Here is a 55,642-nt window from a genome sequence, read left to right as displayed (position 1 = left end):
CTCTATTTGAAAGATCAGTCCTAGAAAAAAAGTACAACAGTTAAGTGTTAAAATATTTTCTTTTTGTGAGAACTTAGCGGACAGTAAACAGTGTTGTTCTATGCTCATTTGGGCATGCAAGAGATTAATTGACAAATCCATCAATAGAAAACGCCCATCTGACATAAACCCCTCACCCAACTCCCACCCCTCCGCTGCAATACCATATCGACCTTGCAGACACATAGTTCTTCTTTATTAAAATATATTTCCCCCCTCACAGAACCTACCATCCGTCTGTATGTGACCACTGCAAGAGCCATGTGGATGGAGGGGAGGAGAGTGGGGCTGCTGTATTGAAGACAGGAACACAGAGTTATATATTGTATTTATCTCTGAATTATTGCTAGTCTTGAATCCACCTAGCCATATTATAATGTCTAACAAAAATATATGTAAGTACACCACCAATGTTATGGTATATTGAATCTAGTCTGGTGCTTCAAAAGGGGACTCGGTACTTCTCTGGCATGCTAAGAAACTCTCATACACTTCACCAGCTCGAAATCAGATGTATCCAAATATACTCCTTTCTACCACTTCAAACATAGTCATTAGATGTACTCCACCAAAAACACAGGATTTCACATGATGGTAACTCTCCCAATTCAGACACAATCATATTCTACAAATATTGACTCAAAGCTCTCAATGCCTCATTCTACAATCAATATCATCAAATTGTCTACATTTTGCCCTGAGTGACCCTGGGGGCAACCTCCATCGACTGACTGATTCATTCAGGCAAGCTTACGCTTCACTAAGTCATTGGCTCTTCCAGAAGAATGGCTGCTGCTGGTCTGGTTCATGCCAGTACAGCCTGCCAGTAAAGCCTGCCAGGAGTCAATGCAAATCTTGGTGTCTCGTTCTCCCTCTCTTTCCCTAGTCTCTCCATCTCTCCCTTTGTCTGGGCTCCAGTTCTGAATGGAGAACAATCCCAGGCAGTGTTCTGGGCATGCCACACCACAGTCAGCAGTTCTGACTGCGGAACAGTTAAGCCAGAGCCAACCTGACCTCTGTCGCTCCACCGCTCCGCAGGGCCGATCACATCCACCCGGCCACAGCTTCAGCCCCAGCCAGCCCAAATTCCATATGTGATCCCTAGACTAGAGTCACGGCCATGGCCCAGGTCACAGGGGAGAGGCCACAGACATTGAAAATACTGGGGGCAACCAGGAGAGGGGGAAGAGCTGTGAAAACAAGGAGGTCAACAAGAAGGGCCCAGGACCAGCCATGGCTACACAGCAGGCCATGACTACACATATTCACCCAAGAGAGGGGATCTGGCCCCTTAGGGCACAGGGTTACCTGAGAAAGGTTAGTCTCAGAAATGGTTCCCTGAGCAGCGGTGCAAATTGATGCACCTTAGACATTGCAGTCTTGGTACACTGAAAGAGGGGGGCTTGCCTCTGGTAAGAAGGGTGGCACCTCTCTGTAAGCTGTTTAGTAGCTTAAATCACTAATTTGCCCCCATGCACTGACCACACACTTCTGTAAAGAAATTCTCAGTTGCTAACTTGCTACAGTATAACATCAGGTTACAAAATCTCAGGCGTCTCCAGGACAGAGGTCTTAAAAAGTGCAATTCGTTGCACTTCAACGATACCTTTAATTATAACATAATTAAAATCAGTCTGACTGGGGGACTTCAAGGTGGCCCATAAGCCCCTTCTGGGGGAGAAGAAGAAATATATTGTTTGTATCATGTTACAAAATGGTAGCTGTACTTGCCATGAATATGTTTTATTGTATGTAATTTTGTTTCATATTTTGTGCACATGATTCTTCAAGATATGGGGCACTGTGAGTCACGGCTGGATAGGCTATGTTTCCGCTGTCAAAATTCATACCATAACCAACTACGTTACCGCTAAAACTAGCTTTTGGTTGGTCTTAAATATCCTTATCAGCGCTGCCTGAAATTAGCACTTTTTAAGGACACACCTCAAATATTTCCACTCCTCCCAGCTGATGTTAGACAGGTAAATTGCCGGTCCTGGCGTTAGGGCTGGAAAATGCCAGTGTGCCAGTTTTTACATGACGAAATTGCAAACTGACGTGCATTTGACACCTGCGCCGCCTTAATGCCAGCAGGAAATACAGCCCATAGTGTCTTATAAGCCCATGTGGGCTGGGCACCAATTAGTGTATGAAACTGAAATAAAATCAATCAATGAACTCAATCAATCATGATAATGCATAAAACACAGCTTAATTTATTGTGTATGCATGAGGTTTTCTGCTAGTCAACAGGAAGAAGACTACTACTCTCTCGGGTAAAAACAGTGACATCCCTCTGGGCAAAAACTGGTTGAATCAACATTGTTTCCACGTGACTTTTAACCTAAATCCAATGACATGGTGAAATGTTTTGTTGATTTCATGTTGAATTCACTTTAGCTGACAACTCAACCAAATCAAAACTATACATTCAACTGATGTCTGTGCCCAGTGGGATCACTCTCTAGGGCAGGGGTAGGCAACTAGATTCAGCTGCGGGCCGATTTTTGGTGGAGAGAATGGTGGGGGGGGGGGGGGGGGGACAATTATTATTATAATTTGTACACTGCAAATTGACCGCAACTAAGCCCAAAAAGAGATTGTACTTGAAAAGACCAATATTTTCATACCTTGATTACATTGAGAAACGGTCACCTATGTCTCTTTTTTTATTTGAGGGAATACTAGGGAACAGATTTCCTCAATATTTTTTATTTTTTTAGCTGAAACAGCTTATTGGCCATGAAAGCCAAGAGGCCCCGCCACTTCCTGTTCATTGTTATCGGCCCTGAATTCCTTTCCTGACCCATTATGTCTTGTCTGTTTGGTTTTCACTGTGTACCTCCTCCTGTAATGGCTGTATCTTACCTTTGCCAATCTCCACAAAGCCCACAATGATGATGAGGCCCAAGGCAAGGAGCTTGGCAGCTGCGAAGGCATCCTGGACCCGCGTGGCTGCCTTCACACTGTAGCAGTTTATAGCAGTCAACAGCACTAGGGGAAGAGAGAAACAGAGTTTGTGAGTTATTCCTTTCTATTTTTGACTACTGTCTAAAAAAGGAATAATTCTCCCTCCTTTTGTAAACTCAATAAATGTTGCTAAAGGTACTAAATGTTAGTGTAGATTCCACTCAGCACACACAGCAGGACCCTGAAACTAGGGTTGGGAAACCCCAGCCCCCATTGTGTATGTGATCAGTTCGCCGGACTACTGTGTGGTGTGTCATGTGGCACAGAGGGGGGAATCGTTCAGAGACCTAGTAAACAGATTCGAGGGAATAAAATCAAGCCCCCCACAGCCACCCTCCCCTCCCTATCCCCCAGCCTCCCCTCCCTGTCCCCCACCCTCCCCTCCCTGTCCCCCAGCCTCCCCTCCCTGTCCCCCAGCCTCCTCTCCCTGTCCTCCGGACTCCCCAAAAAAGTGATTAACTAACAAACACTTCAAAGCACCATAAGCCGTAAACCAGCCCAGGCAACAATAGGGAACACAACAGCTTCTGTGTGGACCCACAACACAAAGAGGGCCTGTGTGGGAGAGTACAGTATAGACTGGGAAGAATGGTACATAAACACGAAAACACACACTCCCGCTGAGAGTGAGAATGAGAGAGCAGAGCAGTCCTGTTGCCTGTGGGATCAGGGCAAAGGGATTAACCAAGGCACTAGTCTCAGCCTCCTAAACACACCACATGGACTGAGACTGAGGTTTCCCCCACAACCCCCTAAAGAAGCCATACACAGCCAGCCAGGGGGTCACTGTGTAAAACCTCACTACTGGGACCTACAGTATACACTCAACTAAAGCACAGCGACCTAATAACTACAAAACACTAAATAAATAGGTCACTGGAACAATAACTCACACAGTCGGTCAGACAAACCCTGTAGCCTAGCACAACAACTCAATAGATTAACAAAGTTACATGGACCAGCAAATGTGGATAAGAGTAGCTTGGTTATCCAGACTGACCCTGTCAACCACCAAGACCAGAATAAGCAGACTGGACTAACAACATATTGGCTTCAATCTTGTCTCTTTATCTATACATCTGCCTTGGCCTGGCTGAGCCCTGATCTCAGTTTCTATCATGTGGTCACTGTTGGGGATTACACACTTAGAATAGGGATTAGAGACTAGCGCAGGTACTGAACCGTACAACATTCACTCACAGAGTCTGTGAGAGCTTTTTCCACCAGGCAGGAGCAGCCATGATCCTGGCTTGAATTCAGCCTCTACAATACCACAGCCCTACTGTATACCCCTGCCGCTTCTGCTGCCGCTGCCCACACATTTCACATTGCAAAATGCATTGACAGATGGTACCGTTAGGTCTGGTATTCAACATCCACTGGGAAGAGGTAATGAACACTGATCACACAATGTCCAAAACCCTCATTGGGTTAGATGCAGAAAGAGGAACATGGCAGGGTTTGAATGTACATTCTTTGTAGGTATCACCTATTTGATCACCCGTTTCCTGCATCTGCATACTAGAATTTCATATTATTATCATTTAAAAAAAGAATACAGGCACGAACACACACACACACACATACAAACACACAATAGTCACATACATTCCTGCACCTTAATATCAGCCATTCATACCCCAAACAGAGAAATGTATGCTGTGAGAGAGAGGGGTGCGAGAGGGGCAAAAGTCTAACAGAGAGTGGGAATGGGAGACCAGAAATAAAGAAAAGTCTGTTTGAGATGACCAGCGAACTCCACAATGTGGAGTTAATTGTTGGCTAATTAGTCAAAACTCAAACTAATCCACCCATAATCCCAACTGGCTAACTCCTATCCAACACAACAGCCATGCCTGTTAGAGACTAGCCTACATTAACGTATTTACCAGCGCCACCTGATTCACAAAAACTATTATAGAACCTCTTACTGAATGTGTAGGGCAGGCCTAAAAAACCTAATTGGTTATTTGGAGAACACAAGATTGTTTATTTGCATACCAGAGCATTTGATATCAACAAAGTCATAACAGGATAGTGTCAAAATGTAAAACATCCCTTCATCACACTGATATTGAACATAAATGAGTGGGTGACATGCTTTGTCAAGTTTAATTACTATTGGGCAATTCCACATTAACGGAATTACGCTGAGACTCCGATTTATCACTTTAAAATGTATGCCAAAAAAAATACTATTTTGAAAGTTTAACAAACCATACAACTCTTATGCATAAGGACTACTTTGAACAATTTACACATAAACACATTTATTGGAAGAACTGTGCAGATGCAAAGTTTGGTAACAGAATTACGGTAAAACCTCCCTCAGTTTTTTATGCGACCACGTTTTCAAAAAACTCTGGTAGATATCTGCTCCAAATTGAAGATTCAAAGATGTCTGCAGAAAGAATGGGGTGTCACCTATATAATGACACCTTGAGTTTGTAACAATCTCTTTTGGTTATTGCACTACAGTAAGTGAAGTGGATTTACACCCGTCAAGGTCCCTGATCTGTACTGAGTAGTTCCACCAATTAGGTGCCTTTTGAGTAGTGTAACTTGGTTGGGGAAAAAATGTTTTATTTCACAAAAATGGTACATTCTGTCATAAAGAGATGACAGACTTAATTTTCAACTTAATAAAAAACACTTTTTCCCCCATCTCAAGAGGTTAAATAAATAAGAAATGCTATAGTAACTGCCTATAAAGTAAAAGGGTTGACAGTAAAAGGGTTGACGACTTCAGCTTGAATCAGCCATGTGACAGAGGGAATGGAAGCTTGTTGTGTGCAACAGGGAGGGGCTATTAAACGCCAGCATCACAAAAAAATGTACTTGTTAAAACATTTCTAGCCTGTCTATCTATGGGTAACAGGGATGACATGTTACGCTCAGTTTTCCATCAGAATTGCCAAAAAGAGTAGAACCAGCTCACCTGCTTTTACAATATGATTTGAATATTAGATGTTCAATGTCAAAGTGCTCTGGAGCAGGTTTTCATCAAGGATCTTTCTGTACTTTGCTCCGTTCATCTTTCCCTCAATCCTGACTAGTCTCCCAGTCCCTGCCGCTGAAAATCATCCCCACAACATGATGCTGCCACCACCATGCTTCACTGTAGGGATAGTGCCAGGTTTCCTCCAGATGTGACGCTTGGCATTTAGGCCAAATAGTTCAATCTTGGTTTCATCAGACCAGAGAGGTTCATGTTGGTTCTCCCATCTCCACAGAGGAGCTCTGTCAGAGTGACCATCGAGTTCTTGGTCACCTCCCTGACCAAGGCCCTTCTCCCCCAATTGCTCAGTTTGGCTGGGCGGCCAGCTCTAGGAAGAGTTTTGGTGGTTCCAAACTTCTTCCATTTAAGAATGATGGAGGCCACTGTGTTCTTGGGGACCTTCAATGCTGCAGACATTTTTGGTACCCTTCCCCAGATCTGTGCCTCGACACAATCCTGTCTCGGAGCTCTATCATTTCCAATCAATTGAATTTACCCCAGGTGGACTCCAATCAAGCTGTAGAAACATCTCAAGGATGATCAATTGAAACAGGATGCACCTGAGCTCAATTTCGAGTCTCATAGCAATGGGTCAGAATACTTATGTAAAGAAGGTATTTCTGTTTATTTTCTTTAATAAATTTGCAAAAATGTCTAAATACCTGTTTTCATTTTGTCATTATGGGGTATCGTGTGTAGATAGATGAGGATTTTTTTTATTTAATCAATTTTAGAGTAAGGCTGTAACGTAACAAAATGTGGAAAAAGTCAAGGGGTCTGAATACTTTCCGAATGCACTGTATATTTATACTCCGGACTCCAACATTGCTCGTCCTAATATTTCTAAATTCCATTATTTTACTTTTTAGATTTGTGTGTATTGTTGTGTGTTGTTAGATATTACTGCACTGTTGGAGCTAGGAATCCAAGCATTTCAATACACCCACAATAACATCTGCTAAATGTGTATGCGACCAATCAAATTTGATTTGATGCCCTGGAACAAAGCTACTGCCTCAAGCGATACATGCGACCAACAAACATCTACAGGTTGCATGCGCACATACAGTACCATCTGAGATGCAAATATACCCTCTGAGATGCACGTGCATGCGCTGAGGTTCACGGACCCGGCGCCGTCAGCGCTCATAATCGCAGCTGGATGCTTCTCAGCTAGCTAGCCAGTGTAGCCAAATTATCAAGGTGACAGCTAAAGCACAAGCAATGGGGATTTCTTGGTTGTAGTGCTAGCTAGCTAACTCTCTCAAGTTCAACCACTGCGATACTAACGCAACAATATAACACCCTGGACCAGAGCTACTGCACCGACTGGTATGTGCGTAGCACACTGACGCCCTGGATCACATAGTGAGGTAAGGTTGCGTGTGTACATACGAACTGAGATGTAAAAATACCATCGGAGACGAACGTACACGCATGTGCTTCACAGAGCAGGCGGCGTCAGCGCACATAATCTGCAGTTGGAAACGTCTCATCATTTCAGCCAGTAGTTTTGAAAGTGGTGCTCACAAGCCAAAACAGGTCCCCATATTTTGTGTGCTATGTCATCCAATTGTGTACTACGTCATCCATTTCGTATGATATGTTACGTCCTTTTTTGGGGGTGCAATTCATATGCTAAGACTGCATCTTTAACTGGAGAGAGAGAGAGAAGAGAGAGGCAGAGAGAGAGGGAGGGATTGTCCAGACTGCTTCACACTCTGGCTTTGACCACCAGACACAGAGAGAAAACAGTTATGAGCTGAACATAACAGTATGCCAGTGGAAGGGAGGACAGTAGCAGGTGACCCTGTGGTTTGTGACTACTATGATTTGTCATTGTAGCCAATTCAATTGCAGTAATTCCGTTACAGATTTTTTGGTAATTCTGTTACCGATTTGGTAACAAAAATGAATACCAGTAAAAACACTATAACTAATTGGTAGGTCTACCTTTACCTGTTACTTCTGTGAACTTTCATTATCCTCCCTCCTCAAAAAATAAATAAATATGTAAATCCTCATGAGGGAGAGAAATTAGAAAATATGTGGGGTTTTGTTAACAGCATTACAAGGCAATGTTTCTTAAACTTACAGAAGGCAAATCATTTCAAGTGTTGATATGAGATGGCAGGGGTCTTTACTTCAACATGATTGTTGTAAACATGAAGTAAATACTTTTTCTGGTAGTCTGGATGTTTTCTAAGACCCCCTTTCCATCTGTTTGACCAGAAATCAAAGCCATTACTTGTGCCTAATTTGTATGATGGGAAATTGTTGAAAAATGTATCTATGGCTTAATTTCCCTCAAATATAGACTCTTAGCTTTCATTTGACATGCTGCTATGAACTTCACGTTGGTGCTCATGGGTCCTTTTACATAATAATATGCCATTTAGCAGACGCTTTTATCCAAAGCGATTTACAGTCATTTGCGCAAACAATTTTACGTATGGGAGGTCCCGGGGATCGAACCCACTACCCTGGCGTTACAAGCGCCATGCTCTACCAATTGAGCTACAGAGGACCACATGGAAATGACCTGTTGTTTATAGCACGCACAATAGTGTAATGCAATGTGCATGAGACAAGTGGCTAAATTAATTGAATTTGCATATATGAGATCAAAATAATCTATTGTAGATGTTTCATATTTGTATTTTATTTGTATAATTTATCTTATTTTATTATTGTCATTATTAATAATGAGTTATCTGAAGAGAAATACAATTTCCATTTGAGCTTGATCATACATTATGGCGCGTGGGTGATGATGCGCAGAGCGGGGGACTGACTCTATAGGCCTACTAACCAAAGATGACGAAATAACGCGGTATTTTTTCAACAGTGCCATTCAACAGTAGCCTACACCCAGTGTTTCCATTTGGGTGAGTCTCGTGCGCGCTGCCAAGAGAACAGTGCTGCAGTAGGCTACCTTCCAGCATGTGCATACTACGATATCCTGATATGGCGCCATCCCACTGGGCACAGACGTCAATTCAACGTCTATTCCACGTTGGTTCAAAGTAATTTCATTGAAATGAAGTGGAAACAAACGTTCATTCAACCAGTGTGTGCCCAGTGGGATGCGTAAAGGAGGATGCAGCGTGTAGACTACAACAGTTCCAACTTCTAGTCGCGCTTAGTTTGGTAATAGTGAATTGCATCAGCTTGGATACTTACAGATGCAAAGACAGGCTATCAGCTTCGCCCCATTCTCGGGCACTGGGCAGTCAGGGAAAATGGGCTTGAGGAGGTAGGTAGCGAAGACGTAAGCGACAATGTACTGCGATGATGGCCGGATGATGAGCAACTCGATCCACAATTTCAGGAAAGCCGGCAGGGACCCATACACTTCAAGTATGTAAGCATAGTCTCCACCTGATTTGGAAATAGTGGTGCCCAGCTCAGCATAGCACAGGGCACCTATGGTTGAGAACACTCCACACACTGCCCAAACCACAAGGGACAGTCCGACTGACCCGGCTTCCTTTACCACTCCAGTCGGGGTCACAAAGATACCGGAGCCGATAATGGTACCCACAATGATAGCTACGCCGTTCACCAGGGTAATAGTTCTCTCTAGGACAACCTTATCTTCCCCGGGTACGGAAACCTTGTCCGGGCTTCCCGGTGCGCTACCTGTTCGGCTCGAGTTTCCATTCTCCCCTCCGGCCGGAGAGAGCATATTCTCCGTAACCTCCTTGTCTTCCACATCCCGGTCGACTGACGAATTCGAACTTCTTTTCTTTAAACTTGACATTGCTCGCTCCTGTGGGGTCACAGCTTTTCTCTTGTTGTCTGTGTCTCTCCTTGCGTAGTTTTTCTATTCAATGTCTATGATCCTGTCTGAGGCCCTCCTTTAGCGCAAAGACACGACGCTGCCTTGGCTGACACAGAGAAGCGTGTGTGCTCTGTGCTGTGTAAACGCAACTCTGTGTATAAAGGATTTGAGTAGAAAGCATCCAGGGGAGAATCTCAAGTGCCTCTCGCGTCCTCTCTCCTCACCTCCTTCTCAAAACCCATTGGAAAAGGTCAGAGGGGTGGGGCCTCTGGCTTTCTCATCCAATGGGTGTTTGAGGAAGCGAGTAGAGAGGACGCGAGGATTATACAATTGAGATTCTTTCCTTTCATGACAGCGTCACAAATCCACCCCACAGGATGCTGCTAAATGCGAGACCGAAGCTTTTACGCCCTCTAGTGATGCTTTTCGCTGAGGTAGTCTGTTTAAGGGGCCAAACTGCCAGACTAACTGAAATGCTTTTGTTGGCATTATCTCTTAGGCAGTTAAAGAGTGAAAACGGAGATAATGTTAGGGAAATTACAAACTAGAAAGGGCATTGTGGTAAAGACGCACTAGGTGCCAAACCATTCACATTCCTTTCATTGTGTGACATGTTGCCCTTTGTTTATCAATGCCCCCTTAATTATATTTACATTTTAGTCATTTTAGCAGAGGCTCTTATCCAGAGCGATTTACAGTTAGTGAGTGCATACCTTTAAAAAAAAAAAAATCATACTGGCCCCCCCTGGGAATCGAACCCACAACCCTGGCGTTGCAAACGCCATGCTCTACCAACTGAGCTACATCCCTGCTGGCCATTCCCTCCCCTACCCTGGATGACGCTGGGCCAATTGTGTGCCACCCCATTGGTCTCCCGGTCAAGGCCGGCTATGACAGAGCCTGGATTCGAACCAGGATCTCTAGTGGCACAGCTAGCACTGAGATGCACTGAGACACTGCACCATTTTAAAAAAAAGTAAAATATATCACAAGTAGTACAGTTAAGGTTAATACTTGAAATTTCCCAATAATCTAGAATGTTTGGTTATGGTAATTCCTGTTAGTTTATTCAATATATTATTAGGGGTATACATTCATTTAGAAAAAAAAAAAAAAATTTGCCTACTGTTTTCATTCTAGAGAGAGCGAGAGAGGCAGATGAGCTACTGCGTTTTTCATCAAGGTTTTACAAAAATATAGATTTAGAGTTAGATAAACTTAGATTTTTCAGCAGGGACATATACAGGATACTACCCTCACAACATAACCTTCACCCTTAATCAAAACTCCAAACCTACAACCTGATTTTGGACAAAATTACCTGGAATGATTTCTAATGCCAAATATTCTTATTTCCAAGCTATAAAGAAAATGCTCTGGGAAACAAACAACAGAAACCTGAAAACACCATCCAACCTGGAACTGAGTGAGTCATGTTTAGTCTGAAGTTACTTATAAAGCCAATAATAAAAATACATTACAATTATGTATTTCACTATATAAGGACTGAATGCTAAATTAAGTCTATCAAGCTTAATTTAGGCTACCAAACAGATCTGACTGCTACTTCAATTAGCACTGAGGTGGAAAGTATGAGGTGTCAAAGCCCTTGAGCCCAACAATGGCAGGATAGTTTTAAAGCCTACCACACCCAATTGCAGAGGCCTTTGAAGCCCCCTCCTGCTGTGCACAGGTCATTACAATACAGTACCCCCTGGATTCAACTCTATTTTGAACTGATATGCAGCCAGGACACTTTGATTGTAAATTACCTCAATAAGAAACAATATTTTTGCTTTGATAACATCAGAAGATATCGTCCTCGCAATCTCCAAAATACAACAGCCACAGGACAACTTTGTTTGGACGTAGCTAGCTGGGATCTTCTACAAGGAATCTGCCTCCCGAAAATGTTTCTCCCAAGTGGGTGTGACACCTACTCCCGTTGCCTGCTGCACTGCTGCTTGGATTCCACCTGGTGATCTGTTCACCATCTGCCCAGTCTCCCCCTATCGGATACAGGTACCCCCGCCACACTCCCCCTTCTCTCCCGAGCTTTCTCTCACCTCCAGCACACAAGCTCTGTTGGGGCGAGTGACTCTGAACTTACGATGGATAGCCCCAAGTCGTTATACTTTTTTTTTGTGCTTTATGCTATTTGCCTCATGACTCCTGCATGCATTGTTGACTATGAACTTGCTTGTTTACCCGCCCATGGGACAGACTATGTTTGTTCCCACACTTGGGACTCTGACTCTCTATTGGTTACACGGACTCTTGGACTCCCATCCTATTGTAACCACCTCTTGCCAGCTTTGTATTCATGTAACCTGATGAAATTGCTGTACAATATGATCTTGTTGCCATCTGATGCACATTCAAATGTCATAAAAAATCAACACTGCAGAGCTCTCCCTGTCCTTGGCCGTGCCCTGATTGTATTACTGCTGATGATATCTGGAAATGTGCATGTGCACACCCTAGCCCATATACTGTTGCTAGCCCCAATTCTGACTTGTGCTCTGATATCTGCTTCACTGATTTCTGCTTTCGTAAAAGCCTGGGCTTTCTGCACGTTAACACAAGAAGTGTATTACCTAAAATGTATCAATTTAAAGTGTGGGTTCACAGCTCCAATCCAGATGCGTTGGTCATTACTGAGACGTGGTTAAGAAAGAGTGTTTTGAACACCGATGTTAACCTTTCTGGTTATAACCTTTTTCGGCAAGACAGATCTTCTAAAGGTGGTGGAGTAACACCTTCAGTGCTCAGTTGTCTCCACCAAGATGTGTTGGATTTGCCTCAAACATAAGGCTTTGCATTTAGGCCAAAAAGTGTATTCCTTTGCCATGTTGTTTTTGCAGTATTACTTTAGTGCCTTGTTGCATACATAAGCATATTCTGTATATTTGTATTCTTCTTTTCACTCTGTCATTTAGCTCATTATTGTGGAGTCACTACAATGTTGTTTATCTATCCTCATTTTTCTACAATCACAGCCATTGAACTCTGTAGCTGTTTTAAAATCACCAATGGCCTCATGGTGACATCCCTAAGCAGTTTCCTTCCTGTCCTGCAGCTCAGTTCAGTAGGGCGACTGCAGCCTATAGCCTAGGCCTACTCTCCACGTTCAGCCATGCATTGAACAGTGTTTTTGTGAACAGTGATTGAGTTACTGTATATTATTAGGCTAAATTCTTACTATTCAATCTACTCATCACATTAGGAATAGTAGGCTATCTTACATAAGTCTGCTCTGCAAATACGATGATGCATGGAATGCTTTATTATAAAGGTGCATTTTTATGGAGATAATTAGCTTCCCCAAACTTGAAACTCATCTATGGTAAGGTCCTTAATTATTACCCAGAAATAATTGTATATTGATATAAAAATGGCCGCATCTGTGATGGGGGATTTCGAAGGAGTCTGGCGCAGGAGGGTAAATCACAGAATAACAGGATTTATTCCAAAACACAGAGTTACGCAGTAATGCGTCAAAACACTCCAGTGTGCAAAACAGGCGCACTGGAAACAACAAGTTATACAGGGAATTATCCCAGCGATACAAAATACCAGGACCTCCACCGAGCTTCTCTAACCTCCACAATAAACAATCACACACAAAGACAAGGGGGCAGAGGGAACACTTATACAGGTACTGATGAGGAGCGGCAGTGGGATGAGGAGCGGCGGTGGCTAGAAGGCCCCCCCCCCCCCCCCCACCTGTCTCTTGTATGGTTAAGAACAGGTTTTGCCTAGGCTTTTTCTTTTGAAGACTGCATTTTGAACATTGAACTGAAGTTTGTTAATATCTACGTAAATATATGCACATCCTTGGAAACTCACTAGCGCTGTGTAAATAGCAACAGTATTTGCACCTCTACCTGCCTGTCTTCTGCTGAATCCTTGCCCTTATGGCTGTTACAAGGTCCCTATTTTACAGGCATGTTTTGTTCTCATCTTGCACTTCAGTGTGCAATAGCAAAACAGACAAACTTGAACTTGAGACTTGACAATAACAGGTATTAGTGCAGTTCACCATACCCACATAATGTTTGTACAGTAATGCCTAGGATTTTCCTGCAGCAATGGCTGGCTTCTGGTTCCTAGTCTCTCTGTCCCCCACCACGCTACCGCATAACGGTTAATGCACAGGAAGGGTTAAGAAAATGAGATGAAACAAGCCCCACTGTGAGGGCTTTGCAGGGATGTGCCCTGGAGATCCCTCACCCAGACACACAGACCCACAGACAGACCCTTGCCATAATTGCGTCTGGAGCTCAGACTGACAAATATTGCCCCACTCACACAATTTCCGTTGTGTCCTCAGAAGATGAGGACATAGTTAAATAATAGTGGCCAGATTTACCCCTAAGGTCTTCAAGTTATTGGCTCCTCATTTAACATGGCAGAAAAAGCTATTTCAGACAGATGCAGGCTTAGTGTTTCATATATAGTCTGAGTAGTTTTTTCTCTTCTAAATACCATTCCCAGGTCACTGCAGAGAGTTGAATAATTATATTGGAGTCTGATGTTTGCCCTCTACTTGTGTAATTCCTGAAAACATCTTTAGAGGCAGGACCTATGATCTCATATACAGTGAGGGAAAAAAGTGTTTGATCCCCTGCTGATTTTGTACGTTTGCCCACTGACAAAGAAATGATCAGTCTATAATTGTAATGGTAGGTTTATTTGAACAGTGAGAGACAGAATAACAACAAAAAAATCCAGAAAAACGCATGTCAAAAATGTTATAAATTGATTTGCATTTTAATGAGGGAAATAAGTATTTGACCCCCTCTCAATCAGAAAGATTTCTGGCTCCCAGGTGTCTTTTATACAGGTAACGAGCTGAGATTAGAAGCACACTCTTAAATGGAGTGCTCCTAATCTCAGTTTGTTACCTGTATAAAAGACACCTGTCCACAGAAGCAATCAATCAATCCGATTCCAAACTCTCCACCATGGCCAAGACCAAAGAGCTCTCCAAGGATGTCAGGGACAAGATTGTAGACCTACACAAGGCTGGAATGGGCTACAAGACCATCGCCAAGCAGCTTGGTGAGAAGGTGACAACAGTTGGTGCGATTATTCGCAAATGGAAGAAACACAAAATAACTGTCAATCTCCCTCGTCCTGGGGCTCCATGCAAGATCTCACCTCATGTGAAAGCTGTTTCATGTGACAGATGAAAATATCTGTTAGAAATTAAGAAATAGGGGAGATCTAAAGATGCATCAACTAGCATGGGTTACTAATATCACTAGGATTATGCCTTTGGCTGCTGGACAATAAAATAAAGTTTATTTGAAAACCAATAGAACATGAGAAAAATGTTTTCAATGACATATTAAGTGTTTATAAAATAATTCCCTCAACATTTCTATGATCGTATTTTGGCTAGGCTAGGCTACTTTGAAACAAGGTAAGACATGCTGCATGAAATGACATAAAACGTCCAGATTTTAAACAATTAAGTTTATAGTTTTAGTGGTCCTCTGTAGCTCAATTGGTAGAGCATGGCGCTTGTAACGCCAGGGTAGTGGGTTCGATCCCCGGGACCACCCATACGTAAAAATGTATGCACACATGACTGTAAGTTGCTTTGGATAAAAGCATCTGCTAAATGGCTTATTATTATTATATTTATAGTTAAATCGTTTTTAAAATGCTGACCGCCACATCAAGGTGGGTGATGTTTAGTGAGCAACAGGTTAGGCACTGTCTTTCACTCTCCGGCCTTGTGGCCATTTGATCTGAACAAGCTGTGCCTTGAGTAGGCCTGTGTCGACAGAATCAAGCTTTTAGACATTCATGTTAATAATCCTTCATTATATTTGTCAAACATGACAGGCGTTTAGCCAATATTTAGGTAATTAAAAGTCTCATTAAAGTTTGGCTACATTTTCAGCATCGGTTTGGACATGAGGCTGTAGCCAATAGGCCTATGCATGTCACCTACACTTTGACATGTAGCCTAGGCTTTTTTATGTATGTACAATCATGAAAAATAGATTTGAATATTATTCCAACGTTGGCCTCTGATCCAATTCTGATCAGAGTAATTGTTTGATATTGTGATTTTTGTGTGAGTTTCTATATTCTTCCTGTCCGACATTTTTTTTGTACTTGTCCCAGACAAGAGGACAAGGGTTAATGTCGAGCCCTGAGGAAGGTGCAGCACTGCTCTTCTAGTAGCTTCCCAGTCCCAGCAGCAAAACCAGAGGAGAGAGGGAGGCAACGGTGTCCCCAGCGACGGTGAGCTCCCTAGCAAAAGTGCCCCCAGCAACAGTGAGCCCCCCAGTGACGATGAGCCCTCCAGTGACGGTGACCCTAGCGACGGTGACCCCAGCTGCGATGACCCCAGCGGTGGTGACCAGCCCAACGATGGTGACCACAGCGGCGGTGACCCCAGCAACGGTGTCCCCAGCGGTGATGACCCTAGCGGCGGTGAGCCCACAGCGTTGGGCGACATCCCCTACTCTCACCGAGGGTCTCGACACAGGCACCACCAGACCTGTGCTTCAGCCAGCCCAAGGTGAAGAGAAGAAGCAGTGTGCCCTCACTGAACCTTGTGTGTTCTTGAACATTCCTCCTGACATCTCAGGCACTACAGTGGTGAAGCCCCAGTCCATAGTGGCAGGAAAGCGCCAACCAGATATCGGCTGCATCCTGACAAAGACTTCCATGACACACCCCACCCACCAAACTGAAAGTGGTTTTGTCATGCTCTCTTTAGCTCAACCGGGCTGAGAGGCTATTTAAATAAATGACGGGACATGAAAGAAGACAGTTTAGGGTCCTGAGTTAACTTATCTAAGGACTGTTGTATTGTTGACTTACATATGTTGAAAAGTTGAACAGGACATTCAGGATTCACTAGTAATGTTTACTTACCTATTGTTCTTATAGCTTTAACTGTTTACTCTACAAAGTGTTTTTAGAAAATGTTTTATTGTTCCTGCCTTATTCGGCACTGCTGGAGCAGGGCTCTACAGTGCGACCATTTTACTTGCATATGCGCCTAAAATAGATGTTTGTGAACTGAAAAAGTCAAGAAAGAGCATATGTGCGAGTTGTGATTTTGCCATTTTGTTTCATGGCTGGTAGCTAATCACACAAAAAACTACAGAGTCCTATACAGTGGGGAGAAAAAGTATTTAGTCAGCCACCAATTGTGCAAGTACTCCCACTTAAAAAGATGAGAGAGGCCTGTAATTTTCATCATAGGTACACGTCAACTATGACAGACAAATTGAGAATTTTTTTTCCAGAAAATCACATTGTAGGATTTTTAATGAATTTATTTGCAAATTATGGTGGAAAATAAGTATTTGGTCACCTACAAACAAGCAAGATTTCACAAGATTAAGAGGCTCCTCTGTCCTCCACTCATTACCTGTATTAATGGCACCTGTTTGAACTTGTTATCAGTATAAAAGACACCTGTCCACAACCTCAAAGAGTCACACTCCAAACTCCACTATGGCCAAGACCAAAGAGCTGTCAAAGGACACCAGAAACAAAATTGTAGACCTGCACCAGGCTGGGAAGACTGAATCTGCAATAGGTAAGCAGCTTGGTTTGAAGAAATCAACTGTGGGAGCAATTATTAGGAAATGGAAGACATACAAGACCACTGATAATCTCCCTCGATCTGGGGCTCCACGCAAGATCTCACCCCGTGGGGTCAAAATGATCACAAGAACGGTGAACAAAAATCCCAGAACCACACGGGGGGACCTAGTGAATGACCTGCAGAGAGCTGGGACCAAAGTAACAAAGCCTACCATCAGTAACACACTACGCCGCCAGGGACTCAAATCCTGCAGTGCCAGACGTGTCCCCCTGCTTAAGCCAGTACATGTCCAGGCCCGTCTGAAGTTTGCTAGAGTGCATTTGGATGATCCAGAAGAGGATTGGGAGAATGTCATATGGTCAGATGAAACCAAAATATAACTTTTTGGTAAAAACTCAACTCGTCGTGTTTGGAGGACAAAGAATGCTGAGTTGCATCCAAAGAACACCATACCTACTGTGAAGCATGGGGGTGGAAACATCATGCTTTGGGGCTGTTTTTCTGCAAAGGGACCAGGACGACTGATCCGTGTAAAGGAAAGAATGAATGGGGCCATGTATCGTGAGATTTTGAGTGAAAACCTCCTTCCATCAGCAAGGGCATTGAAGATGAAACGTGGCTGGGTCTTTCAGCATGACAATGATCCCAAACACACCGCCCGGGTAACGAAGGAGTGGCTTCGTAAGAAGCATTTCAAGGTCCTGGAGTGGCCTAGCCAGTCTCCAGATCTCAACCCCATAGAAAATCTTTGGCGGGAGTTGAAAGTCCGTGTTGCCCAGCAACAGCCCCAAAACATCACTGCTCTAGAGGAGATCTGCATGGAGGAATGGGCCAAAATACCAGCAACAGTGTGTGAAAACCTTGTGAAGACTTACAGAAAACGTTTGACCTGTGTCATTGCCAACAAAGGGTATATAACAAAGTATTGAGAAACTTTTGTTATTGACCAAATACTTATTTTCCACCATAATTTGCAAATAAATTCATTAAAAATCCTACAATGTGATTTTCTGGATTCTTTTTCCTCATTTTGTCTGTCATAGTTGACGTGTACCTATGATGAAAATTACAGGCCTCTCTCATCTTTTTAAGTGGGAGAACTTGCACAATTGGTGGCTGACTAAATACTTTTTTCCCTCACTGTATATCCCACAGTCTCATGCAGCAATAGTGCTTGGGGCACTGTGCCCACTGGGAGACCAGTACGAATAAATAGTATGAAAATGTATGCCCTCAATACTGTAAGTTACTCTGGATAAGAGCGTCTGCTAAATGACTAAAATGTAAAATGTAAAGATGTGCTGAAAGATTCATTTTTAGAAGTGTACAGGCAGAGAAGTTGGTCGGATTTACCCGAAAGGCTACTAAAGAGTGACTTAGTCCTCGTGTTTTTTGGCAATTTACATAGTTTTGTTCACACGCTAGGTTGTTTTTCAATGTTAGTTTGAACTTTGCTCAACTGCTAGTGAAGAAGGTACTGTATGTCGGAGAATAGAGAGCAATAGTGGTTTGTTGAACAAAGCCTATGGGGAAATGAATTGAGTTTTTGTAGCGTTTTAAGATAAATGACGAAAATAAGGTCTGTGGTAAACACAGGCATAGGAGATCTTATACGTTTTGTTCTATGATATATTCTTCATCAGCTGTCACTTTTTGTGAATTTTGAAGCATTTATGTAAAAAGTACAAGGCTTCATAATTCATAAAGGTCATGTTAACTGACTGATATTATCTCATAGAACAAAACGTATAAGATCCCCTAAGACCTTATTTTCTGCATTTTTCCCAAAACCCTATTCTTTCCCCATTAATTTTCCCCATAGGAATGGCTGAATGGACCAGCGGTAACTCATTTCCGGGTTTTAGGACTACAAGCTGGTGAGCTCTATATCATCTCTCAAAGACAGACATGTGAGCCCACCATTACCATGGTAACAGCCAGCCCCTTAAAGGGGCAGCTGAACATTTTTGTCTCACCTAAGTGAGTGTACACTGTACATTATTGAGCATGGAACACTCCAAAAACCTTTTCATTAACTTTTAGTCATTTCTTATCATAAAAACACTCTTCCTCAAACACTTTCATTGTGCTCCTAAATGTCTTTGTGTGCTCCTAATTTATTTTACTTAGGAGCACATGTGAAAAAAGTCAGCATAGAGCCCTGTGGAGGGGATAGTGTTGTGAATGCAGTTATGCCCTTTTATGCCCCGCCTACTGTGTGGATTGATTGGCAATAGTGTTGGCCAATCATCTGTGAGCACCACATTGCTGTTCTATGTAACTGACAGTTTTCCTTCAGTTTTGTTGTATGGCGCCAGTATGGACACTGTGCTGTGTGATCTGTGCTGAAGTTAAACAGTAACTAAACGTGATATTTGTCTGCAATAAACATCCTAAAACAAGATATAAGGTTGTCGTAGACCAGGGTTCTCCAACTGGCGGCCCGCGGGTGGTTTTATTTGGCCCCCCATGTTTTCTGAGCAAAGAATTGTATATTTGTATTTTCATTGTTGGACATAAAAGACTATAAAAACAACAGGAAATCGGAAATCTGTTCCCAAGTATTCCCACGCATAATAGAGAGACACGTTATCGTATACAAATGCAAGCAAGGTTTGAAATGATTATGTTTTAGTCAATATCTGTTTGGGCTTCTTGCGGTCAATTTGCAGTCTACAATTTATTTGTAATTATGTTCCGGCCCCCCGATCATCCGCTCAACATAAAATCGGCCCGCGGCTGAATCTAATTGATGATCCCTGTCGTAGACCTTCCCACGCCGTCCACACATAAGGTCTGTGTAGATACAAGAGAATAGCCAGCTACAGTACAGTAACGTTAGTTTAGTTCAGCTAGCTAACTGTTAGCCTCTTCAGTCTCCAGATGACCGTTAGCTATCTACACTGAGTGGACAAGACCAGCAAATCTCCAACCCTGACAATAGCTAGGTATGACCACCACACATCACAGTGTTAGTAAGTACATTTGTCCTCAATAAAGAAGTTATCAGCGAAGTCAGTAGGAAAAGACAAGTGCAAGGTTTTTTTGTTTTTCTTGGGGGGGAGGGATAAGACTGATACGTCTTATTTAACATACTCTTTGAAGAGGTAGGGTTTCAGACGTTTTCGGAAGATAGGCAGGGACTCTTCTGTTCTACCATCAGGTGGAAGCTGGTTCCACCATTGGGGTGCCAGGACAGACAAGAGTTTTGAGCGGAAGCTGATCTCCCATAGGGGTGGGACGGCCAAGAGATCAGAGATGGCATAACGGAGTGCTCAGGTTGGGATGTACACAGTGGTCCCCTGAACATCAGTTGGTAGAGCATGGCGCTTGCAATGCTAAGGTTGTGGGTTTGTTTCCCACGGGGGGCCAGTATGAAAATGTATGCACTCACTAACTGTAAGTTGCTCTGGATAAGAGCGTCTGCTAAATGACTAAAATGTAAAATGTATGTAATATTTGAGTATAGCCTGAAGGTAGGGAGGTGCAGTTCCTCTTGCTGCTCCGTAAGCAAGCACCATGGTCTTGTAGTGGATGCGAGCTTCGACTGGAAGACAGTGGAGTGTATGGAGGAGCGGGGTGACATGGGAGAACTTGGGAAGGTTGAACACCAGACAGGCTGCGGCGTTCTGGATAGGTTGCAGTTTGATGGCGCGAGCCAAGCCAACAGAGAGTTGCAGTAGTCCAGATGGGATATGACGAGTGTCTGAATTAGGACCTGCGGCGCTTCCTGGAAAGGTGGTACTTTACGGATGTTTTTGTGAGTAGGGGTATTCAGCTCTTCTTACGAGGTCCGGAGCCTGCTGGTTTTCTGTTCTACCTGATAATTATTTGCACCCACATGGTGTCCCAGGTCTAAATCAGTCCCTGATTAGAGGGGAACAATGAAAAAAAGCAGTGGAACTGGCTTCAAGGTCCAGAGTTGAGTTTAAGGGTTGTAGAGCATGAATCTGCAGGAGTGAGTCACTGTTTTGATGTTTGCAGAGAACGACAGGGTGATGTCCAGGGTCACGCCAAGGTTCTTTGATGAAGGTATTGCTTCCTCCAGATGTGGAGGTTCTGCTTTCTCTCCTGGCAGGTGATCTAAGGGTGGGACTGACCTCAATTTCAGGGCTGGTCTACATCAGGAAGAGAAAATAATCATTCCATCCTCTGAATGGAGCCCATAGAAGGCCTGTCAGCGGGGGCACAGAGAGGATCTGAGGCATGGAACACTTTTGTTTGTTGAGAGTGTGGTTATTATGATAAGGAGTCCCATGAACAGCAATCCTCAAAGCAGTGAGGATAGGTGAAAACAATGACATAACTGAATGAATGTTATACAAGCTCTACTGTGATGGAGGCTCACGTTATCTGAGATTATGGCAAAGTTACCTAGAAGTAGCCTAACATTCACTGCATACAGTATGTGAACATTTCAGCAAGTCTATTGAAAAATCAAGAGAACGACAGTCCCCATTCCCATGGTCTCTGTGTGTAATGTGATTTGGACTGATAAATAAATAATTACGTTAATGTCATTTCACTTTCAGAGTGACTGAAAACAATGAACAAACAAGTTATTTTCTTCAGTTCAAAACAATGTGTGACTATCCTATGAACAAAACATACTGGTATAAAGAGTGCCCAATATACTGCCAACCATTCTCATAACAAAGAGCCTGGACTATCCTCCTTTCATGTTTCAAGGAGCCAATTACTGTTGAAGCCGAGGTCTTCCATTCACATCACAGAGAGGACTAGTTCTCAAACCCTATCTGTGAGAAACGGATTGAAACAGCAGATAAACCAAACTATAAAAAATGGAGTTGAGGGGGAGGAAGAGCAGCTGGATGAGAGTTCTGAGAGAATGTCCTCAAGCTGCAAGTTCCTGTTTACACTTTCAGTATCTGGTCTTTTTCGTCTTTTGTTCTAAAAAAATATACTGTTAAAACAAAGAACAAAACCAAGAGAATAAGATATTCTCCTTAATTAGACCCTTTTATTTTATTTTATAACCACCATACATCTTGAAGTGTATTGTCAGAGGAAAGCAGTCCACAGGCCTTCACCATAAGAATGACATTTTACATTGACATTTTAGTAATTTAGTAGACGCCTTTATCCAAAGTGATTTACAGGAAGTGCATTAATCTTAAAATAGCTAGGTGAGACAACCACATCACAGTCATAGTACATTTTCCTCAATACAGAAGCTATACAGCAAATTCAGTGCTAATAGGAAAAGACAAGTGTATGCATTTTAATGGGGGAGGGGGGGATACAACTGAGATGTCTTTAAGATACTCTTTGAAGAGATAAAGTTTCAGTTGTTTTTGGAAGATGGGCAGGGACTCTGCTGTCCTAGCTTCAGTGTGTGGATTCCCATGCTCTGAATGCAGAGTTGATAGCTATATGGTCACAGATATATTCAGACTCCAATCGCATGTTCGTTTAATTTCCCCATTTGTTATACACAGTTTAAAGAGCAGGTTCTCAAACTCTCCCACACAATAATTGGAAACCTGCAGCCTTTTGGGAGACAACTCTCATCCCATTTTTACAGTGCCTTGCAAAAGTATTCATCCCCCTTGGCGTTTTTCCTATTTTGTTGCACTACAACCTGTCATTTAAATTGATTTTTATTTGGATTTCATGTAATGGACATACACAAAATAGTCCAAATTGGTGAAGTGATATCAAAAAAAGAACTTGTTTCAGAAAAGTATAAAAAATAAATAACGGAAAAGTGGTGTGTGCATATGAATTCACCCCTTTTCCTATAAAGCCCCTAAATAAGATCTGGTGCAACCAATTACCTTCAGAAGTCACATTATTAGTTAAATAAGGTCCACCTGTGTGCAATCTAAGTGTCACATTATCTGTCACATGATCTCAGTATATATACACCTGTTCTGAAAGGCCCCAGAGTCTGCAACACCATTAAGCAACGGTAACCACCAAGCAAGTGGCACCATGAAGACCAAGGAGCTCTCCAAACAGGTCAGGGACAAGGTTGTGGAGAAGTACAGATCAGGGTTGGGTTATAAAAAAATATCAGAAACTTTGAACGTCCCACGGAGCACCATTCAATCCATTATTAAAAAATGGAAAGAATATGGCACCACAACAAACCTGCCTAGAGAGGGCCGCCCACCAAAACTCACGGACCAGGCAAGGAGGGCATTAAATCAGTACACTCCACAGAGCTGAGCTTTACAGAAGAGTGGCCAGAAAAAAAGGCATTGCTTAAAGAAAAAAATAAGCAAACACGTTTGGCGTTCGTCAAAAGGTATGTGGGAGACTCCCCAAACATATGGAAGAAGGTACACTGGTCAAGGAAAACGCTATGTCTGGCGCAAACCCAACATCTCTCATCACTCCGAGAACACCATCCCCACAGTGAAGCATGGTGGTGGCAGCATCATGCTGTGGGAATGTTTTTCATCGGCAGGGACTGGGAAACTGCTCAGAATTTAAGGAATGATGGATGGCGCTAAATACAGGGAAATTCTTGAGGGAAACCTGTTTCAGTCTTCCAGAGATTTGAGACTAGGATGGAGGTTCACCTTCCAGCAGGACAATGACGCTAAGCATACTGAGTGGTTGAAGGGGAAACATTTAAATGTCTTGGAAGGGCCTAGTCAAAGCCCAGACCTCATTTCGATTGAGAATCTGTGGTATGACTTAAAGATTGCTGTACACCAGTGGAACCCTTTTCTTTTTTGTCATTTAGCAGACGCTCATATCCAGAGCAGGAGGAATTAGGGTTAAGTGCCTTGCTCAAGGGCACATCGACAGACTTCTTCACCTAGTCGGCTCAGGGATTAGAACCAGCAACCTTTCGGTTACTGGCACAACGCTCTTAACCACTAAGCTACCTGCTGTTTTGCCTAGAAGAATGGGCAAAATCCCAGTGGCTAGATGTGCCAAGCTTATAGAGACATACCCCAAGAGACTTGCAGCTGTAATTGCTGCAAAAGGTGGCTCTACAAAGTATTGACTTTGGGGAGGTGAATAGTTATGCACGCTCAAGTTCTGTTTTTTTGTCTTATTTCTTGTTTGTTTCACAATAAAAAAATATTTTGCATTTTGAAGGTGGTAGGCATGTTGTGTAAATCAAATGTTACAACCCCCCCCCCCCCCCCCAAAAAAATAGAAAAAATGCCAAGGGGGGTGAATACTTTCACAAGCCACTGTATATCCCCTGTGGTCAACCATAATAAACACATATGAGGGTCTGTTTGAATCAGGTTGAGACAAAACTCAAACCATGTTTCCTAACATATCTAAACATCCACACCCTGGCCCCATTCTCTGTTGTGTCTTCAAAGCTGCTGTCTAGGTCTGGTGTGGCGTTAAGGGTCCTGGTCCAGGTCCTTATTTTCTGCCCAGGCCTAGGCTCCTTTCTGATGGGGAACAATGGAGAACAGGACAATAAGAACTTTTGCAGATTTTACTGGGTTCTGGCTGCTGAGCATTACTCTGGTGGATACCAGCATGTCCCATAACAGACCGTTGTGGTATTTTATGGGAGACGCCATCACCCTTACTTTTCTTTAACTACATGAGCACCCCATTCCATAGAAGCTTTTTAGTCCCACCAGCAAGTAAAAATACTCAAACACAGGCATAATTAATCACTCATTTCTTTATTATTTTCATCTTTAATATAGGTTTTAAAATCTTCTATATAAACATTTGTCAGCATTGGCTTCCTGGTTGTACGGCTGGACTGGGCCAATCAGGCACCTGGTGCAACAACAGGCCTGTTGGGAGAGGGGCCCCAACTTAGCCCTTGAACCACAGCCCCTCAATAGCAGTTTTCATTCCGGCCCATGGGGCAGGAATGTGGCCACCCATTGATAGAACAAATACAACATGTACTACAGCACAACACACGTAGAACACTCCTCTAGCTCCAGGAAAACACCTGCTAAGTAGCAAACAAAGCAAGGGGAAGTACTATTGAGTTTCCATCTGAGATTTACCCCAGTGTGTCACCCAAAAGGCTTAGACTTTATTTTCCATCTACGTGGGCCATGGCTCCGGCAGACCTGCTCTGACTTGGGGCCAATACCAGGCCACTGGAACTTTTCAACTGGCATTAACACTGAACAAAAACATAAACGCAACATGTAAAGTGTTGGTTCCATGTTTCATGAGCTGAAATAAAATATCACAGAAATGTTCCATTCGCACAAAAAGCTTAATTCTCTCATATTTTGAGCACAAATTTGTTTACATTCCTGTTAGTGAGCATTTCTCATTTGCCAAGATAATCCATCCACCTGACAGGTGTGGCATATCAAGAAGCTGATTAAACAGCATGGTCATTACACAGGTGCACCTTGTGCTTGGGACAATAAAAGGCCACTCTAAAATGTGCAGTTTTGTCACACAACACAATGCCACAGATGTCTCAAGTTTTGAGGGAGCGTGCAATTGGCATGCTGACTGCAGGAATGTCCACCAGAGCTGTTGCCAGAGAATTGAATGTTAACATAAAAACACTGGCAACACACTGCTGTTGAGCAAGTTAAGTGGAAGTCCCATTTATGTAAAACATGTACAGTACCAGTCAAAAGTTTGGACACACCTACTCATTCAAGGGTTTTTCTTTATTTTTTACTATTTTCTACATTGTAGAATTATACTGAAGACATCAAAACTATGAAATAACACATATGGAATCATGTAGTACCCAAAAAGGTGTTAAACAAATAGAAAAGTATTTTATATTTGAGATTCTTCAAATAGCCACCATTTGCCTTGATGACAGCTTTGCACACTCTTGGCATTCTCTCAACCAGCTTCACCTGGAATGCTTTTCCAACAGTCTTGAAGGAGTTCCCACATGTGCTTAGCACTTGTTGGCTGCTTTTCCTACACTCTGCCGTCCGCCTCATCCCAAACCATCTCAATTGGGTTGAGGTCGGGGGGTTTTGCCATCTGATCAAGCACTCCATCACTCTCCTTCTTGGTAAAATAGCCCTTACACAGCCTGGAGGTGTGTTGGGTCATTGTCCTGTTGAAAAACAAATGGTAGTCCCACTAAGCCCAAACCAGATGGGATGGCATATCGCTGCAGAATGCTGTGGTAGCCATGCTGGTTAAGTGTGCCTTGAATTCTAAATAAATCACAGACAGTGTCACCAGCAAAGCACCCCCACACCATAACAACTCCTCCTCCATGCTTTACGGTGGGAACTACACATGCAGAGATCATCCGTTCACCCACACTGAGTCTCACAAAGACACAGCGGTTGGAACCAAAAATCTCCAATTTGGACTCCAGACCAAAGGACAAATTTCCACCTGTCTAATGTCCATTGCTCGTGTTTCTTGGCCCAAGCAGGTCTCTTCTTATTATTGGTGTCCTTTAGTAGTGGTTTCTTTGCAGCAATTCGACCATGAAAGCCTGATTCACACAGTCCCCTATGAACAGTTGATGTTGAGATGTGTCTGTGACTTGAACTCTGTGAAGCATTTATTTGGGCTGCAATTTCTGAGGCTGGTAACTCTAATGAACTAATCCTCTGCAGCAGAGGTAACTCTGGGTCCTCCATTCCTATGGTGGTCCTCATGAGAGCCAGTTTCATCATAGCGCTTGATGTTTTTTGCGACTGCACTTGAAGAAACTTTCAAAGTTCTTGAAATGTTCCGTATTGACTGAGCTGTTCTTGCCATAATATGGACTTGGTCTTTTACCAAATAGGGCTATCTTCTGTAAACCCCCCCTACCTTGTCACAACACAACTGATTGGCTCAAACACATTAAGGAAAGAAATTCCACAAATTAACTTTTAAGAAGGCACACCTGTTAATTGAAATGCATTCCAGGTGACTAACTCATGAAGCTGGTTGAGAGAATTCCAAGAGTGTGCAAAGCTGTCATCAAGGCAAAGGGTGGCTATTTAAAGAATCTCAAATATAAAATATATTTTGATTTGTTTAACACTTTTTTGGTTACTACATGATTCCATATGTGTTATTTCATAGTTTATATGTCTTCACTATTATTCTACAATATAAAAAATAGTACAAATAAAGAAAAACCCTTGAATGAGTAGGTGTGTCCAAACGTTTGACTGGTCATGTACATCGATCTAGATCATTGTGCGTACTAAGTTTTACATGTTTAAAACTGATGGCATATACATGAAAATACAGCAGTTCCCCATAGATGACAGATTAATCAAGACTAATGATCATTATTTAACCTCTACAGGATCGGTGTTGAGCTAACGTGCGCTAATGTGATTAGCATGACTGTTGTAAGTAACAGCAAACTTTCCAGGACATAGACATGTCTTATATGGGCAGAAAGCTTAAATTATTGTTCATCGAACAGCACTGTCCAATTTACAGTAGCTATTACATTGAAAAAATACCATGCTATTGTTTGAGGAGAGTGCATAACAACAAAAAACTTATCACGGCTACTGGTTTGATACGTTCACCAGTAATCTTGCTCTGATTTGTCATCCTAAGGGTTCCAGAGATAAAATGTACCATAGGTTTGTTTGATAAATTCAATTTTTATATTCAAATGTAGGAACTGGATTCTACAGTTTGAACCCCTGCGGTCTCTGGCTCCACACCCAACCTGCCCGGCCATCTAGATGTGTGAAAGTTAGTGTATAAACTCATGATCCATCATGTATGACATTCCTGGCAGTGTGTAAACTTACATTTTATATTACCATATCATTTTTGTATGTTCTCTATAGTTATGTACTGCAAAGCACTGCAAGGCACACCCATCAAACTGCAATGAGAAGTAGGCCAATGGAAAATAGGCCAATGGAAAATAGGCAGCAAGATACACTATATATACACAAAAGTATGTGGACACCCCTTCAAATTAGTGAATTCGGCTATTTCAGCCACACCCATTGCTGGCAGGTGTATAAATCGAGCACATAGCCATGCAATCTCCATAGACAAACACTGGCAGAAGAATGGTCTTTCTGAAGAGCTCAGTGACTTTCAACAGGGCACCGTCACAGGATGCCACCTTTCCAACAAGTCAGTTCATCAAATGTCTGCCCTTCTAGAGCTGCCCTGGTCAACTGTAAGTGCTGTTATTGGAAACGTCTAGGAGCAACAACGGCTCAGCCGTGAAGTGGTAGGCCACACAAGCCCACAGAACGGGACCGCCGAGTGCTGAAGCGCGTAGCTCGTAAAAATAGTCTGTCCTCGGTTGCAAGAATTACTACCGAGTTCCAAACTGCCTCTGGAAGCAATGTCAGCACAAGAACTGTTAGTCAGGAGCTTCATGAGAAGGGTTTCCATGGCCGAGCAGCCGCACACAAGCCTAAGATCACCATGCGCAATGCCAAGCGTCGGCTGGAGTGGTCTAAAGCTCGCCGCCATTGGACTCCGGAGCAGTGGAAACACGTTCTCTTGATTTTTGGAATGAGATGTTCGACGAGCAGGTGTCCACATACTTTTGGTAATGTAGTGTATGTATTACAATTGCTATAAAATGTGCTATATCACTTATCATGGTTTCGTGTCAACATAGGGAATAGCAGTGCTTATTCTACCATAAACAACCTTTTGGAATGCTTTTAAAGCATAACATTAAGTTTAGGTATGTTTTCAAGTTGATACATATAGTTGGTCCCACTGTAATCCCTGTCCAGCTACCTAGATATTTTGCATTTCTGATGGTTCCGCTGTGAACTTTAAAATAATCTCCAAATTATTACAATATCAAGGACTGAACAAATAGCAGTTTTCAGAGTACCATAGAAGCTAAACAGTCTCAAGAAATGACATACAAATATCAGAAGGAGAATGATTCCTGCCTGTGTGCTGCTAGTGCCTCTAAAAGGCAAGTCAAATCCTTTCGACCTCCACCAATAAATAAATACAGAACCAACAGGATGAACAACAGGCTAATGATGTACATGTGACTCCCTTTCTAAACTCTCCCATCTCCTGGACCACAACCTGGCAAACAAACAATCTACCGACTGCCTGTTAAAAGCCTGGGAGGGGCAGACTATTGTCAATATGCAATAGACCAGCAGGCTCCAACAGAACCACCACTGGAGTGAGCTATTGATCTATGAAAACAGAGGTGACCGTGTGTGTCAGTATTATGCATAACATAGAAGGCACTATGGTAGATTCCTGTTTAGTACAACAGAACAATTTGATTACAGGACAAAAATAATCTTAGACACTCATGTTAAAAAGGTCAATGTTTGCTATAGAATTCAACAAAATAGTGATATTAGTTGTAACAAATGCCCTGGTTTCCCTGTGCTTATAAGGCATTATGAAGCTGTAGATCCTGCACATATTATTAATTTTACCTCTAAGTTACAGATAGTGAGATGTACATTCTAGTCTACTCAACACTATGTATTAAAATCCATTACAAATGCCAATCATCACCTAAAAACATATTTAACAGCAATGAGCAACAATCATTTGTGCAGTTTGGAGCCTTAGCTAGGCCTAAATACAATGAACTAAATCTCTTCGGCTGTATGCTGTAAACAAGTTTAGAGCTTAAACCTTCAAACTAAACCCCCATTCATATATGGTGCCCCTTCACCTCAAATACTTTGTCAAGGAAGAATACAATTTACTGTAGAAGTACTCTTTCCACAAGAGGGTGATATACATATGCTTAGTTTACATAATAAGTGTTGATAGTATATAAAAGTATTCCAGCAGCATCAATCATTGGTTTCTGGAAGCGTGTCAAGTTTGACTGTTAATAAGGAGTGAATAAATAAGGTTTACAACTTAAAAACATTCAGAGCATTCATAAAAAACTCCCTAACCTGATTCACCTAAGACACAGGAGTTTCAAAAATCTGTTAGCATCGACTACAGCAATACACCTGCCATGTGTTGATGATGACGTTCACTTATTGACAGGACAGCAGGCAGTGAGACAGATGTCAACAAAAAAAGCCTTTAGATCATAGGTATTCAGACTTTTTCAGCGGGGACCCCCTTTTTTTTGCAAGAATTTCTCGCGACCCCACCCCAGATCTAATGACACGACCTTAAAAAAGATACATTTCGATTTTTACGTCAACAAATAACCTTCAATTCATTACATTTTTATCTCTTATCAAAATGAAAGAAACCAATAAATACACTTACTCAAAATTGTATTTTTCAAATTATCTTTCTCAAAAACATTTTTATATTGTCCCATAAAATAATCTGTATTCTTCATTTTTTGTTACCCATTTTTTTCTCCCAACCCACAGCAGTTCCCACACAACCTAACTTGGGGTCACGACCCTGACTTTGAATACCACAGCTTAAGATGATGACATTGGAATTCTAAAATCCCTGTCATTTAAGTGAAATCATAGAGTGCTTTCTGAATGCATTAGGCGTTTGGAAAGAAGATGCCAGCAGTATGACTTATGTAGAGTAAAACGTAAGACTTTGTTAGACCCAAAAATTTGCTTCCCAGGGTAATTGCATAATTTTGGTTTGAAGGGTCCTAGTGAGTCTGTGTGTACCGGTCAGTGGCCTGTGTGTGGACCTTTTGCAGGTGGCTCCTGCTGCAGGAAGGGGGTAAAAGAGGACCGCACAGTGCGACCCCTCAGGGGCTGCTGCACGCGGAAGTTGTTGACCATGCTCTTCTGCACCTCCTCCTCTGCTGAGGTGAAGAGCAGGCTCCGAAACACTGCCAGCTGAGAAAGGGATAGGAACAATGTGTTACATAGACCTGAAACTACTGAGTTAAAACACCAAGCTGTAAACTGCTGGTAATGCCATTGATGTTCCGTCCCTGTTCTCCACTAGCAAACAAACACATACACACTAACCTGGTCATGGCTGACTTCGATGTGCTGCTTCATGATAATCCAGGTCACTGCCTCAGTCAGAGGAGGAGTGGTAAGTGACCCTGCATACGTCCAGTAGTCGTCAATGTTAGTAGGCAGTAGGCAGGCTGGGTCGAACCTAGTGAACTCAACAACACTGTCCTAGGGAGCGAAAACGGAACGAGGAAAGGGTCACATGGTGCTGCCAACCATGTAATAATAATAATAATCATTATTGGCATTCCCCATCCATAGTGGCCCCGTGTAGCTCAGTTGGTAGAGCATTGTGCTTGCAAAGCCAGGGTTGTGGGTTCGTTTCCCACGGGGGGCCAGTATGAAAAAATGTATGCACTCACTAACTGTAAGTCGCTCTGGATAAGATCGTCTGTTAAATGACTAAAATGTAAAATGTAAATAATAACCTTAATGATAGTAGTGGCATGTAATTTGACTCATGGCCACTAGATGGCAGTTACAGTTGACTGTCTTCCCATCTCGGATCATATTTCAGAATGATTCATTTGTTTAATCATTCTGTGGGAGGTAACAAAGGGTGTTCCACCACTCAACACTCTACCACTCCCATATAGCTCCTACACTCTCCATATTATCTGTCATCACACTCTCCCCCTCACATACCATTGCCATACAAACGTGTGCACCACCTGAGACTTGTCCAGATTGCCCAACTGAGTCGTACAGTACATTGACTATTTACGTTAAGCTTGGGCTTAACAGAAACTCAGAGGCATATACCACCTGCTTGAAATGTGCTCTTTGAAACCTTGGTAAAAAAATAAATATTATAATCACCTTCATGGTTTAAGTGGTCAATCATTGAACTCACCTTGTGTCTGACAGCAGGTAGGGCATCCACTAGTTTCTGCAGTCCTTTGTGTCTCTTCCCTATCTGAGGAGTAAAATAATCTGTGTCTGAGCACTGAGTCCATCTGTCAGGCACGTGCTGTGTGTTTACATTCACTGCATGGGGTGTTTACATTTCAATGCCAGTAAATCTTGAAATGGTGTGTACGGTGCCTTCGGAAAGTATTCAGACCCCTTGACTTTTTCCACATTTTGTTACGTTACAGCCTTATTCTAAAATGGATTAAATAAATAAAAATCCTCAGCAATCTACACACAATACCCCATAATGACAAAGCAAAAACAGGTTTTTGGAAATGTTTGCAAATGTATTAAAAATAAAAAGCATACCTTATTTACATAAGTATTCAGACCCTTTGCTATGAGACTCGAAATTGAGCTCAGGTGCATCCTGTTACCATTGATCATCCTTGAGATGTTTCTACAACTTGATTGGAGTCCACCTGTGGTAAATTCAATTGACTGGACATGGTTTGGAAAGGCACACACCTGTCTATATAAGGTCCCACAGTTGACAGTGCATGTCAGCGCAAAAACCAACCATGAGGTCGAAGGAATTGTCCGTAGAGCTCCGAGACAGGATTGTGTCGAGGCACAGATCTGGGGAAGGGTACCAAAACATTTCTGCAGCATTGAAGGTCCTCAAGAACACAGTGGCCTCCATCATTCATGGAACCAACAAGACCCTTCCTAGAGCTAGACGCCTGGCCAAACTGAATAGTCAGGGGAGAAGGGCCTTGGTCCCTCTGACAGAGCTCTAGAGTTCCTCTGTCGAGATGGGAGAACCTTCCAGAAGGACAACCATCTCTGCAGCACTCCACCAATCAGGCCTTAATGGTAGAGTTACCAGACGGAAGCCACTCCTCAGTAAAAGGCACATGACAGCCCGCTTGGAGTTTGCCAAAAGGCACCTAAAGACTCTCAGACAATGAGAAACAAGATTCTCTGGTCTGATGAAACCAAAATTGAACTCTTTGGCCTGAATGCCAAACGTCACGCCTGGAGGAAACCTGGCACCATCCATATGGTGAAGCATGGTGGTGACAGAATCATGCTGTGGGGATGTTTTTCAGCGGCAGGGACTGGGAGATTAGTCAGGATCGAGGCAAAGATGAACGGAGCAAAGTACAGAGAGATCCTTGATGAAAACCTGCTCCAGAGCACTCAGGACCTCAGACTAGGGCGAAGGTTCATCTTCCAACAGGACAACGACCCTAAGCACACAGCCAAGACAACGCAGGAGTGGCTTCGGGACAAGTCTCTGAATGTCCTTGAGTGGCCCAGCCAGAGCCCGGATTTAAACTTGATCGCACATCTCTGGAGAGACCTGAAAATAGCTGTGCAGCAACACTCCCCATCCAATCTGACAGAGCTTGAGAGGATCTGCAGAGAAGAATGGGAGAAATTCCCCAAATACAGGTGTGCCAAGCTTGTAGCGTCGTACCCAAGAAGACTTGAAGCTGTAATCACTGCCAAAGGTGCTTCAACAAAGTACTGAGTAAAGGGTCTGAATACTTTAGTAATTGTAATTTTTCAGTTTAAAAAAAAATAAAAAATTAGCAAACATTTCTAAAAACCAGTTTTTGCTTTGTCATTATGGGGTATTGTGTGTAGATCGATTAGGGAAAAAACAATTTAATCAATTTTAGAATAAGTCTGTAACGTAACAAAATGTGGGAAAAGTCAAGGGGTCTGAATACTTTCCGAAGGCACTGTGTATATGACGGTAGTGGTGGTGGGTTGCATATTGTAGGGATGTATCCATTGCTATGTTAACGAAGAGCAATAAATTACCTTGAGGAAGACCCCGATAACAGCCAGTCCATTCTCCTCCATCACAGCTTCCTCAAACCGGCTGTACTTATTAGAGTTCCAGTGCACCATGTGGAGCTATCGACAGAAAAGGCGGAACATATGTAAATCAGAACATGTTTATCCACACACCCAGAGTCAGGTCAACTTTAAAATACACCCCAGAATCCCCATCCTTAACAGACAGGTATCAGTATCTATTAAATCAAACTGAGCATTGTCTGACTCCGAGGTCACATGTAGCTCCTCTTTGTTTTACTCCATTTCAGTTCCCAACAATGGCCCACCCTAGCCACATTCACACTGGGATCAGGAAAGGTTTACATAAAGAGAAAATGCAGGTTTGTCAAAAGAGGTTCAACCCAATAAGTAAACTGAGGATCCATTAAATACCCAGACTGTGGTACGCTCCTATTAGACACAGAGGGAGTTGTGTGTTGTAATCGTAACTTCAGCCTCTCTACACACTCTCCACCTGGGGAGTGTTGAGAACCCTGACATGGTCAGATTTTCACAGCCAATAACGACAGCTTGGCATGGCACCCTCCCCAGACAGACAGTAGTACAGTAGTACTCCCTCTATTGTTTAAGTGTGCTTTAGGTGAGTGGAACAATTTTAAAATAGATACATCAAAGGTGGGTCATGAGGATTGACCAGAATGCATTTCACACAGAGCATTCTGATTCTATATGTAGAGGAGGTTTCCAACAGCACAATCCCCCTCTGTCACGGAAATTCCATTCCAATGTCATTATGGATTGGCTAGGACTTCAGCACTTTGACCTGATGACTAAAAAGCAGTCCTTCTACCGTTCCATGCCACAGTCTCCTGAAGACTATAGCTCTACTAGACTTGACATGTTAGGAGGTTTTTCAAATTTCAGAGGCAATCAACAAAGTTGGCACATCCTTTTAAGGAAGAGGATGTGCGGTAGCTACCTCAGCAGGGAAGAGGCGGCGGTCCACTGTATGCTCTGAGCCCCATGCGTTGCTCTCCCCCCAATGGAAGTGGAACTGACACAGCCGGAAGTTATCCTCCAGAGGACCCCCTTTAAGTGCTGAGTGAGGGATAGATAAGAATAAATAGATCATTCATCAGTGTTGTATTAGAGACACATACAATACTGAGAATGGGAAACAGTAGCTAGTACATAAATAACAGCTGCAGTTTTAATGAGGCACATTGCAGAGCAGAAAGTCCTTACTGGATTTGTCGGTGGTGTCGTCGTACTCAACCAGGAATGAGTACCCGTTGTTCCATATCTGTGAACACGTCCTGGGGTCGTAATCCGGGGTCAGCGGCTTGAGGTGCGGATCAAAGACGCTCTTGCGCACCCGAATATCAATAGGAGATTGTCTGTTACCCCCAGGAGCAACGAGTGGTCCCTGCCACATCGGATGCACTGGAGTCAAAGGATGAGAGAGGATTTAAATCTAAGCTGACAGTAAACTTTGTGATGAATAAAGCTCAACCAGGAATTACAGGGCACTTGTGTAAATCACATTTGGTCCTATTGCTTAGCCCACTAAAACAAAGACAAATGCTGACACTTACTTTTCATAGTGTACTCTCCAGCTTCCTGCATTATTATTTGGCTATTATAGTCAAATTGCCTAAAATAAAATAAGATCAAATGTCTCATAAAGTAGACACGCAATTCTATAGACTGAGTTAGACCAGTAAGCCTCCTCCCTACATTCTGTTTAGAGAAATTAGGAAAGCAGAGGAGGAAAGAGACACTTGGGTTATTCCTCACAAACTAGGCCAAAAAAATACCATGATTTGGGGGATTTTCAAAACATTTTATCCATAGAACAGTCCTTTGGAGGAAGGTTTGTTGACATATATTTGACATTTGTAATGAAGCATAATTGAGAAATAATTATTCAAAGTTTGCATATTTATAACATTTTGGCCTTACCGAGGCCTCCTTTAAGACTCCATAATGTTTTATCTGTAGGTGCTACAAAGCAAACACAGGTATCATATTTTTTTTTTCCCGCTTGCTTTTTAATATGAGTAGTATTTTGATTTCAATAATTTTCTTACATTAATTTATGAATATTAAACATTAATATTGAAAATATACCATGTAAGATTTGGCACATTTTTCAATATAGTGTTAAACATAATATATTCTCTACAGGAATATCAAAATATTCATAAATGTATGTAAAAAAAAATGTTATTGAAATCAAAATACCACTCATTTCAGAGCAAGCGGCAAAACTTCATATGACCCCAATTTTTGCTTTGTAGCACCTACATATGAAACATTATGGAGTCTTAAAGGAGCCCTGGGTAACGCCAAAATCTCATATCATAAATATGCTAACTTTGATTCATTCTTTCTCAATTATGCTTTAAGATACAAATAGCTTTTTTTGTCCTGGTTTCGTGAGGAATCACCCACTTCCTTCCTCTAACTCGTATTCAATGGAAATTGCAGAATAAGTAAAATGTGGGTAGGCTACAGAAACTGACTCACAGAATGTACTGGCAGCCTAACAGGTCTACTCCACAGCAGGAAAGAGAGACAGTAGTTCAGCTCTGAATGGAACGTTTCTCAGATCTGCATCTTCTGGCGTTACAAGAAATTTAGTAGGACGTCCTATATCTGTACAATGGTCCTTTGGAAAATGTATTTTCAATGGGAACAATTATTTTCAATTAACCTTTTTGCTACTGTACCCAGGAGTCTAAAGTGCGACGAAAATGTGTGTCGCTGCTGTGTAACCTGCCGTTTTAATTTGGGAACACCAGTGCGACAACAAAAAAGTATTTTTATTATAATTGTTGTAATGATAAGGCTTCGCTGTACCGTTGTTTCCCGAGCGCAGATTCGTTAGCTTCATGCTTGCACCCTTACTACAGTGAACACTGCTAGTTTCTACTAGCACAAACAGTTAAAAAGATCTTACTCATATTAACCCGGGCAATGTTTTTTTTCTTCCTGTCGAGGATTGAGGGCCGCATTTTACATTCCTAAAAACCATGTCACCGGCCGTTCTAAAACTATTCGCTGGCCGTTAACCATTTGTTTTAAACCTTGTTCAGTCACGTTTGTTACCTCACTAGCTAGCTAGATAGCTAGCTAACAACCTGGTAACATTACCAGTATATCCATCTTTCTAGGGCGTAACATGTGCTTCAGCTGGAGCTAGAATCAGGCCCGGTGGCAGGATTAACTCGGCAAGGGGGCATCAGAAATGCCTAAGGGGGCACAACTATTTTTGCTTGCTGATAACACAGGATGGATAATAATCGATAGTACAATTACACACAATGTATTTGCAGCCACGCACGGCTGTCTTGCCGCAAGAATACAGGCTACTGCACCGCTTTATAAACACGGACAATTCATAACCGGCTCAAGAAATTGCAAGTTATGACAACGCTACACAGCTACATACACAATACCCATCAATGCAATGCAAAACAGTTGCTAATTACCATAATAACACCTCTCCAAACCAATACAATGCATTTCCAATCGCAGAAAGAAAACAATAATGTACAATGCACTAGCAAGACTTATCGGTACAATGCAGCTACCAAGCTGTCTTCCCACAGTGCCGTACTTCGCTGCGTATGATAACAGAGAAATTAGTATTCCATAGCGAAGAGTTGTTTATGGCAACACTATAGCTACATCGTTACTAAACCATTGGTCAAGGTCTGCCCACCCTCATCAATGTAATGCAAAGCACCTCTTCTACCATATAAAACAACATTAAAACAATCTGATTATATTATAAACCAAACATTTCCAATCCAATCAAATCACAGAAATCAAGCCGTAGACTTGGCAGCAACGCCAATAAAGAAAATCACATATACACATATTTCTGACATTTGCCACGCATTTCCAAATGCTAGCAAATAACAAAATACTCCAAGCCCAGCCAGGCTGCCTGTTCTTACCCAGATTCAAAAGAGTTGCAGCCGCCTTGATGCTGTGTTGAACCTCCTCAGCAGTCTCTCGTTCCACTCCCCACGGAATTTGCTTGTAAGATCCCTCTCAAATGCCAGTTGAATCAGCTGCGCTTTCCTCCTGTGCAACATGCTCCGTCTGTCCTCACTGAATACGTTTTTCAATGTTGAAAAAGAGTTATCGCAAATTGCAGTGGATGCTCCAAATGTTAATCCCAGCGTCAATGCCATCATCACAGTAGGCACTGCTGTTAGAGGCCCGGAGTATCTATCCAAAATGTTCTACGTAGTCCATATGTCTTCTCCAGATCGGCCGATTTCAGTCTGTAGAAACTGCCGTGCGACAGTAAACTCAGCTTCCACAAAGTCTCCTAAGATTAAGTCCAGCAGTGGTTTCACCTTTTCCACATCCATAAAGGTTTCATTCTCTGGGTGCAAGGCACACAGGACCTCAACAAGTTGGCTGTTTCGTTCGTTAAATCTTGCGGACATTCCTCCCAGTACAGCATCCAGAGTGCTGAAAAACAGTCTTTTACACTCCCTCTCATTATCCTCTTCTTGCTGGCCCTTTGTTGTTTCGACTACGTATTCTTTCAGATTACTACTCACTACTCTTTGCCGTTTGCTTGGAGCGGGGGTCAAGCAGGCTGAGGACTTTGTGGACCATGAAGGCAATCTGAAGCTGAAGCTCGGCTTGGAAACAGCTTTCAATAGGCCCACAGCCTCAAGTCGCACCTCTGTACCGTAGGTGCGGGTACTCTCAATTTCTCTGAGCAGGTGGATGATGCTGTCCAGAGATTTTATAATGACATACACCGTGGCCAGATGACCAGTCCATCGCTGCTCAAGCAGCCGTTTCAGTTTCTCTCCCGTATATTGCGCAGCCACAATTGGTTTCCTAAGAAACTTGTAAAGGGAATTACACACGTTAAAAAAGTCATCTAATGCACCCTCAGATGACATAGCGTGCACTAAGACTAAATGCAGCTGGTGGTTAAAGCAATGCACATACGGCACTTCCCGATTCAGCTTGTCCTGCACTACCTTTTGCATGCCCCCATGTTTACCAGACATCACACTGGCCCCATCATAACATTGTCTAAGAATCTTCTCAGTGCCAAGGCCAACATTTGTTAGCTCTGACAGGACCAAGTTAGTCAGCGATAAAGCATCACATTCTTTACTCGTTGCCATTGACAGTAGCCGCTCACAAACACGGTTGTTTTCACCAACGTAACGGAGTACAATTGAAATGTTTTCACAACCGGTTGGGTCTTTAGTTTCATCCACTTTAAGTGTGTACCATGAATCACCTACTTCCTTCACAATTTCCTCTGTGACTACCTCACTCATGAGCCCAATTATTTCGTTCTGGATGTCATGAGATGTGTATGTGGCAATGCAGGGAATTGCGCTTAAGGCACTAGCAAGTTCCTCGTCTTTCCTGAGCGTATAATGTAACATCGCCAGGAATAGTCCACCGCCCCCCTCCCCTCTTGCATCCATCGCATCCAAAGTTCCCCTGAGAGGAAGTTCGTTGACAGCAAGAAATTCCACAATGTCCACAATCGATGACAAATACATACGATTTCTTGCAAGAATTCACAAGTGTTGAAATCTTCCTTGCTTGTCTTTCTGTCCAAAGTACCATGCATTTCAAATGTTCTTTGTTTGATGCATGCCTCCCCAGTCCCTTGTTGCTATCATTGGCGTCTGCAGTTATTATATCCAGTTAGGGTGAATGCCTTATCGGCGTTCGCATTGGAGCCGATGTAACATTTTCGAGAAGGACAGCAGAAAGCTGCATCTGCCTTGCAGTTTCTTGCCAGTTTTCTCCCACAGTACAGGCGGGTTGGGTATTTCCACAGACAAACCTGCGCTGGCTCCTTATCACAGAGGTCATCGACTAACGGAGGCGTCGGTGCTTGTAATATCCTGGCGGTGCTGCTGCTAGGTTCGGTCTTGGCGGCTGCAGGCCCCTCCTCGGGTTGGTTACCTCCTATATCACCAGGCTGCAAGATGGTTGCGCAGGTGCCTTTGCTGCTGGGCTCGGCGGCCTTGGCCTTGGTGATTAGCGTTGGCTCAGCGGCCTTGGCCTCTGTGGCAGGCTTCTCCCCCTCCCCGCCGCTTTGATCCGATGCTGCCGTTGTGCCCTGGCGAAGCCACTTTCTAATATCCATCATGCTATCAGCTACCTACCTGACTGTTAACATTAGCTAAATTCCATACAGCTGCGCAGTGATTATTATTATTTTCTTCGTAGTACGTAACTTTGAAAGTAAACCTAAACGGTCAAATTGACCCCGCGCTTCTACTGTGAAGGTCAATCAATCATTTCTTTCAACTGGTAAAATGTGTATGACGTACGTATGCCGCGTGCAAGGGAGTTGCATGAATGAAGCATACACGGAGGGGACAGATTGTGGGACAGAATAGGGATACAAATGCATTTACATTTAGAGCCCTGACTGTACCTGATAAAATATTCTTACTACAAAATGTTTTAATGCAGCCTAGTTTCCCATCAAATCAAATTTTATTGGCCACATGCGCCGAATACAACAGGTGTAGACATTACAGTGAAATGCTTACTTACAGCCCTTAACCAACATTGCATTAATTTTTTAAATAAAAAAGTAAAATAAAACAACAACTAAAAAGTGTTGAGAAAAAAAGAGCAGAAGTAAAATAAAATAACAGTAGGGAGGCTATATATACAGGGGGGTACCGGTGCAGAGTCAATGTGCGGGGGCACCGGCTAGTTGAGGTAGTTGAGGTAATATGTACATGTGGGTAGAGTTAAAGTGACTATGCATAAATAATTAACAGAGTAGCAGCAGCGTAAAAAGATGGGGTGGGGGTGGGGGGGCAGTGCAAATAGTCTGGTTAGCCATGATTAGCTGTTCAGGAGTCTTATGGCTTGGGGGTAGAAGCTGTTGAGAAGTATTTTGGACCTAGACTTGGCACTCCGGTACCGCTTGCCGTGCAGTAGCAGAGAGAACAGTCTTTGACTAGGGTGGCTGGAGTCTTTGACAATTTTGAGGGCCTTCCTCTGACACCGCCTGGTATAGAGGTCCTGGATGGCAGGAAGCTTGGCCCCAGTGATGTACTGCGCCGTACACACTACCCTCTGTAGTGCCTTGCGGTCGGAGGCCGAGCAGTTGCCATACCAGGCGGTGATGCAACCAGTCAGGATGCTCTCGATGGTGCAGCTGTAGAATTTTTTGAGGATCTGAGGACCCATGCCAAATCTTTTCAGTCTCCTGAGGGGGAATAGGCTTTGTCGTGCCCTCTTCACGACTGTCTTGGTGTGTTCGGACCATGATAGTTTGTTGGTGATGTGGACACCAAGGAACTTGAAGCTCTCAACCTGTTCCACTACAGCCCTGTCGATGAGAATGGGGGCGTGCTCAGCCCTCTTTTTTTTTCCTGTAGTCCACAATCATCTCCTTTGTCTTGGTCACGTTGAGGGAGAGATTGTTATCCTGGCACCCCACGGCCAGGTCTCTGACCTCCTCTCTATAGGCTTTCTCATCGTTGTCAGTGATCAGGCCTACCACTGTTGTGTCGTCTGCAAACTTAATGATGGTGTTGGAGTCGTGCCTGTGCATGCAGTCATGGGTGGTCAGGGAGTACAGGAGGGGACTGAGCACACCCCCCTGAGGGGCCCCAGTGTTGAGGATCAGTGTGGCAGATGTGTTGTTACCTACCCTTACCACCTGGGGGCAGCCCGTCAGGAAGTCCAGGATGCAGTTGCAGAGGGAGGTGTTTAGTCCCAGGATCCTTAGCTTAGAGATGAGCTTTGAGGGCACTATGGTGTTGAATGCTGAGCTGTAGTCAATGAATAGCATTCTCACGTAAGTGTTCCTCTTGTCCAGGTGGGAAAGGGCAGTGTGGAGTGCAATAGAGATTGCATCATCTGTGGATCTGTTGGGGCGGTATGCAAATTGGAGTGGGTCTAGGGTTTCTGGGATAATGGTGTTGATGTGAGCCATGACCAGCCTTTCAAAGCACTTCGTGGCTACAGATGTCAGTGCTACGGGTCGGTAGTCATTTAGGCAGGTTATCTTAGTGTCCTTGGGCACGGGGACTATGGTGGTCTGCTTGACATATGTTGGTATTACAGACTCAGTCAGGGACATGTTGAAAATGTCAGTGAAGACACTTGCCAGTTGGTCAGCACATGCTCGGAGTACACGTCCTGGTAATCCGTCTGGCCCTGCGGCCTTGTGAATGTTGACCTGCTTAAAAGTCTTACTCACATTGGCTACGGAGAGCGTGATCACATAGTCATCCGGAACAGCTGGTGCTCTCATGCATGCTTCAGTGTTGCTTGCCTCGAAGCGAGCATAGAAGTGGTTTAGCTCGTCTGGAAGTCTTGTGTCACTGGGCAGCTCGCGGCTGTGTTTCCCTTTGTAGTCTGTAATAGTTTTCAAGCCCTGCCACATCTGACGAGCATCAGAGCAGGTGTAGTACGATTCAATCTTAGTCCTGTATTGACTCTTTGCCTGTTTGATGGTTCGTCGGAGGGCATAGCGGGATTTCTTATAAGCGTCCGGGTTAGAGTCCCACTCCTTGAAAGCAGCAGCTCTACCCTTTAGCTCAGTGCGGATGTTGCCTGTAATCCATGGCTTCTGGTTGGGGTATGTACGTACGGTCACTGTGGGGACGACATCATTGATGTACTTATTGATGAAGCCAGTGACTGATGTGGTGTACTCCTCAATGCTATCTGAAGAATCCCGGAACATGTTCCAGTCTGTGCTAGCAAAACAGTCCTGTAGCTTAGCATCTGCGTCATCTGACCACTTTTTTATTAACCGAGTCACTGGTGCTTCCTGCTTTAGTTTTTGCTTATAAGCAGGAATCAGGAGGATAGAGTTATGGTCAGATTTGCCAAATGGAGGGTGAGGGAGAGCTTTGTATGCGTCTCTGTGTGTGGAGTAAATGTGTTGTCTAGAGGTTTTTTTCCCCCTCTGGTTTGCATGTAATACAGGGTTTCCCAAACTCGGTCCTGGGGACCCCAAGGGGTGCATGTTTTGGTTTTTGCCCTAACACTACATAGCTGATTCAAAGAATCAACTAATCATCAAGCTTTGATTATTTGAATCAGCTGTGTAGTGCTAGGGCAAAAGCCAACATGTGCACACCTTGGGTTCCCCAGGACAGAATTAGGGAAATACTGAAATAGGAATTGTGACAATGAAGATCATAACAAGATACCAGTCTGAATTTTTTTTAAATGTCTACTTCCTTTACTGAATGAGCAATGCATTTTTTATAATCCACTCTCATGCATAGAGATAATGTGTTCTATCTAATTCTGTGGCCCAGTGGATCTTAGGGAGATACATGTGCCACAGGTTTCTCAGTGAGGTATGCAGGGTCATGGGTAGTAAAAATAGGTTGAACACCAGTAGGACTCCTCTCTCATAGCAGACAACATCATGTGGTTCTCACCATAAATCAACCAACCACAATGTTCATCATCTTCAACAGGATTTGAGGCATTATGCAGATTATAGAACCTCCATGTGTTTCCCAGCAGAAACATAACTGCTTTTTCTGTGCCCTAAACTGACTCATGTGCTATAGAAAAACTGCTTTTGGGTGATTCATCACAAAACCAGGACAAAAAAATATATATAATTTGGGGGATTTTTACACCATTTAATCCATAGAATGGTCCTTTGGAGCAGGGTTTTCCAAACTCGGTTCAGTCGTTTATGTTCACAAAAGGGGGGGAAATAAAATCACCCGGGGGACAAATTCCCAGTTGGGGAAACCTGCTCTATGGCCAAATCAAAGTTCCAGAATGGGATCTCTGCTACTTTTAGAGTTATGATCCAATTTGTTAGCATTACCTACAGAGTGAATGTGAAAATGGATTTTTAAAATGGTTGCCCTCTGCTGGTGATTTGCAGGATGTCCAATTATAAACTCAGCAAAAAAAGAAACGTCCTCTCACTGTCAACTGCGTTTATTTTCAGCAAACTTAACATGTGTAAATATTTGTATGAACATAACAAGTTTCAACAACAGACATAAACTGAACAAGTTCCACAGACATGTGACTAACGTGCTCAGCCCCCTCCCGTACTCCATTTTCACCCATGACTGCGTGGCCAAGCACGCCTCCAACTCAAATCATCAAGTTTGCAGACGACACAACAGTAGTAGGCTTGATTACCAACAATGACGAGACCGCCTACAGGGAGGAGGTGAGGGCTATGGGAGTGTGGTGCCAGGAAAATAACCTCTCACTCAACATCAACAAAACAAGAGGAGATGATCGTGGACTTCAGGAAACAGCAGAGGGTGAACCCCCTATCCACATTGATGGGGCCGCAGTGGAGAAGGTAGAAAGCTTCAAGTTCCTTGGTGTACACATCACAGACAAACTGAAATGGTCCACCCACGCAGACAGTGTGGTGAAGAAGGCGCAACAGAGCCTCTTCAACCTCAGGAGGCTGAAGAAATTTGGCATAGCACCTAAAACCCTCACAAACTTTTGCAGATGCACAATTGAGAGCATCCTGTGGGCTGTATCACCGCCTGGTACGGCAACTGCACCGCCCACAACCGCAGGGCTCTCCAGAGGGTGGGGCTGCCAAACACATTACCGGGGGCAAACTACCCGCCCTTCAAGACACATACAAAACCCAATGTCGCAGGAAGGCCAAAAAGATCATCAAGGACATCAACCACCCGCGCCACTGCCTGTTCACCCCGCTATCATCCAGAAGGCGAGGTCAGTACAGGTGCATCAAAGCTGGGACCGAGAGAATGAAAAACAGCTTCTATCTCAAGGCCATCAGACTGTTAAATAGCCATCACTAGCACATTAGAGGCTGCTGCTGCCTATTGAAATCACTGGCCACTTTAAGAAATTGAACTCTAGTCACTTTAATAAATGTTTACATATCTTGCACTACTCATCTCATATGTATATACTGTATTATATTCTATAATATTCTACTGTATCTTAGTCCATGCCGCTCTGTCATTGCTTGTCCATATATGTATATATTCTTAAATCCCATTCCTTACTAGTTTTGTGTGTATTGGGTATATGTTGTGAAATTGTTAGATATTACTGCAATGTCGGAGGTAGAAGCACAAGCATTTCGCTACACCCGCTATAACATCTGCTAAACACGTGTATGTGACAAATAACAAGTTATTTGGATTTTTACAAATTATCTTTGAAAGACAGGGTCCTGAAAAAGGGACGTTTCTTTTTTGCTGAGTTTACAAGTAAAAGGAGGGCTGTGAATGGTTACATTGCCTACTATACCAATTTCTCTGTATGAAATGGGCCATCACATTAGAACTAGCAGAGACCCTACTCTGGAACGTTGATATGCCCGTAGTAGAGTATATACAGTGGGGAAAAAAAGTATTTAGTCAGCCACCAATTGTGCAAGTTCTCCCACTTAAAAAGATGAGAGAGGCTGGTAATTTATCATCATAGGTACACGTCAACTATGACAGACAAATTGAGAATTTTTTTCTCCAGAAAATCACATTGTAGGATTTTTAATGAATTTAGTTGCAAATTATGGTGGAAAATAAGTTTTTGGTCACCTACAAACAAGCAAGATTTCTGGCTCTCACAGACCTGTAACTTCTTCTTTAAGAGGTTCCTCTGTCCTCCACTCGTTACCTGTATTAATGGCACCTGTTTGAACTTGTTATCAGTATAAAAGACACCTGTCCACAACCTCAAACAGTCACACTCCAAACTCCACTATGGCCAAGACCAAAGAGCTGTCAAAGGACACCAGAAACAAAATTGTAGACCTGCACCAGGCTGGGAAGACTGAATCTGCAATAGGTAAGCAGCTTGGTTTGAAGAAATCAACTGTGGGAGCAATTATTAGGAAATGGAAGACATACAAGACCACTGATAATCTCCCTCGATCTGGGGCTCCACGCAAGATCTCACCCCGTGGGGTCAAAATGATCACAAGAACGGTGAACAAAAATCCCAGAACCACACAGGGGGACCTAGTGAATGACCTTCAGAGAGCTGGGACCAAAGTAACAAAGCCTACCATCAGTAACACACTACGCCGCCAGGGACTCAAATCCTGCAGTGCCAGACGTGTCCCCCTGCTTAAGCCAGTACATGTCCAGGCCCATCTGAAGTTTGCTAGAGTGCCCATTGGATGATCCAGAAGAGGATTGGGAGAATGGCATATGGTCAGATGAAACCAAAATAGAACTTTTTGGTAAAAACTCAACTCGTCGTGTTTGGAGGACAAAGAATGCTGAGTTGCATCCAAAGAACACCATACCTACTGTGAAGCATGGGGGTGGAAACATCATGATTTGGGGCTGTTTTTCTGCAAAGGGACCAGGACGACTGATCCGTGTAAAGGAAAGAATGAATGGGGCCATGTATCGTGAGATTTGAGTGAAAACCTCCTTCCATCAGCAAGGGCATTGAAGATGAAACGTGGCTGGGTCTTTCAGCATGACAATGATCCCAAACACACCGCCCGGGCAATGAAGGAGTGGCTTTGTAAGAAGTGGCCTAGCCAGTCTCCAGATCTCAACCCCATAGAAAATCTTTGGAGGGAGTTGAAAGTCCGTGTTGCCCAGCGACAGCCCCAAAACATCACTGCTCTAGAGGAGATCTGCATGGAGGAATGGGCCAAAATACCAGCAACAGTGTGTGAAAACCTTGTGAAGACTTACAGAAAACGTTTGACCTGTGTCATTGCCAACAAAGGGTATATAACAAAGTATTGAGAAACTTTTGTTATTGACCAAATACTTATTTTCCACCATAATTTGCAAATAAATTCATTAAAAATCCTACAATGTGATTTTCTGGATTTTTTTTTTTCATTTTGTCTGTCATAGTTGACGTGTACCTATGATGAAAATTACAGGCCTCTCTCATCTTTTTAAGTGGGAGAACTTGCACAATTGGTGGCTGACTAAATACTTTTTTCCCCACTGTAATGTTCAACAATATATAGAATAATTTGCCAAATCAAAAATGGTATATTTTCTAGATTCATTTTTATATTCTTCAATATTCATAAATGAATGTAAGAAATGTGTTATTGAAATCAAAATATCACTCATATTTCAGAGCAAGCGGTAAAGCTTCATATGACACCAATTGTTGCTTTGTAGCACCTACATATGAAACATTGTGGAGTCTTAAAGGACTGAGTAAGGCCAAAATGTAATAAATATGCCAACTTTGATTCCTTATTTCTCAATGAATAATGCTTTTAGATACAAATGTCAAATATATGTCAACAACAAAAAAACAATCCTTCCAACAAAAGGACCATTGTATGGATTAAATGTTGTAAAAATCCCCTAAATCATGGTGTTTTTTTGTCCTGGTTTCGTGACGAATCACCCTTTTGAGATGCCGAAGTGTAGCTTCCCTGGAAGGCAAACGTTTTTTCTAGCACGTTATTTTCCACTCCCAATGCATCCACCCCCAAAAATGTATGGGTTTGCCTGGGACTGAAGAAATGAAAACATAAAATGCACCTCGGTGGGGCAGTAGTTATTGACAAACATGATTTTATTTTGTATGATTGCACTGGCAGGCTCAGTCTGCAAGGCCTTATGAATGTGTAAAACAAAGACAGACCATAAACAAACCACCAAAACATGTCTGTAAAAAAATAAATACGCTAAGTAAAAATTACAAATACATAAAAAATGATGTTAAGTAACTGTCCAGTGAAAATTTCACTTTTAAAATGCTAATAATCTATTAACTCATACCCAAATAATGTTGTTGACTCGTCCTATACTCATATTTATGGTCAAAGCATAAATCAGAGAAAAAAAATACTTCAAAAACCCCACCTCAAACTTGTATCTCAAAACAGACCATTTCAAAAATATTTGCCATTTCCTCAGAGGATAATGTCATGTTTTTGGCCGAGGTGTCTCATTAGCTGAGCTGACCAAACAGCTGGTTACTTGTCATTAATATTTGTATAGGCTTTTATCAACCTTTTGGATTTCGTAAGTGTCGTTTGTTGGATGACAAGTTCCGGTCCATTTCTTGCTTACCAAGTGTAAACAACAATGGCAGAAGCAAAGTCTGTGGTTTTGTAGCGTACCTCTCTGTAGTAATAACAAGCAAAGTAAGTTTCATGCTGTGAAAAGAGTTGAAGGCTCTACGTTTAAGATACTCCGCGGCAGCACCTTCGAATGTAGCCTACATTTCAACCAAACTACACTGCTGGGACCGGTTTACCTGAAGACTTTAAAAATAGGAGGCACTCATCCGAAAACTTGGTAAATATATCTCTTTATTTGTAAATATAAATCGTCACCTTTGGAAACTCACCAGCTCATTCACTAAATAAAATCAACAAATATTTGCAACTTTACCCGCTTGCCTCCTGCTGAATCCTTACTCTTACACCTTGTAGTATGTACGGAAATCATCAGATCATAGTTAGAATAACAATCCACATGACTGAAGATAAGGTGCAGAAATACTACAATTTATTTAACTTTCAAAGTAATGTTTCACATCGCATGAAGAAGGCACGTCTTGGTGAATAGAGCTTTTGAAACTTCACATCCCTTCAGTTAGAAGTCAACAACTGTGAAAATGATAGAACACAACACCCTCTACAAAATGGTCAAACGTTGTTTAAAAACAGAGCCAATAAACACAATAAAACAGTGTATTGTAGACACACACAGAGCTCTATCAGTAGTGCAGAGCAATGTTTCGAACATTGCAAAAATAATACACTACATAATAATATGCCATTTAGCAGACGCTTTTATCCAAAGCGACTTACAGTCATGTGTGCATACATTTTTACGTATTGGTGGTCCCGGGGATCGAACCCACTACCCTGGCGTTACAAGCACCATGCTCTACCAATTGAGCTACAGAGGACCACAAGTATGACCACAAGTATGTGGACACCTGCTCGTCGAACATCTCATTCCAAAATCATGGGCATTAATATGGAGTTGGTCCCCCCCTTGCTGCTATAACAGCCTCCACTCTTCTGAGAAGGCTTTCCACTAGATGTTGGAATATTGCTGTGGGAACTTGCTTCCATTCAGCCACAAGAGCATTAGTGAGGTCGGGCACTGATGTTGGGCGATTAGTCCTGGCTCGCAGTCGGTGTTCCAATTCATCCCAAAGGTGTTCGATGGGGTTGAGGTCAGGGCTCTGCAGGCCAGTCAAGTTCTTCCACACCGATCTCGACAAACCATTTCTGTATGGACCTTGCTTTGTGCACGCGGGCAATTTCATGAAACAGGAAAGGGCCATCCCCCAAACTGTTGGATGCACAGAATCGTCTAGAATGTCATTGTATGTTGTAGCGTTAATATTTCCCTTCACTGGAACTAAGTGACCTAGCCCGAACCATGAAAAACAGCCCCAGACCATTATTCCTCCTCCACCACACTTTACAGTTGGCACTATGCATTCGGGCAGGTAGCATTCTCCTGGCATCCGCCAAACCCAGATTCGTTCGTCGGACTGCCAGATGGTGAAGCCTGATTCATCACTCCAGAGAACGCGTTTCCATTGCTCCAGAGTCCAATGGTGGAGAGCTTTACACCACTCCAACCGACGCTTGGCATTGCGCATGGTGATGTTAGGCTTGTGTGCGGATGCTCGGCCATGGAAACCCATTTCATGAAGCTCCCGACGAACAGTTATTGTGCTGACGTTGCTTCCAGAGGCAGTTTGGAACTCGGTAGTGAGTGTTGCAACCGAGGACAGACGATCTTTACGTGCTAAGCGCTTCAGCACTCGGCGGTCTCGTTCTGTGGGCTTGTGTGGCCTACCACTTCACGGCTGAGCCATTGTTGCTCCTAGAAGTTTCCACTTTTCAATAACTGCACTTACAGTTGACCGGGGAAGCTCTAGCAGAGCGTGATTGAAAATGAAAAAAATAACATCTCATCACAGAAAATTGATGTATGCTTGGTAAAGTGTAGATTTTAAGCCACTTCTGCCAGACATCCTTGGTTCTTACGACAAGCTGGTCCGTTGGTTCTGGGCGGATCCCCTGAAAACAAGAATAAGAACACTTGTGCAGACAAAACAAATTTGCAGACATTCCATTTTACATCCCAAAATTATATCAGAAACAACATCTAGGCCTAGCTCTACAAAGGTGGTTGCACATAGCTTTCCCTGAACCACATGAACAGAACAGAGACAGCAGGCATCATGTCTGTTTACAAAGTGATCTACAGTACCAATATCAGTGACAGTACTATTTACAATCATTGTTTCTATAAAAGACAGTCAAATATTTTCTAATAGAGAAGCAAAACATTTTGTCCACAGCTTCCAAACCTAATTGAAAGAGTTAGGCAGCGCTACAGTAGATAAACAAAGAGTATGGTCTTTATGAGAGATAGCTATATTGTAGAGTTATAAAGGAAATCTGCAACCGCAGTAAAACAAAAGTAATGAACTTGATCAAATCGGAACTTTTCTTAATCTTATCTATGGGTAACCTGCAGTGAATGGGGCTCCTCGTTCTTCCTCATTGACCTGTAGCACCTTTCAAACAACCTCCCTGTTTACCTTGTTCGATACTGAACATTTACAGAAAAATATGACAATCATTAGTTGTCAAATCAAGGAAGCCCTCAAGTAATCAATTTGGTATCACTTGAACTGAAGCACTTGTTATAGTTAGCTAACTAGATAGCAACGTGTTATATTTAGTCGCAGGTTAAACAATGCCATAACGTTTTAGCTTGAGTTGGTAGCTAACGTTACAGCGTTAGCTACAGCTAGCTAGCTGGTGATGGTAAATATAGCTTATGGTAAACTTACCTTCGTAATTGAAAAGGTAGTTCTTGTGGAATAACTTTTATCGAGCTTCGGCCTCTTAGTCGCCGAGTGGAGCTCAACAAGATTGACCACATCTGTCTGATCAACTTTTGGCAGGTCAAGCAGAAGTGGCAAAAAAAATAACGGCCGCGTCTCCATTTTTCGGGATGTTGTGCTACGCAACTAACCACTGACCGGATGTAGCGGTTATGGGCGTGATAAAGGCCTATTGACCAGTATACGCCCACACCATTCTGTTGTTAGGGTACGCCCATACCATTCAAACACAGAAAAGCTGCTTTTTAACATACTTAATTACAATTTTTTGGAAGGAAAACGATTTCACACATATTGTAATTAATTAATTAATTAATTAATTATAGGTCATATTTAATAGAAATCTGGAAACACTGGACAGCTACTTTAAAGGGATACATCGGGATTTTGGCAATGAGGCCTTTTATCTACTTCCCCAGAGTCAGATGAACTCGTAGATCCCATTTTTATACCTCTGCGTGCAGTTTGAAGGAAGTTGCTAAATAGCGTTAGCGCAATGACTGGAAGTCTATGGGTATCATCTAGCACGCATAGACTTTGTCATTGTGCTAACGCTAGTTAGCATTGGCTCGTGAAAATACCTCGAACTTCCTTCTTACTTTCTCTGTAGCTCAATTGGTAGAGCAAGGCGCTTGTAACGCCAGGGTAGTGGGTTCGATCCCCGGGACCACCCATACGTAAAAATGTATGCACACATGACTGTAAGTCGCTTTGGATAAAAGCGTCTGCTAAATGGCATATTATTATTATTATTTGACACAGACATAAAAATGGTATCCACAAGTTAATCTGACTCTATGGAAGTACATAATGGGCCACATTGCCAAAATCCCGAAGTATCCCTTTAAGATAAACAAACACAGTAAAAAAAATGTTTATCAGTAACTGTTTCCATCCGCAGTTTTATTGAGAGAAAAATCATACATGTAAAAAAAATCAAGACAGCTGGGATGGAAATAGGTAGTTTCGGTACAATTTCATAAATGGCGACAATTTGTTCGTTCGACATGGTGGGATCTTTTTGTGTCTGTAAAATGTATTATGTGATAAATGGTTGTGGAAACAGCTTTATGCGCAAAAATTGATATAATAACCATTATATTTAAGTAAACTTGGAGTCACGTGATGATATAGTGTGTGGTCCTCCCACTATGACTTGGGAAACCATGCAGTTTATTAGGATAAAGATTAAATAAATTATGATGAACTTTACAGGGTGGTGAAAGTGCACAGTCTTTAGCTTGATGCTTCATTCCAATAAATATTGAGGGTCTTATTCTGGTGACATGATGATCGATGCTTGGCTGCCATTTGACAAATAAAAATAATCTTGCTCTTTTGTCCATAATAATCTCATTAAAAAAAATATATATATATATGCCATTTAGCAGACGCTTTTATCCAAAGCGACTTACAGTCATGCGTGCATACATTTTTACGTATGGGTGGTCCCGGGGATCGAACCCACTACCTTGGCATTACAAGCGCCGTGCTCTACCAGATGAGCTACAGAGGACCACCATCTCATCATGTAGGCTATACCCTCACTGTATCTGCGAGCTGTTGGCTAGAGCGCACATGCCAATACCAGAATGGGCACATTCGCTATATAACGCAGCATTTTTTGTGACAAAACCATCAGTAGAGTTGAAAATGTGATGGAAACCCATTTAACTTGTATTTTTTATTTCGGTACATGGAAATTTAACCGCAAAAATTATTTTTATGTGCACTGTCATCACTCGCAGCCTTTTATCTGCAACAAGTCAATTTGGTGGAAACACACCACTGGTGGGAAAACGCCCATATTTTCTTTATGCAGATTTGAGAATATTCGCATAAATGTGTGGCCAATTGGCGAGAGATTTTCATGCAAATATTCTAAAATCTGCATAAAAGATTTGCATTCTCTCACCAGAGAACAGCTCGCAGATACAGTGCGTGTATAGCCTACATGACGACATTATGGACAAAATAGCAAGATCATTTTTATTTGTCAAACGGCAGCCAAGCATCGATCATCATGTCACCAGAATAAGACCCTCGATATTTATTGGAATGGAGCATCAAGCTAAAGGCAGTGCACTTTCACCACCCTGTGAAGTTCATAATTTATTTCAACTGTAGCATAATAAACTGCATGCTTTCCCGAGTCGTAGTGGGAGGACAACACAGGACATCCGTTTAACGTCCCATCCCATCCAAAAGACAGCACCCTACACAGGGCAATGACCCCAATCACTGCCCTGGGGCATTGGGATAATATTTTTGACCTTAAGGAAGAGTGCCTCCTACTGGCCCTCCAACACCACTTCCAGCTACATATGGTCCAGGGACTGACTAGGACCAACCCCGCTTAACTTCAGAGGCAAGCCAGCAGTGGAATGCAGGGTGGTATGCTGCTGGCATAATGAACCCGATTCACTCATGCAGAAATCCAGTCCCTGGTTTCCATGTATTGTTCGTGCACGCATTGCGATGAAAACAATTCCATTAACCCTTTAGTAATGTAGCCATCAACTATTTATATACATAAATTGGTAGCCATAGTGATGTGGATTAAAACTTTACAACGTAGCCATTTCCGTTACCGCTGCTTAAGAGATTTAAACAGTTATTTTTTATGTCGTGTGTGGAATTTGTCAGCTGGACTGAGTGACTAGTGATCATGGAACTGACGGTTCTAGTCTTAAATGAAATATATAGCCTCAACTAGCAAATTCAACTGTAATTCATATAATGATGCAAGCTACTTGAAAAGTGTCGACACTTACAGGCTGAAAGCACATATTTGCTTGAACATACAGTGAGGTTGCATCTTCTCACAGGTATCAAACGTTGACCTTTAGTTTGCTTGATGAGATGTCTGTGCAGATGCCGAGCAAGTGGCGTTAAAATCGATGAGAGAGCCACCATTATCTCTGGTTCTCCGAATACGCTACTCGAAGGTTGCGAGAGTCAAAGTTGAATGTTATTTATCCGTTCAGGTAAGACAAAACGTCAAGTCAACTGTTCCTCGTCCCCCTAGGTTTTACGGGTTGGTTTCATAGCCGTTTTCACTTAACGGGGTGTTGCTTTTTTAGGACCCCTTGTCTTCCACATTGTCGGTTGGCTGGCTGGTCTCTCTCGCTTGACTGGTAGCAACAAAATGGGCAGGTTTTCACAGGATTAAACATTCACGAACTGACAGTAAATTCCACCCGGTTTTACAGCTTTTCACAAGTCCTGTTGATGCGTGCTCTTACTTGAACACCGCACCCATCGAATTTAGCTACCTACAACTATTTCACGCGCCGCATCAACGAAAATAACAGATTGTTTGTAAATGTATTTACAAAGCAACGTAAGTACGAAGAGGTAGCTGAGTGGGGGTCGCAAGATTCCCATCCCGACCAATCAGCTTTATCCTCCGAGGGGCGTTCCAAATCCACAAGCGGGAGACTATGCTACGTTCATAGAATCTCGTAAATACGAGTATATGACTGAAAAATGCACTTGAACGTCCCTCCAACTCGTAAATACTTGAGGGAAACTCGTTTATCATCCCTGAGCTCCGACTTCTCCCATATGTACTCAGACGTGACCTAATCAAATTGTATTTGTCACATGCTTAGTAAACAACAGGGCTGCGTTCGGGTACGTTTTTACGTTCTGGAACGTACAATTTAACGGAAATGGAACTGTACTGAACGACCAGTTGAAAAACGGGGAGGGGTTGGGGAACGCTGTCGCACACAGTTTCTAAACCGAGGCGCAACATCGCGAGACTTCCGGGAATGCTTGCGAAACATACCAAAAAGACCAGGCCAGCGTTTGGGGTTTGAGAAGTCAATGAGAGAAGTGAAAAGTTCTTCCTTACTTGTTAATTTTCTCTAAATCTAAAAGGCACAACCTAGATTCCAGCCAATGTATTTGGTAGTTCAATATGTTATTACTCCAACCTCATGAAAGTGACAAACTGACACGTTTTCATTTTTGTCCAAAACCACTTTGTATCAAAGGAGTGCCTTTGATTTGACGGCCTGCACATGCGCAATTTGGCGCGAGACGACCATTAGATCCGATGACGTATTTCTACGCATCAGCTTAGCTAGCCAACGTCGCCATGACATTGCATTCAAGTGTTTTAGCCTATTTTCATACAATATAATAAACCAGGTCGTTCGAGACCTGAATGCTGATTGTCTGAAAGCCGTGGTATATCAGACAGTATACCACCGGTATGACAAAACATGTATTTCTACTGTTCTAATTACGTTGGTAACCAGTTTATAATAGTAATAAGGTGCCTCGGGGGTTTGTGGAATATAGCCAATATACCATGGCTAAGGGCTGTATCCAGGCACTCCGCGTTGTGTCGTGCTTAAGAACAGCCCTTAGCCGTGGTATATTTGCCATATACCACACCCCCTCGTGCCTTATTGCTTAACTATACAACGAGTGGGTCTAATCCTGGATGGTGATTGGTTAAAACCGCATTCCATCCGGTGTCTATTCCACAAGTTACCACCGGCTAAAGCTATGATGTTGAAATACCTATTTACTCTGTTACATCTCACTGTGCAATCCACTGTCTCATCAGCCAAGCCAGGCAATTTATATCTCCACTATAACAAGCATCTAGAAATTATCTCAGATTTATTTTAGACTAGCATTTGATTTTCAACAGCTGAGATCTGTACAGTGCATTCGGAAAGTATTTAGACCCCTTGACATTTTCCACCTTACAGCCTTGTTCTAAAATTGATTACAATTTTTCCCCCATCATCAATCTACACACAATACCCCATAATGACAGAGCAAAAAAACAGGTTTTTAGAAATTTTAGCAAATGTATTACAAATAAAAACCGGAAATATCACTTTTACATAAGTATTCAGACCTTTTACTCAGTACTTTGTTAAAGCACCTTTGGCAGCGATTACGGCCTTGCGTCTTCTTGGGTATGATGCTACAAGCTTGGTACACCTGTATTT

General features: G+C 42.7%; 2 protein-coding genes across 4 annotated transcripts in view; both read right to left on the bottom strand.

Moving 5' to 3' along the window:
• The window catches only part of LOC311134437 (large neutral amino acids transporter small subunit 1-like), a 24,588-nt gene extending 14,650 nt beyond the window's left edge, over positions 1 to 9,938 (bottom strand). Inside the window, exons 1-2 of the mRNA XM_084168118.1 lie at positions 9,191 to 9,938; positions 2,908 to 3,033 (exon numbers count right to left, since the gene is read on the bottom strand). Coding sequence (XP_084024244.1) covers positions 2,908 to 3,033; positions 9,191 to 9,770 — 706 coding nt within the window. The 5' untranslated portion in view covers positions 9,771 to 9,938. The remainder of the gene's footprint in view (positions 1 to 2,907; positions 3,034 to 9,190) is intronic.
• A 19,611-nt stretch (positions 9,939 to 29,549) lies between these two features.
• On the bottom strand, positions 29,550 to 54,318 carry LOC311135149 (carbonic anhydrase 5B, mitochondrial-like). 3 transcript variants are annotated; one of them, XM_084169045.1, is made up of 7 exons: positions 53,441 to 54,318; positions 35,067 to 35,264; positions 34,801 to 34,919; positions 33,843 to 33,938; positions 32,011 to 32,073; positions 31,167 to 31,325; positions 29,550 to 31,031 (listed from the first exon to the last, which is right to left on the bottom strand). In XM_084169045.1, exons 1-7 carry the CDS (start codon positions 53,580 to 53,582, stop codon positions 30,861 to 30,863), a joined length of 948 nt encoding a protein of 315 aa, XP_084025171.1. In that variant the 5' UTR covers positions 53,583 to 54,318; the 3' UTR covers positions 29,550 to 30,860. The 3 variants fall into 3 exon arrangements, with proteins under 3 accessions (XP_084025171.1, XP_084025172.1, XP_084025173.1); XM_084169046.1 differs by lacking the exon at positions 53,441 to 54,318 and adding an exon at positions 37,787 to 39,703; XM_084169047.1 differs by lacking the exon at positions 35,067 to 35,264 and having other exon boundaries at positions 53,441 to 53,680.
• Between the last annotated feature and the right edge of the window lie 1,324 nt (positions 54,319 to 55,642).

This window comes from Coregonus lavaretus (genome assembly GCF_964263955.1).
Source record: "Coregonus lavaretus genome assembly, chromosome: 9".
Lineage (NCBI taxonomy): Eukaryota > Metazoa > Chordata > Actinopteri > Salmoniformes > Salmonidae > Coregonus > Coregonus lavaretus.
Note: the sequence above shows the minus strand (reverse complement) of the source record. Positions and strands in the feature narration are given on the sequence as shown.

Coding starts and splice junctions, on each gene's coding strand:
- LOC311135149 (XM_084169045.1), bottom strand. CDS start 53,582: ATGGTGGCTCTCTCATCGATTTTAACGCCACTTGCTCGGCATCTGCAC. Junction 34,920..35,066: donor CGACACCACCGACAAATCCA/GTAAGGACTTTC, acceptor TCCCTCACTCAG/CACTTAAAGGGGGTCCTCTG. Junction 31,032..31,166: donor TCGAAGTCAGCCATGACCAG/GTTAGTGTGTAT, acceptor TCCCTTTCTCAG/CTGGCAGTGTTTCGGAGCCT.